The sequence below is a fragment of the Pelmatolapia mariae genome, linkage group LG20, assembly GCF_036321145.2.
Source record: "Pelmatolapia mariae isolate MD_Pm_ZW linkage group LG20, Pm_UMD_F_2, whole genome shotgun sequence".
In the NCBI taxonomy this organism is placed as follows: domain Eukaryota; kingdom Metazoa; phylum Chordata; class Actinopteri; order Cichliformes; family Cichlidae; genus Pelmatolapia; species Pelmatolapia mariae.
Window position 1 is genome coordinate 10,217,497 of NC_086244.1, and position 61,829 is coordinate 10,279,325.

The window sequence follows — 61,829 nt, forward strand, 5'->3', positions numbered from 1 at the left end:
CACAGAACAAAACTATTGGCTACACTACACACTAACTACACAAGATTTGCGCTAAACGTCTCAAATATCTCACATCTCAAAACACCGCCGTCACTCCTAAAACTTCCTCCTGTTTCTTAACAACTAGATGCCACGTTGCCATATCATTTTTGGATTGGTCGACATGGTACTTTTTTCCACCAATAGGAAAGGGGGAGCGGGGGGTTTGGTTTTTGCTCACAGGCGGAGAGTGCTTTCGAGCGTTTTCCTTATAAAACGCCGTTTTTACCGTTTCTTCCCGCAGTAAATATAAACAACAATAGTATTCAGGAAGAAAACCAAACATTGCAGATATTTTTATCATAACTCTGGTTTTACGTGGCCTATCAACACAATTTAAAAATTGGTATAAAGTCCACACTTTTCCCTTTTTCAATTGTTCCGTCTGTCCTGCTCACATCTCCAATGGTTGTACACGTTGTCATTAACGTGGCTTCACTCCACATCAGCCACGCCGCTTTGCTAAAACACCGGTGTCGGTACATAAGGACGCTGTCATAGCCTGTCAACGACGTTGATTGGCTGCGTATATACGAATGTGAATCGCATTATTGGCTGGACTATGGGATAAGGTGGCATCGTTCTAATCCCATACGGGAGCAGCCAGTCACTTACTGACTAACACTGCAAAACAGAATTGTTAAAGTGTTAATTTTAATTTCAATTCAGGTTAGATTTTATTTTTTTGTGCGCAACACAGATTTTCTTTGCGCAGAGACCGTGCCAGCAGTGCGCAATTGCGCACGTGCGCAGCTTAGAGGGAACATTGCAGACATATTTTAAACTTTCAAACACCTTAAAGCCACAGGTGAGCTGTGAAATTATCATATTATGACTTAATGTCTTAAATTTTTGCCTTACACAAAGAACATAAAATTATATATTTAAAAAATGAATGAGGAATATTTAAATGATCATTAAAGTTCAATAAAATTCTATTTGCACTAGTTCTGTTTTTGCTCTATTGTTGCCTTTGCAATCATTGATTATTCCAACTTAAGTCACAGAAAGCTTTAATAACAACTGGATCATCTCTCTAGCAGGAAGAGAAAATAATGGTTGAGCAAAAAATCTCAATGTGACAAACATTTCATTTCACTTTATAGGCTCTTTATTCATCTGTCTTTAAAAAAGAAGTAATTACTTTTCTAATTAGGTGATGTTTTTCACCTATGGTTCTCTGTTATATGTCTTGTGTGGAACAGCACTGGTTATACACAGTCAACCAATGTCAACGATCTCTGCATTCATTTCATTAAGACACCTAGTGTAACTGAAATCACTGCACAGCACGCTTTTCCAACTCCTTATAAAATCTCCTTAACACCTTTCCCTGACCTCATGGCATTTTCTATCAAAGTTTTGGAAAAATGATTTAGAAAAAGAGGTAGGAGGCAATTTTTAGCTTATCTGGCTGAAGGACTGATGAGCTTATGCAACTGCGAGGCAACATCATATAACCAACAAGAGCGCTCAGAGACCAGCACCTCCCCCCTCCGAAGAGCAAGGTCTATACTAAAACTTTGATGTTTTTATTGCAACATGCTGATGTCTGACCTTTGACCTATGACCTTGAAGCATTACATACTAAATATGTGATGCTTAATGGTGTATTGTATTATCTTTGCCCATATGATTTGAACAGAATTGGCTGAAATCTTTGACCTTTATAAGCTATAAAATATATTTTTAAGATATAAGATTTAAGATTTTGTAAAACTTTATGGCATCATTGTGACGTTATAGGGCATTGTACTAAAATGTGTTGTACAGCTCTCTCCATGCCTTTTCATATGATATATTATTCGATATGGTCTCTTGGAATTGTTTTTCAAGGTCAACCTTGTCCTTGGGCACTAACAATGTAGGTCAAGGCCAAATGCTTAGCCAACCTAGGTACTCATGCCCCCAAGGTGTAGTATATTGTTGTGAAGTTTGAAGACAGTCCTTAAGAAATTATAAGTAATATGATCATTTTTATTCATGTTCACATTTCAAGCTTCTCTTGCAGAGACCCTTTAAAATGTTGAAATATTTGGATTATGTCAACATTAAATGTGCCTCAAATTTCACATTTAGAGGTGAGTGCCAGCTACCAGTATGAGATAAATAAGCGTTTCTTTGAACTGTGAATCATTCACAGTTACTCTACTGGAGTCCAGAATAAAAATATAAAACCAGAAGAAGAGCATAAAAGGATAAAAGGCAGTGAGTGGCACAGCACCAGAGTATTTTAATATGCGGCACTTAAAATGTTCTACTTTTTTTTTTTTTAAAGACAGGATAGAAAACCACTGTTTTATTATTATTAATTAGATTTTGGGGATGTTTGGCTGTGGATCAAATGACTGTGGGAGTTGCGAATGGTAAGGGTCAAACTTTTAAAACTTGAAAATATAACATCATTTGATGATACACTGAGGAAAACAGCTCTCTGCGTTCAAGATCACAGAAAGTAAAAATGACGGCTGTAACTTTTGGGTCTGAGAAGCCACAAGGCTACCTGTGGTTCTGGTTCTTCAGATATGATAAGATAAACCTTTATTAGTTTTTGGTCACAGCAGAAAGTAAAAGTTAAGAGCAATAAAAATTAAGAAAAACACAATAGAATAGGATAAGATAAAATAGAATAACATACTATACAAAATAGAATAAAATGCTTTGTTATGGTTGGAAAAATTGCACTTGGTACTATTGCACATCAGGGACACACATCGTGTATGTGTGTGTGTGTGTGTGTGTGTGTGTGTGTTTCTGTCTGCATGTGTGGGGTCATGTAGTTCATGGGAAAATGATCCTCAGATTTGACCTCTGTGATCACATTACTGGTGAGTTTCCTGATGAGTTTCTGTCCTCAGTCACTCATTTTATAAGAAAGATAAGTTCAATTTGTACATTTTGGTCCTTTTAGGTATTCTTTCTTAACCAGTTGTGACTGACAAGTCGTTGGCCAGTGAGAGTGTGAACACAGAGTCTGACTTGCCCCTTGCTATTCACGTCCGGATTCAAAACACCAAGATGGAAACAGCAAAAATGCTCTTCTCAAGACTTCAAAGTGTGACTTCACCATAGCTACGTCCATCTTTTTCATGTCTTTGTTGTGGACCACATCTCTGAAGAGTTACATTTAAATTTCAGAGGGAGGGAAGGTCCACCCAGTGATGACTCCTCTGATGTTTTAGTTGATGTTTCAGCAGATAGTCATTACATTGCATATTTCCAGCACACATTGTCAGCTGAGCTAGCAACAAACTGGTAAACAGAATAGTTGGATGCACCATTCACAATACAGGAAAGGGGAAGACTCATCAATGTTATCGCTGCACAACTTCAGTCTAAATATTTCGAAACATGACATGCTCAGCCCATGTATTGTGTTAGTATCTCCAGGCTTTTCTGGGTTCAGGTCGTGGGGGCAGCAGTCTAAGAAGAGAAGCCCATACTTCCTTTTATCCATCACTTCGTCCAGCTCATCTTGGGGACCAATTCATTTTCCCTGCCAGTCCTGGGTCTACCCCAGGGCCACTTCCTCCTGATAGGACATGCTTGAACCAACTCACCTAGGAGACATCTAGGGGGTATTCTAGTCAGCTGTCTGAACAGTCTCAACTGGCTCCTTTTGATTAACTTAATTTTGAAGTAATTATTATGACTCTCCAACATCTATATACACTATATGTACAAAAGTCCTGGGTCACCTACACACCTACAGGAGCATTTCAGTTGTGCAAACCCGTGCCACGAAGCTCCCGGTAAACCATTTTTGTGCTGATGTTAAGACCAGAGGAGGTTTGGAGCTATGCAGTTATTGAGTATTGTATGTGTATATGTGTTGTATTAGTTACTCTGGAGCTAAACACTTGCACTTTGCAATTATAGTGCTTACAGTTAGTCGTAGAATAGCTGGGAGGGAAGAGATTTCACAACCAGACCGGTACCGGTCCGTGAGTCGTTTGATACTGGGCAGCGAGAGTTGAGGCTCGGGTGTGAAATTTATGGTTTTCATGGTTTTATCATATTTTTTATTGTTATTTTTTTTAAAATAGTTTTTATCGTTAACCTGGTTTCCCTGGGTCTTTTCTTGTGTGTTATGAATAAATCTTTTTTTTTTTTTGGTACCGGTACGGGTTTTATTTTGTTGTATTTATCTGCGAAACCTTAAAGGCCGGTCCATGAAAATATTGTCCGACATAAACCGGTCCGTGGCGCAAAAAAGGTTGGGGACTGCTGCTTTAGAGGGTCCCATTCTTTCTAATAAAAAGATTTCTAGTGACAGACTGCATGGCTATATGTATCTGCAGCAATGGGAGTGAAAACACCTGAACTCAAAGATGAGGAAGTGTAGCCCAATACATTAGTCCATATTGTTTATGTTAAGGAATTCAAACTCATCTTACATGGTGGGCCACGTACAGTCTTCAGGTCATATCCTTGCAACCTGTCCTATTCGGCCAAAAGATTCTGGTAGTTTTGGAGATACGGGTGGGCAACTTCTTGAAAAATTCTAAACCCTGTTTGTTACTAGCAGTTAAATTCAGTTTATACTCTTTCTCTTCACGTGCTTATCAATTGGAGCAGAACAAAACGTAACTGACATTAAATTGTCCAAACAGTTAAACCTTCCACTTACTTCACTCGACTCTCCCATACCTGCCACCGCACTCAATAACCAAATTTTTGCTTTAATCACCCATCAAACCGAACCTGTCCACCTATCCTCATATGAAAATCACTGGGAGACCCTCTTGTTTTTTACCTTCGCCTCTCCAGGCACCCCTCTGATCCCTGGTTACCCATGATTACAGAAACAGAATAACCCATGGGACACTTTGAGTATTTAGTCATGCCATTTGGTCTCACCAACATCCCCGCAGTGTTTCAGGTACTAGTGAATGATGTGCTGTTTGAACATCTTTGTTTTTGTGTATTTAGATGAAATTCAGATTTTTTCCAAATCTCTAGAGGAGCACCAGGTTCATGTCTGGAGTGTCCTGCAGCACCTCTTGGAAAATCGATGTCAAGTCGGAGAAATTCAAATACCACTCTCCCTCTGTCACTTTTCTCGGCTACATTTTCGTAGGGGGGCAGGTGAAGACGTATCCAGTAAAGATCCGGGGAGTGAGCAAATGGCCCACTCCCACGCTTTGGAAACACCTGCAACGATTCCTTGGGTTTGCCAACTTTTAACGATTCTTAATGCGGAACTACAGGTATCCGCAACACTCACTCACCTCCACCAAGACTCCTTTAGTTTGGTCCCCAGAAGCCAAGTCAGCCTTCAAGAAATTAAAGCAGCTGTTCACCTCTGCATCTGTCCTGGTTAACCTCAACATGAAGAAACAGTTTATAGTTGACCCCTCCAATTCTGGAGCCCCCAAATGCGGGCCCCAAGGTAAGCTTCATCTCGTGCCTTCCTCTCTCACTCTAGAAAAGTATGTTAAAGATTATGTAGCAGCATGTTCCATCTGTGCATGCAGGAAGAATAACTCCCTTTGACCCTCAGGTTTGCGCCAACCCCTAGCCACACCTCACAGGCCCTGGTCCCACATAGCTTTGGACGTTGATACTGGTCTCCTCACTTCCTCCAGTAAGACCATAATCCCTTCTATAATAGACAGGTCCTCAATATTCGCGGACCAACACCACCTACAGTGTGGGCCTACTTCGAACTGCTTTTGAGTCCATTCCCAAATACTGGCCTTCTGGCCTGTGACAGCATTGCATCACTGACTAATGATTAATAATAGACTAATGTCCATGGTGGGACTGAATTACAAATTAAAAATAAATAAATAACTGACACAATTCAATTAAACACGACTCATGTATTTGGGGACTTGCAGGTCCTCTACAATCAGCCAGGGGCTGCTGCAGCTCCTTCAGCACCCCTGTTCACCCAGGCTTTGATATTATATAGTAGTTATTGCTCTAGAATATAATGTGTGACTTTTTGTTATACACTGCAACTATGTGTGCAAGTAAAAGTCTGGTAATAAATAAATAAATAAGCCTAGCCTAGCATGAACACAATAACAGCATTTTACTGTTAATTATTGCTAATTTTACCTATTAAAAATGACTCTTTAGGTACTATAGTAGTTCTCAAACTGGGGATTTGGCGCCTCTAAAGCGTCATGAGATAATCTGGTAGGAAAAAAAATGAATATCTTCTAAACAGACCATTTTATAAAATGTCAAATAATACATTAAAAAAGAAAAATTGTGGAGTTAAAAAGTTACAAAGTGGAAATGTCAAGCTACTAATTAAGACAATTAAGAACTAAAACTAATTAAGACAGCCTCCTTTTGGGGGAGTTTCAGACTCGCATTCACCAAATGTAATTCTGGTAATATCTCTAAAAATGGGTGCTTTTCCCACCGCTAAGTACGTTTATTCCAGAAAGGAAATGCTATCTGACAGATATCTGAAGCTTTGATATGATGAATGCTAAACAGAGCAATCGGATACTGTTGAAAGACTGCCTTTCAAAACCAGCAAATGATGACACAGGATCATTCCAACAGGTTTTTTAATAAAAGAGAAATATTAGATTTCATGGCACAAATGCGAGGAAGATGTAGAGATCTTCAACAGAAAATGTATGTAAATGCAAACCTGAGTAATAAATCAAATATGTTTTCAAGTTTAATATTTTTGCAATACATGCTTATATTCTTAAGGTTCTTCATGTATGCAAATTACTAAATGTTTTATGTCACAGACAGTGCAGAAAAATTATGTTTCTTGGGATTCTCATGTTTTCAGAGGCAAAATTTAGCATTCTTTAACTCCTCCGTACTGAATTGACACATGTACGATTATGTGAAAAATACATTTTTCACAGGGCTCTGTGCAATTCTTAGAAAAGTACACTCCATGACTCAGAAGCTAGTAGAACCACCTTTAGCAGGAATAACTTTAAGTAATTGTTTTCTGTATGACCTTATCAGTCTCTCACATCATTGTGGAGGAATTTTGTCCCACCCTTCTTTACAATATTGTTTCAGTTCATTGAGGTTTGCAGGTATTTGTTTATGCACGGCTCTCTTATGGTCCCACCACAGCATTTCAATCAGTTTGAAGTTTGCTTTGAGGTTTCTTTTTCTTTTTCTTTTTAGATATTCTGTTGTAGTTTTGCTCATGTGCTTGGGATGATTGTCTTGTTGCAAACAATTTCAGTATAACTTTTAACTGTGTGGACAGATAGCTTCGAATTTTATTCTTGAATACTTTGGTATGCAGAAGGATTAATGCTCAACTCAGTGACTTCAAGGTGTCCTGTGGCTGCACAACAAGCCCGAAATCGTCACCCCCTCCACTTCTGTGCTGACAGTTGGTACGAGATGTTTGTGCTGATATGCTGTGTTGGGTTTTTGCCAAATGTGTCATTGTGCATTATGGCCAAACATCTCCACTTTCGTCTCATATGTCCAGAGGACGTTTTTCCAGAAGATTTGTTTTGCTCGAAAATACCTTTGCAAGCTGCGCTGCCATGTTCCTTTTAGACGAACAGCCTTTTTCAGGCCATTATTGTAGCGAAACCATTTGTACGTGTGTATCTTAAACCACATGTGTGTATTTCGATCTGTGCAGAGATTTGTGTGTGCGTATCCCGAACAGTGTGTGTAAATCTGTAAGCGTGCATAGATATTAATGGTTGAAAAGTCTCAAAGCTTTGTTCAAATCACTGAAAATACACACAGGTCACCAAGCTATGTTTTTTTAAACAAGAATTTTGCTAAACTTCTGCCTTTCTCTTCACAATCCTTCCAACCAAGCCATGCTTGTTACAGTTACAGTTACAGTTAAACTTCCTGGGATGTCCACTCTGGCAACTGTCTCATTTTCCAGTTATGAATAATCTGATTCACTTCAAACTGTTCAGAAATGACCTTGAAAACTTTCCAGATTGATGTGTAGCAACAGTTCCTTTTTTCAGATCATTGCTTGTGTCTCTCTTCTTTGACATTGTGTTAACCCACACCTGAATGCTCCAGACCAGTAAACCACCAGCCTTCTGCTTTTATGGTGGTACTCGCACCTGCTGATGGTCAGTAAACCAAGTGTATTTGTTTATCAGCAGGTGGCTACTACTTACTGAAGGTTTACCAGGTTAAATTCAGCAGTATAACCAAAAAGATTTTTCCCTCTTAAATTGTTTTAAATGTTTGTTTTCAGGTCAAAAGGGGAAAATGATTTACAGACCTGTATCTTCTTTTCTCTAAACCAATCTTTAGACTACTCATATTTATCATCTGACCCTTTAGAGGGGCTAAGTAGTTAAATAGCTACTCCTTGACTCCAGAAAATGTAACAACCCAACAGTTTATGTAGCCAACACATGCATTATTATGCATGCATTATATTTTTGATCACTGTTTTCCTTCAGTAGAATTTGAAAGTACACTTTAATGTCTATTCCTTTTTTTCATTCTGCTAAACAAAGGAGCCAAAGAGCTGAAAACAAAAGAAAATTGTATAACTTTATAAAACGGAGAGTTGTTTGCAGTCAGGTTTTGCTCTACCAAGAGGGAAAATGTGAACAAATTTGTCAAAGATGACAAGTGTGTCTGATTTTCTGTCCAAATGTCGTTTCTTCTTATGCATACAAGTAACAACAAGCCAGAAAAGTGTCTAAAACAACATTTTGAGGCAGAACTGACTTAATGGGGGAGGAAAGCTTTCATCCCTCCCTCCCTACATCAGTCTTCTCCCTCCTCCCAAAGCCCTGAATCAGCCCCTTCAGACAGACCCAACTGAGAGGCGTCTGCACGTATAAAGAGCGGCAGGCGGCACGCGGGACAGAACCGAGCTGTGCTGGCGGAGACACGTTACTCGTCCCGGGACGCGGCAGAGGAATTACGCAGTCTGTGTCTGTCCAGAGCCTCACTGACAGACGCTAAACTTCAGATACTCCACAACAGAAGCTGCTTTTAAAATCGTCTGAATCAACATGGTAAGGGAATCTCTGGAAGTCTAGAAACTTTAATGTTTGGTTTTTAATACATAAAAATCACTTTTTCCTCAATGACCTCCGCTCTGCACACGCAGTCTGCACTGAATGCATTTGTTCTGTTGCTCACATTATTCTTTAATCAAATTCTTAAGGGCCTATACCCTGAAGAAAGTGCAAGTAGAAACACTTTGGTATATTTTTAATGTTTCTCGAAAAAAGGGACATTTTTTTCCCTTTTTAATTCAAACCTACATTGAGTGCTTGGACCTGGATGCGTCATAATTTTGGTCATGATCTTCCAGTTTTCTTTTATTCTTCCTATCAGGTGGTTTAATCTGCAGTTTGTAGCCTATTTACTGGTTCATATTTAAGATTTGCTGCGCATGTTTTAGCATTCATGTTCTCTATTGTCTCCCTATGACTTAAAAACTGTCACTCAACAGTGAAAAATCATCTAAGGGGATGTTCTGCCTCTGGGTAAAACGAGCTGAAATTTTCAACATGCTGAAACACGACTGGAAGATTTTGGAAGATGCACCAGTGAAGTGTTGAAATGAGTGTGGCCTGTTTTTCAGTATTGTTTACACCTAACAATAGACAGAGCAGGGGCACAAACATGAGACAAAAGAGAGTGTATTAGGAGATGTTTGTGCTCTGAGCTCTTAACTGCAGTGTGAAAGTAAAATTCTAAGCCAAATTATGAAATCTAATTACTTTAAATATTATTTGATTTTTAAATAAGTGGATTATTTTACATATTTTACTTTCAGCATAATGTAAAATTGAGCAATTTCATTTATTTTTATATACTTACATAGTATCTCTTTATTTTAGTATTTTAATGTTTTTCTTTTCTTACAGGTGTTTCTTTTTAGCTTAAGTTAGGATTTTACATCTTCAGTTTTTGTGTCTGAATTAGAGTAACTCGACTTCTTTTAGCATTTCATTATATTTTGAAGAATCAAGTTTAAGCAACTCATCAAATAATCATTGTCATATTTTGATTTATGGACACTTGAACTTTCTGCCTGCATTTTTATAAATCCTCCAAAATAAAGAAAAATAAACAAACAAAAATCACAACAAATGTGATTAAAGCATTTTTCTCCAAAGTAAAACTTTTTTCTTTTCTTTTTTTTTTAATTCAGTGATAATTAAATTTAAATACTGAGGACCTTTTCTGTTTGGCTCCTAGTTTAAATCTGTGGTTTCACAACAGTAAAGGAAACAAGTCTGTTATGTGAGAGATTTGAATGCATTTTCTTAGTATTTTGGGCTTTTTCATCAATGCATTTATTATTTTATAAACCTTTTCTTCCACTCGAGTAAAATTTAAGCAAAAATGTTTTTAAAAAGGTTTCCAGTAATTTTCCTTTGGCTCTGAACAAAATCTCTTTGGGTGTTGCCAGAAATTCCTCTGTGCAGAAAAACGCCCTAATTAAATTTCTCTGGTTAAAAAAAAACTTTCATTGTCTGCTACTGTGCTGAGCACCTTTATCTGAAATGAGTCTGACTTCAAATATGCATCCAGCATGGCAAAAAAGTGCAGTTTTATAGTTAACTTGTCTTCTAAAGATTCTTTTTTGTGAATCTGAATGATGTTTAAAGTTGGTGACTGTGCTGATTTATACTTTGTGTCTGTGATAAGCTTCCAACTTGATCTTCTTCTGTGCAGAGGGAGTGCATCTCTATCCATGTGGGCCAAGCAGGTGTCCAGATGGGAAATGCCTGCTGGGAGCTCTTCTGCCTGGAGCATGGTGTTGGGCCTGATGGCGTCTTCCTGGACTCTCCAGCTGAAGCAAACTCTCGAGAAGATCCTTTCAACACTTTCTTCAACACTGGGAGCTCTGGGCGTCACGTTCCACGAGCGATATACGTGGACCTGGAGCCCACTGTGGTTGGTGAGCAGCTTTGATTATGTGCTTTTTTTACCCTCCTTATTTTTTTTTATTAACATTTGGGGTCCAATTATCTTTGGTCATAAGTATCAAGTGTGACACATTTCAATCCACATGAGCCGTGTGCAGTTAAGACTGGTATCCAGGCAACAAGTGCAGTCGTGAGTCCTTCACCTTTTATTGAATGGATATTATGTAAACAGCTGGATGTGGAGTGCAATATTCAGTGGATTTCAGCAGGGAAAGAACATTTTCTTCCATTATGTCTCAACCTTTTTCCAGACTTTTATTGTTTCATTTTATATAACTGTTTACCAAGCCTTCACTGAACGGTCTTAAAATAAAATATTTCTTTCACAAATTTAGTTTCTCTAAGGTTCTGCAAAAAACCACATGACCTGTGGATAAATAATGAAAAATAACATAGTTAAGGAGCAGACCTTCACTACAGCAGCCCAAGCAGCAGCCTCTGGGGCTGAAAAATGAACATGTGTCAAAAACTGCAGCTCCTCTAATGGCCACTTGAGGTGAGTCAATCCACAGAGAACTTTATATCATTTAAGATAAGATAAGATAAGATAAGATGACCTTTATTAGTCCCACACATTAAAAGCGCATTTACAACCAAAAAAGAAAAGAAATAAACAGATTTTGCTTGTAGGGATCGTTTCTCCCTTCCTGCAGTCAGTACAGTGGTGGATGTGCCTGCCTGCTAGGTCTCAACTCATCTGTTGAGCCACTGAACTGGACCTCTTTGTTGTATTTGTGTTTTTGGTGATTGCTGGAGCAGTTTGATAGAATTATCTGGGAAATAATGTGACATGCTCTGTCGAAGAAGTTTGTGCTTCAGTTTTGATTGAGGAAATTCTAGTATTTTGTCTATTTTATTTATTTATGTGATTAAAAGTTTAAGCAAGCACCTTCATATGTGAAGTTAAAATATAATTTGATATTTTTGACCTGTCAGGTTATCTCTTGCTACATTTTGTCAACTTCATGGCTCCACGCTGTATCACACTTGAGTAAAGTCTACATTTTATCACCTGCATCCTCACTGCATTAGATTAGATCTTGACTGATAAAATATAGTAAAATGGTGGGATTACCACATTGATGTGTTAAAACATGAGGAGTGTGCAAACAAACGTCAGACAAAAAAAAGAGTGAGTTGTTTATTAAGATAAAACCCCCTAAAAAGCAGTTCAGATCTAAAATAAGAAAAAAGACCAAAAGTAAACAGTCCAAAATACAAACAAAACAATGAAAAGAAAACTTTGAGGAACACAGGATTATGTAGTTTGAACCAAAAGACAGGGCTATTTATACACATGCATTTATACACTGAGGGCTAATGAGGGGAGAAGAAACAGCTCGGTAACAAGGAACAGGTGAACTTAATCAAGGATAATGAAGCGGGGAGAGTAAACCAGGTGAACACTGAGATAAGACACCAGCACGCTAGGAAACAAGGGACCACACCCAAAGAATGCTAATCAACACACTTGAGCAAAAATGTGAAACTCAAATCTAATAATAAATCTATGGACCGAACACAGTGCTAAATAACAATTCAAAGTAAAAGAAAAAAAACCCTCAAAATTCAGGGGCTAAGAAGCAGGATCATGGCCTAGGCACTTAAAGGGGAGATGAGTCGGGTCTGAATGTGATCTTTCCTTCCAGATGAAGTGAGGGTCGGAAAGTACAGGGAGCTCTTCCACCCTGAGCAGCTGATCTCTGGAAAAGAAGATGCAGCCAACAACTACGCTCGAGGTCATTACACTGTCGGGAAAGAAATCATTGATGGAGTCATGGAGCGCATCCGTAAAATGGTTAGTAATAATGAAAGAGAAGCTCTGCTATTTTTTTTTATCAGTAGGGGTAATGGTGCTCTTATAATAGTTTTATTATTAAAACCTTTTTATTATTTGGACTGTTTATCTAAGTTTTCTTTTTTTTCTCTAGTTATTCATTTATTTATTTGAGGTTTAGTGACTGTAATTTGAAACGTTTTGGGGGTTTTGTGTTTATTTGTTTTTTTTATATATAGTTTATCCGTATTACTAGACTCACAGTTTAAAATAACCTTTGTTTATCTTGTGCTGTTGCCCCTTTCAGAAACAAACCATTTAAGCTCTTCTCGCTTTAAGGGGACTCCTCTCAAACAGCAGTTGTATTCCTATTGTTAGAGCAAATACATGACATGGAATAAGGAGAAGCATCATAATTCCCCTTTGAATCAATGATGTGACACTTAAAGGAATATCCTGCTTCCTTTCTAGGTTTGAATCAGATGAGAAGATGGTAACTCTAGTATACCAATGCTACTGGCGTCAGTTACCCCAGGTCCCCCTCCCTGCTCATCTTAACCTCACAGCATAGCTTGTTGTAGCTTGTGTTTAAGAAACTGTTGCACCAACTTTGGCACAACCCCATAAAACCTGTTTGCACCGGTATAAAATAATAATTAGCAGAATTTAGAAGAACTGGTTTTACTACAGTAATAAAACTTTCAGCCTTTAGGCTATAGCAAGCTAACAGGCTGGTGGGTTTTGATACATATTGAACAGACAGATATGTGAGTGATGCTAAATTAAGTTCCAGGAATGAGGCAAATGAGCACAATATGAAAAAAAGTCAGTTAATGTTTTATTTTAGACTGTTGTGTTTATTATTAATCATTTTCAGATTGGTACACTTTCTACCTGAAAGCAGCCAACGACAGACAACTTTAACATTTATTCATGGGTGTTTTTATGTTTAAGGCTTTTGCTTTATATTGTCAGCACTTTAGTGGTTCACTGTGGATGGTTCACCATTGCAAAGACGGCAACAGATTATCATATGTATGGGAAGAATAAGAACTTTAAAAGCTCTTTTCGATCTATGAAATCCAACATGCTAACTGTTTTCTTTTTAATAGTTTTTTTTCTTCCATGCTTATCACATTGTCCTTATCTGCAGATAGACTTTTCTGGCTTTTGTCAGTTATCGTTCTCCAACAGAGACAGGGGTCATTACACCCCCTGCCATCTGCATTAGACGTAGACAGACTCTTAGCTAACTCGATACATGATGAAGACTATAATCTGTGGTTGAAAGCCCTAAAAATATTCTACTCAAAGCTTCACCTCAGCCATCACCCAAACATGCCGAGCTTATTAACAAAAAAATGCTTATGTTTTCAAGCAGTTATGAGCTTGGTTTCAATAAACGTTTTCAATAAATATCTGGTTTGTTCAAAATCCAAATTTTTATGCAATAATTCATCTTAACACTGGCACTCTCCAAAAGTTGATTCTGTTCATCTGGACGTAGTGTTTTGTGGGAGAAACGTTTCGTCACTCATCCAAGTGACTTCTTCAGTCTCAGCTGACTGCAGGTTCCCCCAAATCTTATAAACAGTACATTTGCATAATGACTGAAACCAGCCCACTGAAGGAACAATGGGCTGGGAGGTCAGTTCCTTAATCTTAATTATGCAAAATTTCATGACCATTGATCAACAACCACTGACCAAAGCTCACTGATCAAAGCCCACTGATCAATGGCCATGAGTACCATTCACAGAGAGTTGGGGAATGGCTGCAATCACAGCGTTGTAAGATGACGAAAGATGTACCCTTAGGCCCCCTCCTCGATTCAGAGATGGTCTTTCCCTTTTCACATAAATGGCCTCCTTGACTTCCTGGACAGGGAGGAATGCTGGTTTGAGCGCGGAGTCATAGAGGCCATTGATCAGTGGGTTTTGATCAGTGAGCTTTGGTCAGTGGTTGTTGATCAATGGTCATGAAATTTTGCATAATTAAGATTAAGGAACTGACCTCCCAGCCCATTGTTCCTTCAGTGGGCTGGTTTCAGTCATTATGCAAATGTACTGTTTATAAGATTTGGGGGAACCTGCAGTCAGCTGAGACTGAAGAAGTCACTTGGATGAGTGACGAAACGTTTCTCCCACAAAACGCTACGTCCAGATGAACAGAATCAACTTTTGGAGATTTACTTACCTGGATGATTGAGCATGCATCAAGACTTAACACTGGCAGATTCCAAGAAATTTCAAAACTCAGGCATCAAAGTGAAATGCAATAAAAGAAAATATTGCAAGATAACCAGACCGGTCGCTTGCTTCAGTGCTCATTAACAGTATCTGAGCTACTTTTCCCACATGAACTACAACTAGAGGAGATTTGGGGGAACTTTCTCCTCTGCCTTTTAATCCCATTGTACAGAAACTGTCTACAGGCATTCATGAAATAGCCCTGAAAGAAGAGGAGCAAATGACTAAAGAACCATTTACACCTTCTTCTAGGCAATAAACACATTTTTTTTTTAAAGTTTAAAGTTGTTTTTGTTTAAAGTTTTTTAAAGTTGTTTAGATTCCACAAGTTTTTCTTATAGTGAAGCTGTTTGGCCCCGTATAAAATCAGCTAATGCATGCTGATTGGTCTGTTAAGGGAGATAAACTCCCACAATAGCAACTGTTTCCAAATGATAGCTAGAAGTTAGAAATTTATTTTAACTTCAACAGAAACTGGCATGTGCGTGTAGGAAGCAGTTGGTTTTGGTGGTTGATAGTGATTTCCATCAGGAGGCCTTGGCTGCTGTTTCTTCTGCTTGTGCTGCTATAATCAAAACTGCAGATGCTGCAAAGTGGCTTGTGGTGTCCTCAAGACTGATACACGCGTGGTTTGGTACAACTGAAACCTGTAAGAAATGGAAAAATGGAACCAGTTGTTAAAAAAAAAAAAAAAAAAAAAAAAAAATTTATGAAATGATGAAAATTCAATTTAGTTTTATTTATATAGCACCAGTTCACAACGACACCTGACCTGTTTGATAAACTGTATGAAATTTGGCTTTAGCTGCTTTAATACTGAAAACTCTTGTGTCTCGTCAGACCGACCAGTGCACCGGCCTGCAGGGTTTCCTCGTCTTTCACAGCTTTGGAGGTGGTACCGGCTCTGGCTTCACCTCTCTGCTAATGGAGCGTCTTTCGCTCGATTACGGCAAGAAATCCAAGTTGGAGTTTGCAATCTACCCAGCTCCTCAAGTGTCCACAGCAGTGGTGGAGCCCTACAATGCCATCCTGACCACCCACACCACCCTGGAGCACTCCGACTGTGCCTTCATGGTTGATAATGAGGCCATCTACGACATCTGTCATCGTAATATAGACATTGAGAGTCCTGGTTACATCAACCTCAACAGACTGATTGGTCAGATTGTCTCCTCAATCACAGCCTCCCTTCGTTTTGATGGCGCCCTCAATGTGGATCTGATGGAGTTCCAGACCAACCTGGTCCCATTTCCTCGTATTCACTTCCCTCTGGTTACCTACTCACCAATCATCTCTGCTGAGAAGGCGTACCACGAGCAGCTGACTGTGTCTGAGATTACCAGTGCTTGCTTTGAACCGACCAACCAGATGGTCAAGTGTGATCCTCGTAACGGCAAGTACATGGCGTGCTGCATGCTGTACCGAGGCGATGTCATCCCAAAGGATGTGAACGCTGCCATTGCAAATATCAAGACCCGGCGCTCCATTCAGTTTGTCGATTGGTGCCCCACTGGCTTCAAGGTTAGTAGCCATCAAAGACATTATAAAAGATGGATGTTATGAAGTTCTGTTTTGAAACCTCAAGCTGAACAATGTCACATTAACATCTTGGTGTTTGAAAACAGGAAATGGTGAGCAAGGGGTTGATCTTAATTAGAAATTGACCGGCCAGTGAAAATACCCTGAAGAGTCCTCAATTCTGACCTCAATGATGTTCATAATTTACAAAATGGACATCATATTTTATTTAATGTGACCAGAAATCAGTAATTGAACACATAAAGTCATCAGAAAAAGCTAAGATGGCCATGTGGACATTAACCTTAGTTTTAGAGCTTTTTCATACAGAGTAATCCAAACTGCACAGCAACATGTTAACAACTAACGTAGCATTGTGGATGGATCATCTCAGAGGTTCTCTTGACTGAGGTTTTCGGTGTCTTCTACCTTCCATTCCATCCTGTGGATCAGCATGATGAAAAGAAACACAACTTATAATGATTTCTATTGTGAGCTCCAATAGGTTGTCTATATGGACAAGCTGTGATCAGCTGACCTGTTCTGCTACTCTGAGGTTTACTGCTCTTTGTGGATTTACACAGCTGAATTCAACAAGATGTAAGCGGATGTTTCACAGGCTATCATTACATACTGTCTTGACAGTATACTGTTTATATTGTCTGTATACTAGGCAGGATAAACAGTATGCTGTCTAGTATACAGACAGTATACTTTTTATGCTGTATTTATACTAGACGGTAAACAGTTGATATTAAAGTGCAATTCAGTGAATGAATCTAAGCATCATCAGCTTAAATCCAAATTCATCTCTACTATACTTAATGTTTCCTAACTCTGTTCATGAACACCACAGTCATTATACACCAGTCCATCACACTGGTTTACTGTGAGTTCATTACAGTGAGGCAAGCAAACCTGTTTATTCTGCATTAAATTGCTGAGTGTTTTAATGCAACCTTTAACACAGTTAGTCTACCTTAGTTTGTTTTGCAGGGCGTTCCACATGAAAAAAAAACACAACTTCACATAGTGTATAGATCCACTCTGTACATGATGTGACGTTATCCAGTGAGGACTTGCATGTAAGCTTTAGCTTTCCAGTTTATCAAATACCACTGAACAGTTCTTACCTATAAATGAAGTTAGGTACAGCTGCTTAAAATGGCTATGGCGCTATAAATTATGTACCTTTCATCTTTTTGTATGCAATAACCCCCAGTGATCGATAGACCATTAGGACTGCCTTTCATTGTTACTGCTCAAACAGGTCTGATGTTTAAAGGCTAGATGTGAAATAATAACTCCCCTCAAATGTCTTAAACCAAAAATGAGAAGCCTGTTTTGAAAATGTAAAGAGTAGAAAGTACAGCTATTGGTCTTAAAATGTACGGAGAAAAAGTACAAAGTTGTGTGAAAAATAAATACTCAAGTAAAAAACAAACTGAAAATTGTACTTAAGCACAGTAATGAAGTATTTGTACTATGGTACCTACCACCTCTGCAAACTGCTCAGAGCTACTTCCCACTACTGCCTTATTCACCATAGCAAGTGGCATAATCTGGCAGATTTTTATGTTTGGTTCCCTTCAACTAACAGGATTTTTGTCTCCTCCCAGAATTTAACTGTTAGGCAAATGTGTAAACCACTCGACTAAACCTCATAAATCCACTTTCCATGGCTGCCTGGATGTTAATCTTTAACACCCGAAAGAACAGGGTAGAGAATTTTGACTGTTTTAACCCTAAGTGGTTCCTCAGTGTCTGCGAAGGAGCATTTAAACCTAGAAATGGCTAATGATGTCAGATGTAATCAGTAGTCACACAGGCCGGGAAATCAGTCACTGACCCCATGAAATCAGGCATCACTAGAGAACATGTGTAGCAAGTAAAATACGTCTTTTTACATTACAGGTGAACATTCTCCATTTCTGGTTTGCATCTCACTTTTTCAGTTTTCACTACCGTTTGATGATTAGTTGGTGACTGTTTGCAGACAAGTCGGTATCTTTCATGCCAAAAATGGCTGACTGCCGAAATCTGAGATCAACCAAAGCAATCATAACTGCAACTTCCTGCAGCCATTTGCCAGCCGGTCAGGGAAAACATATTTAGTAGTTGCTAGGTTGCCAACACGTCTCTAGGCCTGTGTAACTGAGGTCTAACAAGTACACCTTAAGATACGTCATGTTTCTGACTTTTAACTTTGTCTTTACAGGTCGGCATTAATTACCAGCCTCCAACTGCAGTTCCTGGTGGAGACCTGGCCAAGGTCCAGAGGGCTGTATGCATGCTGAGCAACACCACTGCTATTGCAGAAGCCTGGTCTCGTCTTGACCACAAATTTGACCTGATGTACGCTAAGCGTGCATTCGTCCACTGGTACGTGGGTGAGGGCATGGAGGAGGGAGAGTTTGCAGAGGCCAGAGAGGACCTGGCTTGTTTGGAGAAAGATTACGAGGAGTTGGGCCGAATGAACCCCGACTCTGAAAACGACGAAGAATACTGAAATTTGTAAGGCCTAAATCTGTGACAGCAAAGCTGTTATTTACTCCCAAATAACCAAAGCGATGCATTTCTCACTGCCTTTTTTGTAATGCCATTTTTATGTGAGCTAAGTTTTATTTGAATTGTGCTCTGAATAAATTTTGTCTTTGCATCTTCTGTGTGAAACTTGTCAGACTCAGTGGTCTAAGATGGTGCCAGGTAACCACATGTGACCCCTTTACAAATCAGGCCAAGGGGTCTTTGATGCAAGCCTTTCCACCCCCCTCCTGCTCATATTTCCTGTCTGCTTCTACAATTCACGCAAGCCACTGGTGTCAAACGTTACCCATGACTAATAAGAAGAGCCTATTAATCAAATAACAGGTTCCTTTTTCACTAATTTTCGTCTATGTTATCCTAGCTGCCTTTAGGTGGGAATTGTATTACACACAGGACAACCACACTCAAATTTAAAATCACCAATTCACCTGACGTGCAAGTCTTTAGACTGTTGGAGGAAGCAGGAGTACCGAGAGGAAACCCACGCAGGCACAGATAGAACATGCATACGCAAACAAACTCAGCCGTCCCCAGGTTTGAACCCAGAACCTTCTTGCTTTGAAGCACCTTTGCTAACCGCTTCACCACCCACTAAAAATAACAGCTTCCTCTCGTTTGGCTGCATGTCCTCCTGAGATGTGTCGTTTGACTGTGAATAGCAGCCAATCAAACACCATGCAGAGCAACATGCAGCAAAATGGTCAACAGACAAAGTGTTGTGGTGCTCCAGAAACTGTACAGCATACAAAAATATGACTGAAGATCACTGGGACATGTCACCCTCATCTCCAGTATGTCTTGCTTGAGTTTTCACCAAGTGTTATGCTCAATTCTATCAACATATTTTTATTTTTATCTTCTAGAATAGCTTTGTATTGTTCACAGACCAAAATAATCCTTATTTAAAACTTTTTGGCTCCCTGCTGTATCCCTTAAAAGCAACTACTTTCTGGTGTTTTCATTACATCATTAAGTGCTCTGGGGCATCTGTTGTAATTTGGTGCTATATAAGTAAAATTGAATTTAATTGATATGCTGATCCTTGTTAAATAGAAGCTTTGAAGGAAAGATGCGTGCTTACATGACCATATTAGAACTATTGCCTCTCAGGGATATCATGGAGAGCCAAAAACAGAAACTTTTTTTTTTTACAAAATAGTGTTTAGAGCAGTGTGAAGCTTGAATACAGTTATTTATACAATGACATCATTATTCCAAACTTCAGCCGTGTTAATATAGGCATTCACCATTGTAACAGGATAACAGAAAATGAGAAACTGTATAATAATTCCCATTGAAAATAAATACATAGGTGGCCCATGCAGTGATGCCATGAGTTGCTCCACAGGTGTTGACGACTAAATTCTTGTCTACATTTCTGTTAAAACACTCTCACAGTGATCTAGTCATAATGGGACAAAGGCGGGAGGTGGAACCGCTTTAAATTGATAAAGTGCTAGAATCTTGGACAATTTTCAGATTGTTAAACACTGGAATGGATAATCTGATTTCTTAGTTAAAGTTTCTATGGGCAGAAACAAGATTTCAGAACAGGAAGTAAAACAAAGACAAGACAGTAAAGTCAGATGTATCAGGGAAGTTTCTTCTTTCAGCTGCTAAACTGATCTGCAACAGTATCATCCTCCGTCACACCTCTGCTTGTTCTCCTTCACTACATCCGTGAATCTTCTCTACAGTCTTCCTGCCTGGTGGCTTCATATTCATAAATCCACTATCCCTCCTCTGCACATGTTCAAGCCTTGCTTCCCAAACTTTGTCTCCAAACTGCTCGGCCTGAGCTTTCCCTCTGATGTACTCCTTTTTGATCCTGTCCCAATTTTCCCATAGACTTCCATAGGACCGGAAGGCTTTTTGCAGCCAAAGATATCACCTCCTGGTGGACATTTAAAAGAATGCAATGAATGCAATTCCACACTTCATACCCAGTACCTGTAACTTAGCTTTGTTACAAATTAAAAATGAATTTCTTTTGCTTTGGACCCAAACCAGTCTCTGCTTTGACAGGTCCTGGGTCCTTTTGGACCTCATCTGGAGTCTTTATTGGTCTGGTTCCTGTGAAAATGTGTCAGGTTTGTTACGGAGGAGGCAACAATATTCTATGAGGTTTCTCTTAAGATATGTTTCTCCACTCTTTGCTTATTACAATTATCTCTGAATAATCATGTAAACACTGCTGTAAGCCGATTTAGTAATTAAATGGCATTTTCTGGGTTGGAACGGGTTACCGTGAGCACAGGCTGGACCTGCAGCTCCCCTCCAGATTCACTGTATCAGGTGATGTTGGTAAGTAGGCCACGGCAGCTGTACTTCTAAGGAATCAACTGAAATAGGATGTAATCGGGTGCAGAGGTGTTTCCTCAGTTATTTTGTTTCAGATCCTTTTAAGTTTGAGATTCACAGTTATTTTGATTTTTATTAGCTTTACGTTTTCTTTACATAACCACACTGCACTAATCAGGAAAAAGGGAAATAAAAAGATGCCACTACATCTTTTGTATTCACTGCTCAGCCATTCCTCACGAGCACGTTTTAAGTTATTTTAAGTGAATTTCATACATGCAATTTCAATTTAGCATTAATCTAACATCTAACCCCCCTAAGTGGCTTACCGGTGGCCTGGTTCATGTTAATAAGTGTTTGTTTTTTATGTTAATCAAATATACTCTATTTTCACATAAATAGGGTTAACAGGCAACTATAGCCTGGATATGTCTACACTGGTCTCAGTGTTGTTGCTTGTTTTGTTTCCATGTGCAAACTGTTTTTTAATCTCCATTCAGATGTGCTCAGTAAAAATAGCACTATTTCTCTTTGTTTCATCTTATTTCTTCTTAAAACTTCTATCCACAGAAATCGATATCCTGCAAGCTCCCTTTTTTGACTTGTTGTTAAACTCAAATGCCTAGAGCAGACATGTCCAAAGTCCGGTGCCTACCTTAAATGCATTATTTATGGCCCGCCACCACAAACAGAATTAATAAAGTGCAATTTCTTTGTTTACCTCGTGTTGTCAGCACCATGAGATGCCACCAATCGGTGTATAACACTTTTATACACTCACACAACACACACAATAGTACGTATCGATTAAAATTAACCTGAGACGCTGATATTCAGCAGCTTCACTGAAGTTTCATGTATTTCAGACAGCTTAACCTTTGTGTTATTTTACTGTCCATGTGTGAATCAAAAGTAGTTTTATTTTGTCACCATTATTCTTGTGTTAATGAAAATGCCTGTTTTTTTAAACCATAATGTTTACACCTCAAAAAGAAAAAAAAAAGATTGAGAAAGATTATTGGCCCCTGGGTGATTTCCCATTAATAAATATGGCACTATTGGACAAAAGGTTTGGACACTCCTGGCCTAAAGTATGAAAACCACCAGTTTCCTCTATTAAAACAGCAGTTTCATCTTCTTAGGAAGTGTTAGGGTTAAGTGTAAGGTAGCAGCTGTTAGCCGGTTTATTACAGCAGCTGCCTCTGATTAGTACACACAGTGCTGTGCAAATGCACTCTTGGATGTTTAGATTCTTATCTGACAAACAGTACAGTAAGTGAGGTGGGCAAAATTAAAGCTGCCATTACTTCAATGCACACAGCCAGATCCAGGATGAATAATCAGTAAACTGAAAGACAAAGAGCCACAGATGGCACCGGTCCCCACAGAGCAGTGATCCCAACATCATGGAGTCAGTTTGGGATTATGAGACAGCCTAAATCCACAGAAAAACTGGGGCAAGTTTTACTATTGTTTGGTAACACAAAATATTAATTGCATTTAATTATTTATTTAACTGTTTACTCCACTTTGTGTGGAAGTTAACTGATAATAACTACTATTCATGGCAAAGAAAGATAGAAAGAAAGAAGCAGATGTTTTTTGAGATACATCCAATCAAACTGCGCTCAGTGTCTATTTAAACAACGAGACCCGGCAGCCGTTAAAAGTGTCACCTGCACGTATCCCTCCGCGCAAGCATAAACATAAGTCACTCAGTAAAGAAGAAAGCCGTTTAACGCACAACTTCATTACATTGTGTTTTTATTATATTTGGAAGCATGAAATTCGTTTGATATTACCAGCAATTCGCTGCCATCTGTTGCAGGCTGACGCTGAAGTGGAAAAAGTAAAGAGTCGTTTCACTTTTTGGCGTCAGCTAAGATTTTGAGCCTGTGGAGCAGATGCATGGTGGCTGCCAGCTAGAGGCATCAAAAGTCATTTAAATTAATCTCAGTTGGGTCAGACAAGACCATGACATAATAATGTCCATTTTAAACAGATATAAGTTGCAAACAAAAAGGACATTGTGAAATATTAACCTTAAAAGCTTATACTTAAACTGCCTCTGGAGAAATCCACAGAAATCAGATGATGTTATTTCTTGTGAACACTGAGAGTTTGACTCAGTAGTGGCAAAAACACAAGCTTTTCAGAATTTGGGAGTCCAATTAAAACATATATTTGTCTTGTTTAATGAGCAATCCATGTACAAAACAAATGACGTGCAGCCTGAGATGTCTCAGCTGTATTGAGAAATATTTTTAACCTTAACTTTTGGCTGACCGGGATAGATTATCTATTTATTTCATGTTTTAGTGCCAAATATCTTACCCCATCATGGAACAAAACGTCCTCTGAGTTATTCATTTACAAAGCCCTACTCTTGATTACAACAGTGTTTTTACACCTTTATGATTTAAACAGTCTGCTTCACCTGTTTTCACCTGCATAATACTGATATTGCACAAGGAATAGAAAACACTTTATTTACCTAAATATTGATTTCACTGCCAAATTGGTGCCTTTGTTTGTGGTCCCCGGGCCACGTGTTGGCCATTCCGGCAGTAGGCCATTATGCCATGATGTGGGCGGGGTCCAGTCCTCCAAAGTTTCTTTTGTCCTGTGTTCAACTGGCTGCCCCTCCCTCAACCTGGTTCTGTATTTATAAATAAAACTAAACTATGTAGAATTAGGCGAGTAAAAATGTGTGTTCGCATCTATAAAGTAAAAGTGTAGATATCAAAATGTGGCAAGCTTAAAGCTTCACATGACAATAAACTTTCATTATACTGAATAAGCTATGAAAATGATTTGAATTTGCATTTGAAATTGTGTAACATGTTTTAATTAAAAGGCAAAAGGTAATGCAGTTTTTTTCTGAAATTTGATTCTGAAATTTCTTTTTACATAATTAGTGAGAAAACATTCAAAAGAGGAATTAAAGATATTCAAATGCCACAATGACAAAGGAACATGTTTTTATTGATGGTTAGGAGTTGAATCATTGTCTGTGTAGTTCTCAGTCATCCAGGTCATGGTAGTCTAAGAAGACTGGAAAGAAGGTGACTGGGCTTCTTTCCAAGCTCCTTAAATGAGTTAAATCATTAGTTTTTACTCATTCTATGAATGCATGTATGTCATTTTATTTGATGATTATATTGTAATTTGATCTGCAAGTAATTAAATAATTAATAAGACAGTACCTCTGGTTTTTAGTGCAGTACAAACACGTCAAGTGTGAAGTAAGTAAGTAAGCCTAAAACACATCACACTTACAAAATACTGAAGTTAGTTACTTCCTTATTCTAGAAATGAATTAAACCTTTTCATATTACCTACACTGTGAATCCCCATCTAGTTATATAATCGTTACTATTTAATTAATTATCTTTTTCATAAGGTGGCATACACTTCATATCTACATAGTTCTCCCGTATTAGCTTCTCTTCACTGGCTTTTTGTAAAATTTTGAATTTAATTTAAAATCCTTCACATTAAATATAAAGTCTGAAATATTATTACCAGATTATTCCAACAGAGCTCCAATTTTGGGTTCAGGAGACAGACAGCCTGTCTACTTTAAAGAATAAGCTTAAAACATTTCTTTCTGATGAACCTTATAGTTTGGTCTAGCTCAGGTGATCCTCGATGATCCCTTTCTTATGGTGCTATAAGTAATATATAGTTGTTTTTTTTTCCTGCTTTCTGTTAGTGTTGACAGGGCCAGCAGCTTAAAGAATTTGCTGATGCTGTTGCATTGATATGCACCTTTATGTATGTGAAATTTAACATGAGTCCTTATCTGTTGTTTGTGAGTGGCAAGAATTGTAGGATGGGTGTGAACTTTATTGATTTTTTTTTTTTAATTATTGCAGCATGCTCTGTGATCCTCTTTTCTGTCTTCTCTTTACCCTCATACCACAAACAGTCATGGCAGATGTTGCCCTTGGCTAAGGCCAGTCTTCTGGGGATCTTTTTCTGTTAAAAAGAGAGTTTTTCCTCCCCACAGTTGCCAAGTGCTTGCTCTTAGGGGATACTTTGATTGTTGGGGTTGTATTTCTGATATTGTAGGGTCTTATCTTACGCTAAAAAAAAAGAGAGTGTGGTGTTGTGAAAACGAAATTTCCAAGTGGCCTAATTTCGAATCAACCCCACGTTTAAGTGGAGTATATCCTGTTCCAGGGTATAGTTACAAAACATGGGGATGTGAAAAAAAAATAAATAAATAAAACTATGATTTCTGTCTGTAAAGTCCTGCGTAATTTAAGATATCACATTACAGGACACGCTGTAAACTGTATTCCTTCTGTAGTTACTGATTAATACGTCGATTTAACCGCAGAAACAGAGAATTTACACATGCATAGATAAGAGCTGCGTGGTGTCTAGTTTTTCGAGCGGAAGTGCTCACTGCTCACTGCCTTGGAACATTCTCCTCACTGTGAGTGGATGTGTGTGTGTGTAAGTGGAAGAGTGTGTAGGTTATGTGTGTATTTGAGTGTGTGTGTATGTGTGTGTGTGTAAGCTGCCTCCTCTCATGTTGATGTCGACTGGCTGCCACCCACTCTAGTGGTGAATAGACAGGAAATAAAAATTAATTAATTAAATTGAAAAAGCATTCTTCGAACGGTGACCTGTCCTGTCCGAGCTTCCACCGGGTCGTCCGAAACGATGAGCCTGCCTCGGCCGGACGAGTTCAAGCCTCCTCCGGAGTGCCCGGTCTTCGAGCCCAGCTGGGAAGAATTTCGAGACCCGTACGCCTTCATCAATAAGATCCGTCCCATCGCTGAAAAAACGGGCATTTGTAAAGTGCGGCCGCCCCCGGTGAGTGTCATTAAAGGTGAAAAAAGCGTTACGGAGACGCGGATGCTGAATTAGTTCATCGTTAAAGACGGAGAGCTGGGGATTTAAAGGGACTGCTCAACATGGCGGATAAACGGTTGTTTCATTCTTTGTGCTGCCACTGCTAGCTGCCTCTCATTCGTGACTATTCACAACGTAGCCGCGCTGCTTTTGACCGACAGCAGTCTCGTAGACTTGTCGGTGTTTTGAGTGGGTTAAAGTCGTGATTCGCCGTGTGTCAACAAAGCGTCAGTGGTCTCAGTCATTGAGTCACTTTTGCTTGGCTAGGCTAGCGCAGGCTAACAGCTCAACCTGTCATAATTCAACACACAGCTTTGACATAGGTGGCTATGCGGAAGCCATTAGGCTCCGTAGAAGAAGAGGATGATCATGATGTGATCATATGAGGGACAATGCTTTTACTCAGCTTGTCCCCGAGTGTCCTGGCATACCTAAAGTTGGTATTAATTAGGGATTATTTTCTCAAGAGCATCCTGAAGTGGTCATCGCCCTCCAGTGAGCGCCCCGTCACTTTTTTGGGTGTTTTTATTCCGCCTGTCCAAGTCCAGGATTAACTCTTCATTTCCAAGTGTCAGATATTGAACCCCATTGTGGGCCAAAGACTCAACTGGGTTTTCTTTCTGAAAAGTTATTGTTAAATCCGCCATATTACGGCCACCTACACCCTGGCGTGCATGTTATAAGAATATGAGTTTGTTAAGAGTGAGCCACTCTTCATGTATATGCCTGTGTTGTAGGGTGTTGTCCTCCATGTTGGCTTTGTGGTAAGCTGTGCTGGTGAGTGAGTCTTCCATCTGGCCATTTTGTGTGCCAGTGGTGAGGGGGGGTGGATGTTGGCTTCAGACTTAAAACAAGAACTTTAGGGGCCCAGCATGGGTGTTGAATGGGTGTTTTCATTGTATAGCCCAGTTTGTGTGTGGTATTGAAGAGCTTATTGATTGTTGTTCTCTCAGCTATCAGCAGGCCTTGCCTAGCCTGCAAATATGTAGTCGTATGCCTCTTTACCTGGCTAATTTCACTTTAGATAAGCCACCAGTGTTTAAAAAGAAAAAAAGTTTGGCTAATTTGGGTCCAAACACAACTGTGAAAAACTTTCCAAAAAAACAGTAGCCTCAGTCACATGGCATACTATTGCAAAAATGACGTAATTAAATGACCTTCACTTGTATTTTTGTTGCTGTTTAGGGTTGGCAGCCTCCATTTGCTTGCGATATCGACAAGCTTCACTTTGTTCCTCGGATCCAAAGGCTCAATGAACTGGAGGTGAGTTTTGCTAGTCAGATCATACCAGCCCTCATTTGACTCTTTTATCTTTCTGTAGATCAGTACTCTGAAATGTTGTTCTATTTTTAACTCATTCACGTAGCCAGTAAACCCACTGAGGCTACAATGAAACAAAGACCAGTAATGTTATTACTGCTTTGGAATAATGTTACAAAATAAAGGATTACTGGATTTAAAACTGAAAGTGCAATTATTTATGTTTTACAAAAACAGCAGAACAGCACCTAATATTCATTTTTTCTGGTTTTGCTGTCATGTCCCTCAGTAATCTTCTTGGTGTTCTTGGTCATTAGCTGACTTTTAATTGCTTGTCTCTTTTCTCAGGCACAAACCAGAGTCAAACTCAACTTCTTGGACCAGATTGCGAAGTTTTGGGACTTGCAGGGATGTAGCCTGAAGATTCCTCATGTGGAGAGGAAGATTTTGGATTTATATAAGCTAAATAAGGTTAATATTTGCTTGCACTGTACATCATTTTTAAATCAAATATTCAGGGGTTTTAGCTGAGTGAAAAAATACCCTTTGGATGGGTGACTACTCACATAAACACGATTAGTTAAGACTCTTATTTTTGAGGCAATTTGATAAATAAAAATGTATTTCAAATTTGAGTAAATGAAACCCGTCTTCAAAAAGTACTTCTTAAAAGCTCAGAGTCTTGGAAATTTCCTTTAGTGGAAGATGAAAACCTTTGTATATGCAGGAAGAACTGTCAATTTATATGTAATAATCTAGTTAAACCACTCTTATAACAAACTATGTGTCACTTCAGCTGGTAGCAGAGGAGGGCGGGTTTGACATCGTCTGCCGGGACAGGCGATGGACCAAGATTGCGCTGCAAATGGGCTTCGCCCCTGGCAAAGCCGTGGGCTCACACCTGCGAGGGCATTACGAGCGAATCCTCTATCCCTACAATCTGTTTCAGAGTGGAGCAAACCTGCTGGTGAGTTAGACCCATGCATCAGCCTGACAACATATCTTTTTTCCCAGCAGTGTGTGACTCATCTGGTCTGTGCACTAACTATAATGAGAAATGCCCATTTAGGGGGTGTTTTCTACTTTCATTGCTCTACTTGTGCTAATGCAAAGTATACAAGCAGTGCTGTACCTTACTGTAAAATAAAAAGCAACCATCCCAATACAAATCCAGTAAGTGCTTTAAAGCAGCAGATATTAAAGCAGCCAGATCTTTTTCATACATTTGGGAGCCGCTGCTTTAGTGAGACTCTAGATTAGCTTGCGTGTCGTTTAGTGGAATACATTTTCAACTTTAATTTTAACAGCAAATGTTTCTTTCTGATCTTGTTGACTAAAGCAATTATCATCTGGCAGTTTCCATAAAGATGATGGGTCACGGTTGCCATCCTCTGTTGTTTTCTTCTTCTTCTTTTTTTTAAAAAAAAATTTTCTTCTTGTTTCATTAATTTTGGAAGTACTGCAGCATCGATACCCAGCTGAGTTTAGAGAGACTAACAGCCTCAGCAGTGTAGGAGTGAAAGGCGCACATGTAGCATGGAGTACTGTGTTGTAATATACTGATTAAATCGTTTTTTATGATTAAAAAACATTCTTAGTAATATAGTAGTCTTATTACTATATATATATGTATAAAATGTGTATGAGTGTTAGCCCTAGGGATTATCCACAGAATGCTCATTGGATTATCCAGCCCAGTTTGAAACATGTTGACTCCACCGCTAACATTTAAGAGCTAAACCACAGAAATGGTTCAGTTTTCCTAAATAATTCCCACAGTTCATAACGGTTCATAGCTGCACTTCCTGGGTGACTGTGGCTCAGGAGGTAGAGCACATCATGTACTAAACCAGAAGATTGGTTGATTCCTGGCTCCATTAGTGTGTTTGACAAAATTTTCTTGGACACGATACTGAAACCCGAGTTGCTCAAAAACAAACAATAAAATCTTAAAATCAAGTTTAACAGCCTGCCAATGTGAGGACGCCATTATAGGCAGTTTGTGGTCTTGCTTGCATATGCCAATTAACGCCCAAACCACAGCTTTTTGGACCGGTTTCCTTCCACCAAGCAGTGACAGACTGACACCTGAATAGAGAACAACAAAGATAAGGTACATTTAGTTGGGACATTACAGTTCCTGCAACCAAAACATGGAAAACAACCAAGCTCAGTATAATGAAGACAATGTCAAAAACAAAATAGTTCAGGAAGGTAAATATTTAGCTGTACACAAAAGGAGTACAGTTAAATAGAAAATAGTAAAAGTGAGAAGCTCAGTGGATCAAAACCTAAATATAATATAGTAAGGAGCTCAGTCAGTAAAATCAACAAATGTATGCCTTCATTCAAAGTCACAATAAAACTGGTGAAGTTTGAACATGGTTTAGGACACAGCAGGTGGCTGTTTGGAAAACAAACTTAGGCGTGGTACACATTTGCATTAGCGCAAGTAGGACAATAAAAGCAGGAAATACCCACTGAACTGGTATTTCTCACTTCTTCAGCAAATGAAAATGATTTATAGTTCATGGACGGACCCTTATCTGTAAACAGATCTCTAATAATGCATTTCATTAATGTTTCCATTGAAGCTAAATGTTGTTGAATGCAAGTTGAATGTTATATGGAAGGAGCAAGATTAAACAAATGCATTATTAGGATCGTTTGTTCTATGTTGGGTTGTATGTTTTGTGTTTTTAAGAGCTGTCTGATTTTTGCAGTTTTTTTAAGTTAGCTCTGTTTTCTTACTGATATATTGAGTTTGATTTTATCATCTGGTGTCTCTTTTATTGATTTTGGCTCTAATTTTTCATGAGATTTTGCAAGAGAGATAATTTAATTGGTCATTTGTGACCTCTTACACAGGTCACTTTAAACTCTGTAATCACCAAAACTCTCTCCTGCCTTAGGCACCAGATCCAGCTTCCAAACTGATGCGTTTGGAGGCTGATCCTGAACTTCAAGAGGTACGTTTGTGTCACGTTTAAGAAGCTACTCGGCCTCACATCTAACAAAATGCATGTTTATCTGTGGCTGGGCAGCATAAAGTTGTGGGGCTATATTTGCAGACACAACATTTAAAACTCTTCATAAAACAGTTAATCTTAGTATCAGTTCACGGTTTCTTCACCTTGATCTACTTTCTGCAGTTGTAATGTGTTATCCACACAATAACCTGCTGTTGGTAATTAGTTAAACTAAAAAGTCAAACTCCTAAGAGTCTGAGATACCTTACCTTCACACACAAACTGTCTCAACTCACACATGTCCTTCTGTTTAATTTGGCATGTTTCTTTGCTCCCTGTTTGAGGTGACAAACTAACCACATCCTCCTCATGGACGTTTCTTCTTTGACTGTTTCACTATAAACACTCTGAAATACCAAATGATACCAAACTTAAAAAAAAGTAAACCACATCTGGATATTTTAACAATAAAATCCACTCTTAAAACTATAATACAGAAGCTAAAATAACTCTGAATACCAGATACACTATTAAGTCCTTATTGCATGTGTTTGTCTAAGACTGGAATGTGTACATGATGTGAAATATTGTGTTTGTATTGTCGTACTCTGAACTTCTTAAATCACGTCCGTGAGAAGTACCACACATGTGATTATAATTTATCAAAACTAACACTGAATCTAATGAAAACAAAATATTTTCAAACAATATAAACATCAGTATAAAGAATATAAACTTTCTCTGGAAAGAGAAAGAAAAGAATACAAAAATTAAACAAGATAAAAATGAATACAAAAATACAAAAATGCTAGAGTAAATGTAACTTTTTTTCCACCAGGTATCTTATTAAACTTTTACACCAGTGCCTGACAGTGGTTAACAAACTTCATCAAAGTGAAAAAGACTAAATGATATTTTTTATATTCTTATATGTATTTTTTTTTTTTTAGTTAATTTTGTTTCAGGCAGTTTCCATTTTATCCTTGAGGTTATTTAAATTTCAGTTAAATAAAATATTTCTTCTGCTCTTACTTTTAGTTTTAGTTAACTGTACTGTACTACCTGGCAGTCAGTTTATATCTTCCTGATTACTGCATCTGATTATACAGGTATTTCCAGTTAGTCACATAGGTTCTTTCTAATAGCCTTTGTGATATAGTTCTCCCTCGCTGGCTCTTTCAGTGTGTTCAGAAGCCTGTCCAGCTGGTCGACAGTGCAGAGGAGGGCACAGACATTAAGGAGCAGAAGCTGCAGGACCAGGCTCAGAGGACACCTGTCCAGATACCTGATGCTTGTCCAAGTGCTCGCAGAGCCAAGCGCATGAAGTGTGAGGTGGGAGCCACAAAGCCTGACTAAAACTGCCCTGAAACTAGCAGTACAAGCTTCACTATTCAACAGTTATTTGAAGAATCTCGTAGTTTGAAGTTTCAGTTCTCGCTTTGTCTGTAGGCTGTCTGTGTGAAGACTGAACCAGGTGAGCCCGGTGATAGCAAGCCAAACCTGAGGCGGAGGATGGGGTCTTTTGTTGTCAAGACAGAACCAGGTCAGACCCACACCCCAGAGCAAAAACAGTTACTCTGTTGATATTCACAGCATTAATGCAAACACTTCAGCACACCTTGTTTGGAATCATTAAGCATTAATAAACATGTACGAATGTTGTAACAAGAGTGTAAAGTAGCGATAAGCAGAAATGAGTGGTAATTAAACATATATTCAGTAGTTACAAATCCTCCTTTAGCCAAGAAAATAATGTTTTTATAGTAACTTAAAAATACCAAATATGGAGTCCATGTATTTTTAAACATTTCCTGTAAAGGATAAACCTCTTCTTGGTCATAGTAACGTTTCTTGTGGCCTTGCAGAGAAAGAGATTCCAATTCTGGTGAAACAGGAACCAGCTGAAACCAAGGAACTAATATTTGAAGCTGACAAAGTTCCCAAGTCACGGTACAAGAAAGTCATGCCTCCAGTTCCTCCGAGTCCAGTAAGTAGACACCAAAAGAGTGTGTTTTAGTTTAATGCAACATGATGAGAAATCCACCCTCAGCTTTTATCGTTTGACTAAGTTGCTTCCTTTGTCCATTAAATATGTATCATTTTTTGAAGAGCACAAATAACAAATAACAAAAAAATGTGACATTTTAATGCTGAATGTAATTGCATAAACTAAAAGATACAATAGCACAAGAAGGGAAGGTAGAGGTAATGTAAGAAGAGAAAAAACGAGCAGAAATAAAGGTTTAAAATATCATGCCCTATAACTGATCATTCAAAACTGACAGCATTTCAAAGTATATTTTTAACATGCATGTTAAAATTCTTCATTTTTGTAATAAATATAATGAGTACTGGTAGATTTCAGTCTATGTAAAAAATGTTTTTCATTTCTATCTGTTTATTTTCATCTCACTACAAACTGCTCCTGTTGTTATTGCCCAGGTGGATCTGGTTGTGTGTCTGGTGTGTGGCAGTGGGGGAGATGAAGACCGCCTGTTGCTGTGTGACGGCTGTGACGACAGCTACCACACCTTCTGTTTGATCCCTCCTCTGCACGACGTTCCCAGAGGAGACTGGAGGTGCCCCAAGTGTCTGGCTCAGGTGAGATTAAACAGCACAGTCTGGTAACACTTTATAATTACTATCGTTAATACATAGAAAAATGAGCTAAATAGTTTTTCACTGTTAGCAAATATTGAAAAAAATACTAAATAATATTAATTATTACTTACGAATTCTTTGTAAACCATCTATAACATTATCTTGATAGTTGTTAAGGTGGAATTAATGTTTTTAAAGCTTCTAAGTAGTGCATAAATACTGTGTAGTCCATCTATAAACATTATTGTTTACTTTTGTTTATTGTGAATGTATTTGTTTTTTAAGCTGTTGCTAGGTTTTATAGTGTTTGTTTTTAAAAGAACATATAAGCAGGTATGTTATCAGTGACGTAAAGACTGTGATCCTGTAGTTTACTTTCACTTTTGCTATCTGTTTGTTTGGCTTAGAAAAACAGTACTGGGTTGGGTTACAGTACAACAAGTAAGAAGTAAGATCAGTGTCACTAGTTCTGCAACAAGTGTAACTGCACTAAATACAAGAATCTCTCATCACTAATGAAAATGTGTTACAAAACTACACTAATACTGTAACTACAATTTAAAGTTTCTTAGGTATGGTTATCTTAAACTGTTACTCAAAGTCTGTATAGATTAACGCTAACATTAAAAGGGAACTAAAATGCGTAGTTCTACATCTGTATTTTGTTTTGGGCTTTTACTGGCATGTTTAGCAGAATTAACAGCTCAAAAAAGTTGTATAACTTCTCTTAGTTTAAGCAATATAAGGAGTGAGTGGGCTCAAACAGCTCCCATAGCCAAATCGCAAAAAGAACACGTCTCCGGTGCAGCCAGTGTATTCCTAGGGTCGGTTTTAAAGGTTCTCCTTCCAGGAGCCAGCTCTAATGTCTGGCAGACTTTTGCTACCTGCAAAGCTCAGAATAATTTGATTTCACTTCTCTTTGTCACTCTTTACTTTAGTATGGACCTTCTAAATACACCCATGTATTTTTAATGCCAAATCAGAGCCAAAATATGGTGGAACTGAACAGTCTTCTGGGTGGCAGTTTTTAGACAAGTGTAGATACTGTGTTGCTTTAAACCATCAGGAAAAAACAAAACAAAACCTGGTAGTCATTCAGATTGCCTTGTATACACTCACTCTCACTATCTGATGTCAAAATTTATGTCACTCAGACCCAAGTGGAACATAACAGACTGCCATTAGACCCAAACACACCAGGAAACTAGAACACTTGGCATTACATAAGTTTGTAATGACAAATCATTCTTTTAGATCATAGTTCTTTCACTTCAGCAAAATTATTCATTCTTGTTCACCAACTTCCAGTAGACAGTATGTCAGTCATGACAAAGGGCTGCTAATTATTCTTGATCCTGAGATAATCTGAGGGACTCTTTCCTAGAAAAAGAAATCATGTGTGAACGTCACACCTTTAGGAGGCAGGGCTGGCTTTTACCACAGGCCACCAGAGGGGTGCCAAAGAAATAGAAAAAATATTTTTAATTCTTTGTGATCTAATTTTGAAACACTGCTTACACCATTAAGCATCTGATACTCAGAGGAGACCTCAGGCAGGATGCTCTGCTGGGGGCTGACTCATATAACCTGCTGCTTCACTGATATAAAATGGTGTTTAGTTTGAGTTTTAGATATATAACAGCTGCAGCAGTGTACATAGTAAGTGAGTTTCAGTGATAACGTACAGGTGAAAATACCTCTAAATTGCAGTTACTCCAATGTTTTGTTGCCTTTGAAGTTAATGGCTGTTTAAATCTGGCCTAGACTATTCACGGTCGCATCATCTCTCCAGGTGTAAGTTGTAAGTGTAGTGTGAAGTTTGTCAAAATGTCAGAGCAAGAGGAAAAATAAAATAATAAAACACCCAATCCAGTTGGAAATGGCTTTTAAGATGTGTATGTGCTGAAGGTTGGAGATCTATCTCCTCAGGTGTTGGCATTATAACAGTCTGCAACCTGAGTGCCACCCTTGAATCCCTTTACCACTGAGTGAAATATCAAATCTGAAACCAAGTGGGGATGCTTCCACCTGTGCCCCATTGCTCATCTGCAGCTTTCACTTTCCTCTACTGTTGCTGAAAGTTCTGAGTCTTTGAAGCTGCCAATTTGGCTCTCTAGACTACAGACTCTAGGAGACAGAGGCTTCTATGTTCAGGCTCCAACACTATTGATCTAAGGGTTTCGGGGACCCTGTGTTGTTGACGTAATTAGTCGTTTTTGGACAGACATGGTAATAGTGGAGCTTGCTTGATTGGTCATGCCAGAGGCCACTTTCAATAGTGAGATACCGAGTGAGGTTTGAAAGAGAACTGCATGTATAGAAAAGTCTGATTGGGAAAAAAAAATGCTTGAAAAGGTTTGCTCACTTTTTCTCCAAGATCGTTTTTTTCACACACAGAAAAGCTAACCGTGTCAATATCTTTGAAAGGCTTTTTTAAATTCGCCCACAGGAATGCAACAAGCCTCATGAGGCGTTCGGGTTTGAACAGGCATACAGAGACTATTCCCTGCGTGCATTTGGCCAAATGGCAGATGCCTTTAAATCTGATTACTTCAACATGCCAGTTCATGTAAGTAGATAAGGTCCAAACATAAACATACTGCTCTATGTCAGTCTGAGTATTTTAAATTCAATTACCTCTCACTTTGTTGTTACAGATGGTGCCCACAGAGCTGGTAGAGAAAGAGTTTTGGCGTTTGGTTGGAGCCATCGATGAGGACGTTACTGTAGAGTATGGAGCAGATATCGCCTCGAAGGAGTTTGGGAGTGGATTCCCTATTCCAAATGGAAAATTTAAGGTTTCTCCAGCAGATGAGGTAAATGTCTAAATAAGCCATATAAAACCTTGTATATATCTGTGGAATCATGTTTTGTAAACTAAGAGGTACAAGCATTGCACTGTAATTCCTGCTATTGACCTGGGTATGCCGTTCCCCACGCAGAAATACCTCAAATGTGGCTGGAACCTCAACAACCTGGCGATGATGAACCCGTCTGTACTGACTCATGTAACAGCTGACATCTGTGGGATGACGCTGCCGTGGCTTTATGTTGGCATGTGCTTCTCTTCTTTCTGCTGGCACATCGAGGATCACTGGAGCTATTCCATCAATTACCTGCACTGGTATACAAAAAAAGTTTCTTGTATAGGTTTATTATTGCTTGAGCTCCTAAAATCAAATGCATTTTATTTGCACCTCACTTTTGGCCAGTATTAGTGAAGTCTTTTCTATTTTATTCATTTCAAGGGGGGAACCCAAAACCTGGTATGGTGCTCCTGGTTTTGCTGCCGAGCAGTTGGAGGACGTTATGAAGAAACTGGCCCCAGAGCTTTTTGAGTCTCAACCTGACCTTCTCCACCAGCTGGTCACCATCATGAACCCCAACACCCTGATGGACTATGGAGTCCCAGTTCGTAGTCTTTTTCATATCCTGTGTAGTCTACATCTGTATATGTAGTATTTTGTTATGTTGGTTGAATTTGTCAGTGTCTGTTATGAAGTGGATATACAGATAAAACTTGAATATTTCTCACAGGATCTTCTCTGCTCTCCACTTTGCTTCAGATTTACAGAACAAACCAGTGTGCTGGTGAGTTTGTCATCACATTTCCTAGAGCTTATCACAGTGGCTTCAATCAGGGCTTCAACTTCGCTGAGGCGGTCAACTTCTGCACAGTGGACTGGGTATTTAATCCCTTTATTTTTGCTGTTCTAAACATCTCTTTTTTGTTTGGAAAAAGTATTTAAAACACTTTTTCTAATATAATTTTACGTGAAAGTAGAAGATGTAAATGAATAACAAGGTAATTTTTTTTATTTTTAGTATGAAAGATTTTCATTGATAGAGTACAAAAAAAATGCCAGCTTATTTTAGTGGTACTGCTTTACAGCTTGATTTATAGTTCTGTATAAAATCTACACTTTACCTGATCTGCAGCTTCCCAGAAAAGTATTTACGCATCACAGCAACACACATTTTTAACCACTGTTATAACAACTGCTTTATGTCCTATAAAAACAGAGGTCATGTTAACTGAATATGTGAAATCTGAAAGCTGCCCATCCCTTTAACAGGTTAAAACACTGATGGTGAAACTGTAAAATGGTACTAGGAGCACTGGTGTGTTTCTAAATTCAAACAAACACAGTAGAATCCTTCATGATGGTCTTCAAGGGCACCTGTTAGCAATAGGTGCAGAAGGATCACGTATTGTGGGATTTCCTCTCAGTGAAGTGAGTTCTCACAGAATTAGGGAATATGTAGACTATCTAGAAGGCTATGTGGCATGATAGCATGCAGGAGAAAGAAAGACAACCGCAAGAGAGAATGAAGCACCAGTGACAGCTGTAGAGTCCAGGAACACTAGCGCAATGTGCAGAGAAGACTTTTGGTAGCTTTAGTTCAAGTCTCTGTGAGAAATTTTCCCATGACTTTCCCTTGAAGCAGGTAGAAAAAAAATCATGCTGAGGGCAGAGAAAAGCAGACACAAATACCAACAACAGCCTATGCCACAGGCTCTTTGGGATTCAGTGCAGGACTATAAATAAAGCTTAAGCTGCTTTATCGGGTCATGCATCAGTATTTAGATTACCTCCAGTATTTTCATACAGTGTTATGCAAAGGCTGTTACTATGAACTGGAGAGAAATGTGGAGCAGCAGTTTATATTAAAAGTAAATTATATTATATCTGTTCACCTAAAAAATATTATGTTGCTTTTTTAAAATTAGTTTTCTTTTGTAAAGTAGCCACAAGTTGAAATAAATTCATTTTAGTATCACAGGAGAGTAAGAAAAGCTGAAAATATTTACATTAGGCTGACATTTTTTTGTTCTTCTTTACACACTTACTCAAAACTACTGCTGACTAATTTCTCTTCTGCTGTTGCTCCATCACCAATTACACACTTAAGTTTCTTTTGCTCCTTTCTCTTCTACCAGATGCCTCTTGGCAGACAGTGTGTTGACCACTACCGCATGCTGCATCGGTACAATGTGTTTTCGCATGATGAGATGGTGTGCAACATGGCCACAAAAGCAGATACACTCAGCGTGGTTCTGGCCTCAGCCGTGCACAAGGACATGGTCGCCATGATCCGAGAAGAGGAGGAGCTGAGAGAGAAAGTGAAGAAAATGGTCAGCATCTTTCAACATCTCGTGTAGACATAATGACAGAGTTGCATAGTGTGTAGACTATTTTTTTTTTATAAATAAATACAGGTTTATTTTTCATATCACTAGTTTAAAATTGCTTTTTTGTTTTGGCCTCGCAGAAATGTGTAAAAATGTGCCACTAAGCTCACTAAGCAGTGAAAGTAGCATACATGTTTAAAAATAGTGCAAAGAGGTGTTGTGTTTAAACACACACTGCATCACCTAATGCATTTGTTGGTATCTCACACCTTCAGGGAGTGATGCACAACCAGGAGGCAAAGTACGATCACCTCCAGGATGACGAGCGACAATGTTTCAAGTGCAAGACCACCTGCTACCTGTCTGCCATCACCTGTCCCTGTACCCCTGGAGTATTGGTCTGTCTGTACCACATCAGCAACCTCTGCTCCTGCCCCGCCACCAACTACACAGTGAAGTAAGTCCCACTGATTATTTTTTAGTATTAAACTACAGAAAACTGTGGTTCTTCTGATTTGTGCATCTTATTTAAAAAATCAATCGTTTTGCTTTGCTGCTACAGTTACAGATACACACTGGACGACCTGGTTTTGATGATGAATTCTGTGAAGCAACGATCTGAGCTGTATGATGAATGGGCCTCCCGTGTAACAGAGACTCTAGAGGCCAAACTCGAAAAAAAGAAAGGTAAGCAGCAAAGGACCAAACAGATGGTTTCACGTGTTTAAGTAAAATAACCAGCGTTTCCTTGCACCTAATTTCAGAAAATGAAACTATATTCAAATTTAAAACCAATGTTTTGAAGTTGCAGTAGACAACCTCCTTCCATGGTGCTGTAATAAAGACTGCACTACTTTCCATTTTAAAACATTAGCTCATACTCGACTGAGTAAGCAGTAATTATAGCATCTAAATCTCGCTTTCTATCATCTTTTTAGCTACCTCTACCATCCCCCTCCTTTTTCTTTTTCCGTTTCCACGTTTAATGTGGTTGTTCTAGCATCAACCGTTTCAATTATCTGGGCACAGCTATGGATCATTACAGCCCAAAACAAAAGCACTATCTTCAGTTTAGCAGAGAAGTCATCATTTGCCAAGAAGATTTCATACCTGCTGGAAGAGACGATGGCACAGTTAAAGTGAAGTTTATGGACAGCCCATGTAAATGCAGACGGTTTCATTTATTCTGTAGCTACTATGTTTTGCAAAAGTAGAAAAATACACATCTACACCAAAACAGGGCAGGTGCTGAGCTGAAAACAAGCCAGCAAAGAATGTAAAAAAGTTGATGGATGCATGTTTAAGACTCGTATTAAAAAGGATTGCTTTGCCTGCCAAAGACATATATCTGTAAACAGTCAGTAATATAATTTTGCTCGTCTTTTATCTCAGAAAGTAGAGCACTGATGAAAACCTTGTAAGTAGAAGTTTGTCAGCTTTCCTGAGTAGATGTGAGAAATCCATTCATTTTACTCAAACACGTATCCAAACCTTATTGACTACCTCAGTTTCAGATCCAAAATTTCCTACTCATCAAATTAATACAGCTGTTGTATACTTGACAAACTGCACAGTTTGTCATGTGTGACGCGTCCACCACCAGCTGCAGCCTGTGTACTGTGAGTTTGGTGTTCTTGTTTATTATGGCACAGCAGCAGGATCCCCTCTTCATCTGCCTGCCTCAGCATCCCTCCTCTCCATGTATTTTAGGCTCAAACTGGGAAAAGTGTCACTCTGTAGGAAGTGTAATCGACCTCCTGTTTAGACTCCTCAGCATGGTGTTAACTGTCTGACGTTTATTTTTAAAAGTGCCACTAGTTTAATTAAATTTCGTTTACTGAAGAGGCTGTCACACTGTTCTTGGGAGCTATAGACAGCGGAGCAAAATAGTTTACAAAACTTGCAAATGAGAGCTCTACAGCTTTTTCTCGTTATCTTAATTAAGACGCTTTAATAGGAGAAACATGTAGCAAATCAAAGTGGTAACCTGCAGGGCTGAAAAAAGAAGCCAGTGCATGAGAGCCAAAACTGCCCCCAATCCCCCAAAACTCCCACATTAAAATGACCAATGAAAAGACTTAAAAATTAAAATAAATGTTTACAGCTTTTTATAAAAACAATTGTTTGGAAATTGTTTGGGATTGTCTGTTTGGGATTCTTCAGTGATTAAAAACTGTTGGTAGATGAAGTTTTGAGTAGGTGTACCAGGCAGCTGTAGCCAACTGAAGTCTGCTAGAGTTCACCTGTGCTAAATGGAGTCACTGAACAAAACTGCCGTTTGTGTCTTTTGAAGCATTTCAATCAGGTAAATAGAAATTTGTCCAACTACTTTATTAGTCTGTTACTTAGTACCAATTAGAAGATATCTGAGTTTGTGCATTGCAGTCGTACAGTTGCTCATCCAAATATGCTCACTTCTGGTTTCAGAAAGCTCAAAACAAACGTGTGCCACTGTGTTTGCATTTTGGCTAACAAAGCTGTGTTTGCACACACTGTTAAAACACACACTGGGCGAGACATCTTGAATGAATGATGTTGGATGTTGACAGCCCCCTTACTGTTGGCCAAGTGGGGAGTCATCACAGCATATATTGCTCTAATATTAAGTTGCTCTGCAGCTGCACTGCAATTAGAAATAATGTGTTTCGAGCTCAGAGTCAAGGTCAGCATTTCCTGTGTGAGTGTCTGTGCATTCAGAATATTTTTGGCATGTATTGGATGGTCCAGTATAGAGTACACAGTAGTGGGAAGACAGTGAGGGGTGGCTGACACACTGAAAACAACCCAACACAGTAAAGACACAATACATGTGTTACAGCTCAACCAGGTGAGCTATAGTGGCATCCCCTGTGCATACAGTGATTTGCAGACCTAGGATCAGGTGTTAGAGGTATTTACTTTCATTCTGGGGCAGCTTGTTTGCGCTGTTATAAGTCCTTTAGTTAAGCCCCTGGGACAGAACACAAAAGTCACAACAGGCAAAGAACTTGTATATGATGAAGTGAGTCAATATGCTAAAAACAATGAAAACGCTTCACTGCCACCTTTGTTTTTGCCTTTCATGGTGCTTTTGTTCACCTTTCTTTCTCTTTGCTGAGTTCCCGTTCTATCTTGCCCCAACCTTTTAACCAGTCATTCATGCTACACAAAGCACATATCACTGTTATATCATGAGTGCCTCATCGCAGTCCAGACCCAGCCTTAAAGGGCCAGTATAACATAACACACAAAAAGAAGCACCCCGAGTTTTGTTCCTGTTTTTTATATTAGATTAGAAGATGTTAGAATCACACTCGATAATCATAATTAGCTGTTTGACTAAGTGATTCTAAATAAAGTCAATAAAGAAAAGAAATCCTAAAATCCTTCTACCAATGACTCCGCTCCATTGTCACTGTCAGCAAAGTAATTCCTCAAAGAGCTCCTGGAAGCAATTAACCTAAGACTCAGTTAAGTCAATGGTGGTGTAAGTTATAAGATAAAAGTATTTATTACTCTTTGCAGCGCCAGTGGCATGTTCTGCAAAAACAATAAAAAGAGGTTGCTGCACTAAGTCATCAGTTGCTCAGCAACATGTTGGGTTATTTAAGCTGCAAATGTGTTAGACTATGATTAAGATCCTCTTGTCTCCTCAGGCCTGCCAGTCTTTCGCACCCTCCTTGCTGAGTCAGACTCCAAGCTGTTCCCTGACAACGACCTGCTGCGTCGGCTTCGTTTGGTCACGCAAGATGCTGAGAAGTGCGCGTCTGTGGCACAGCAGCTGTTGAATGGCAAGAAGCAGACCAGGTAACATTAATATGCGATATGACCCAGGCTTATGCATTACTTGTTCTCACACATTCTTCTTGTTGAATAGTAATAGCGCCTTAATGAGGTTGATTTCTTCACTCATGGACACAGGTATCGGTGTGGAAGCGGGAAGTCACGGAGCCAGCTGACTGTGGAGGAGCTGAGTTCATTTGTGCGGCAGCTGTATAACCTCTCCTGCAGTCTCCCTCAGGCGCCCCTGTTGAAGGTAAACTGAGGAGAAGAAATTTGCTATTACCAAAGTAAAATTTTATTTCTTTAATTTTAAGTCACATTGTGCAGCTTTTGTTATTTGTGCAGTTTCTGTCCTGCGTTCCTTGTATTTAAAAATATGGCAGTGTGATTGGCACTAAGGCCACTGCTAAATGAGACAGTTTTATGCCTCACAGGTGAACCACAAAGTGTGGTGTCAGTGAAGGGAGGTAAATGTTGGAATAGCTTACTAATGGCAATAAAGTAGATTTTTTACGTCGATGTCCATTAACATGCACTTTCCCTGTTAAATAAATAAAAATGCACTACTTGATCTGATTTGAAGACATTTTTCAACTTCTTGTATTTTCCATCTTCAGGAACTCTTAAATCGCATTGAAGACTTCCAGCAGCACAGCGAGAAGGTCCTGGCAGATGAACTTCCCAGTGTTGCTGAGATCCAGAGCCTTTTGGACGTCAGCTTCGACTTCGACGTGGACCTGCCTGAGCTGCCCCGCCTGAGAGTGAGGCTGGAGCAAGCACGATGGCTGGAGGGGGTGCAACAGGCCAGCGCTCAGCCTGCTGCCCTGACTCTGGAGACCATGAGGAGGCTCATCGACCAGGGAGTCGGATTAGCACCTCATCCGTCAGTGGAGAAAGCCATGGCACGACTTCAAGAGCAGCTCACTATGTCTGAGCACTGGGAGGACAAGGCGAGCAGTCTTCTTAAAGCCAGGTGAGGGCAGCACTGATTAATCCATGATAAAGTTTGCATCATAGCCACAGGATAGGAGCTTCCAAAACAGCAACAAGGACATATTATGGTAGCTTGTCATGCTCTGAGTTTAATCCAAAAGAAAACCAGATGATTTCTAAGATGTTATTCTGCTTCTTAGCTTTAACTCTGTGTCCAGGTATTTGCACTGATTGTAACTGAATAATGTAATATTACGTCAGTGCTCCTGATTTTGCTTCATTTTAATTACAGCTAGTGCAAAATGCTGCTGCTAGAATATTCAACAAGACCAACAAAAAGTGAGCATCATGTTTAGTTCTGCCCTCATTCCATTGGTACTCAGTGCTGTCCAGTATTAACTGTCATAAGTGCTTTTCAGAAGCTTTTAATGGCATGGCTGTCAGGAATGCGCATTTATTCTCACCATTATCAGGCAAACTAATCTCCAATCAGGACTTAAATATCGGCATTTAAAAAAAATATTTTGTGTTTCTTCATCATGCTTAGTCCACTGCAGCTTTGAATTTGGGGTTTTCACAGAATTTGAGATAGTGTTTGAAAAATATTTCAGATGTTTGACAATTAAAATATTATTTAATGTAAATAAGTTTGGTTTTCAAAATAACATAAGCTTTATGTTTTATGCAATTTTATGCAATAAAACCTGTATGTACAGAACATTTTTGAAAGTGTTTGTGGTAAAATAAATATTTAGAAAGCTTGTGAACAAAGTGTCATGGCATTTCTTGGTATTGATAATATAGATAACATGGACCTGATGCAAATATTGTGCCAATGTTTACAACCTATGGTGCATCATTTGTGTTTTTCTACCCACCAGACCACCACACTCCATAGAGACCCTTAGTGCTGCTGCTGAGAAGGCATCTAGCATCCCTGCCTACCTCCCAAACTGCCTTCTCCTGAAAGACACCATCAGAAAAGCCCGAGAGTGGCTGCAAGAAGCTGAGGAGCTTCAGGTTAGCAGAAATATTAAGAATGGTTGGACTATTAGGAAATATAATATTATTATATATTATTTTGATAGGGTGTGACTTAAAAACAATTGTGATAGTGTTTCCAGTAATAACGATTGAGAGTTCTCCTGTCATGAAAACTTGCTAGTAACCTATTGTCAGTTTAAAGGAAGTGTGTGAGGTTACTGCAACAAAGAGGCTGTTCTTAGAGGCATATAAAAGACAGCAGGAAGGCAGTGAAACTGTGTCACTCACATTTGTGACCAAAAATAGAGGCGTCTGGGGTGTAAAACGTGTGAAGGGGTGTGTGAGTAAAAACTATTTTTAGATTCAGCCTCCGTGTTTCACAGCAGCAGTTAAGATGACGCTGTCGTAGTTATTTTGAGGCTGGAGCCTCTCCACTCTGACCCACACACACAGTGAGAGGAAAGAGGCGGTGCGGCGAAAACGGGGAAAAGAAAGTCAACAATTACTGTAGCTACAATCGAAATCTCTGAGTGGAAAAGTCCAAAAAGACTCATGTATTAAACCACCTGTTCAACACACTCAAAGGTGTAGAAAAGCATCTTTTTGCCTGATCCTATCCTCTGCTGATTTATTTTATACAGCAACTATATAGTATACTGAAAAAAAGTGCTGGCTTACGTATTGTATGTTTTGCTGTGCCTTTCAGTGTCTGGCACAATAATAACATGCAGGGTTGACTGTAAACAGGAGCACGACTTCCTTTATTTTAAGGCTTTAGTTTTTTATTATTCTTCAGAATATTTTTTTAGAATAATTAATTCTTTGTGTTATTATAACTATCAAGCTATTCAGTAGTATATAACTTAATGAAAATTATTAGTTGTTTTTTTAAGGACCAGTAAAATGTACACGAGGCCAACTGGTCAGCTGGTTCAGGGTATCAGTGGGGCAAAAAAAGTGTGTTACACTAAAATATTAATCTTCTTGATTCAGGTCAGCGGCTGCATCCCGATGGTGGACACCCTCTCTGACATGGTGCTACGAGGACAAGCCATTCAAGTCCACCTGGAGCCGTTAGACAGGCTGGAGTCTCTCATGGCACAAGTGCAGGAATGGAAAGAATCAGCAGCAGCAACTTTCCTTCAGAAAGACTCAAGCCTCACCTTATTGGAGGTAAAATCCTGCAGATTTAAAAGGATTTTTAGGACATTTTGAAATATTATCTGCTGAGGTTAAAACCTGGCAGGCAGGTTTTAACCTCAGCAGAAAATGTTTGACTTGTCCAATCCTTCCTGTTTCTACTACTCTTTGTGTGGAGAGAGTTGAGCTTGTGTTTAATGGATTTGAATACTGTATATGTATGTATATGTATACTGTACTGGATCCTCTGGAAACAAAGAAAACATTTGAAGATGGTTTTTATGGGATCTTACCCAATAAACTGTATTAGACAAAACAATTAGTCACCAAAACTATTTCAAAACTTATACGTGAAAATCATTTATTTCCATCAAATTCAGGCTTCGTTGCGGTGTCTGGCACAATAATAACATGCAGGGTTAAGTGTAAACAGGAGCACAATTTCCTTTATTTTAAGGCTCGGTGCAGATAAAATCCCTGTGTCAAAGGCAGAGGTTGTTAGTTTTAGGTCCTGTTAGTCCAGGTGTCTCACAGGGCTTTTGTTCTCTGCAGGTTCTTTGTCCCCGATGTGAAGTTGGAAATGTCGGTTCTCCAAAGAGGAAGGCAAAGAAAGGAAAGGAATCACCTAAAAGTAACAAAAAGAAAACTTCGAGGTTCAATACTCTCAGCGATGTGGAAAAAGCACTTTCAGAGACCACGGATTCTACCTCTGCAGTAAGTATTCAAAGAGCTATTCCCTGAGACACGCGTGCTTCAAAAGAATAAAGTTTGCTGAGTTACCTGATTTTGATGTTTTGGTGGTCAGATCCTGATGACGAGAAGTAGTTTCAAATCAAATCAAATCAAATCACTTTTATTGTCACATCACATGTGCAGGTACACTGGTACAGTACATGTGAGTGAAATTCTTGTGTGCGAGCTTCACAAGCAACAGAGTTGTGCAAAATACAATAATGTAAAACAAGCAAAATATAAAAATGGCTAATCTAAAAAGTAATAAATATATGTACAATATGTAAAGGTATATACATTACTGAATGTGTATACTAAATATGTTTTTCTACGTGTGTGTGTTTGAGTGTGTATATAGTATGTATATACATGTTTTACAAATGAAATAAAGTAAACAATAAAATAAGATATATAAAATATACAGAGGTTGGTATTTTGAGCGGAAGGAAAGTCTTGTCTTTTCAGGTTGTTGCAGGAAAAGCTTAACTGCATATAGAAGGGTGCTTGGGATGTGTGTTGAGCAGTCAAACTTGATATGGGGCACAATGCTGAACAGGGTGATAACAGTCAATTTAAGAAAAAAAACAAACTTTTATTCAAACATTCGCTGTAATATGATGATAACACAGTAATTATTTGCTTAATCACTGCGGTAGAGATCTGACTGCTGAAATTCATCAGGAAAAATACTGAGTCTATGTTTTATTCAACAGATGGCAACTCTTGAGGAGCTGCGGGTGAGGGAGATGGAGGCTTTCTCTAATCTCAGGGCAGCAAATGAGTCAAAGCTCCTTCCCACGGCAGACTGCATGGACCTGAGGGTGTGTTTCTGTCAGAGGGCGCCCATGGGTGCGATGCTACAGTGCGAACTCTGCAGGGATGCCTTCCACAGCGTGTGCGTCAGAGACCCGTCAGATCCCTGCAAAACACAGCCATGGCTCTGTCCGCAGTGCCAGCGGTCAGAAAAGCCCCCCTTGAGCAAAGTCCTCTCTCTGCTGGCATCACTGCGGCACGTCGGGGTGCGCCTCCCGGAGGGTGATGCACTGCACTATCTGGTGGAGAGGACAGTAAACTGGCAGCAGCGAGCGCAGGAGGTTTCACAGGCATGCAACCTACCAGAACTCGAAGAGAGGCCAGGAACTCCTCCCACTCTCACCCGCTGGGTTTCAGGCAGTGACAACCCTCAGAGCAACACTCAGGTCACTCCTCATCTCTTTGTGCCACTTTTTAAGCAGTTAATTTTTTGCAAATGTTAATTGGTAATGATGGGGAACAATTCTCTCCCCAACTCTGCTAAATGAAAATGTACGTGTGCAACAGAGAGTTAGATTTTCTCCACATGACACGATAAACCAGTTCCCTTACAAAACCATTTTAAGATTTAGGTTCAGGATCAGGTTTTTACAGCTTTTCCAAGCATTTCGTACAAAACAGAAGGAGCTAACAGAAGGAGATATATTAGTATAAATCATCTGGCAGGTGTAAAAAAAATAAATAAATAATGAAGGAGGAGAAATGCACCATTAAAGGGTGCTGTGAGATGTAATAAAAAGATGATAGGTGTATCAGAAGCTGCAGAAATGACACAAATCTGATTCATATGTAGAGCTCAGTTCCAGCCCGCTGTGTTTGCAGTGATATTTTTGACTTTTTCGGTCTGTCTTTAAGCCCCTAGTTTTTCCTGTCTTTAAAGCTTAAAGAGTTGTTTTTATTATCACCTACCTGCATGTGTTAACACTGGAGTTTGATGGTTTTGATACAGGCTCCTTGTTTGACTCCAGAGTGGAATAGGACAAGCCATGCTCAGACCGTCTTCTACACCGAGCAGAGATGCATACCGCTGCACGGTCAGTGTCCTGATCGACTTCATGAAGACATGACTCGCACTTTTTCTGTCGTTTCAGATTGTCACATTTTAGATTTTGCGTGTTTATGTTGCAGGTTTGAGTCGGGACCTGGAAGAGCTGATGGTGGAGGGGCTCCTTCTGCAGGTGTCTTTGCCAGAGGTGCAGAGCCTCTACCTTGTCTTATTGGACAGAGCCAGCAGCCAGCAAACAAACCCATGCATGTCACCACCACAGGAGGAGCCCACAGACTGTGAGAAACACATGCAGTTTAACTCTCAGGGAACAAATCTGCCACTGAACCAGGTACGAGCCAAACCAATAAAGGAACCAATTCACATCCTGAACACTGCAGCGCCAGTTTCATCGTGCTGATTTTATTTTCAGGATGGTGCCAAAGGCATGAGGGAAGGTGCAAGCAGCTCAGAAAAGAAGGTGAAGCGGCATCTGGAGAGAGACAGTTCAGATGGAGAGCGCAGAGGGAAGGACAAAAAGCACTCTCACAAGAGACAAAAGATGAATAAAAAGAATCCGCAGCGCAGGCAAACCTCGACCTCGTCCTCCCCGCGCTCCAACTTCTCCCAGTCTGACGACTCTGATGAGGAAATGGCTGTGTGTCCAGCAGAGAGGTGTCAGCTGCCAGAGGGAGATGAGGTGAGAAAGACCTCTGACAGGAGCCACATAAATGGATTTAGTCTGCAGAGGACAGGCTAAGGTTACTTTACTGTCTTCCATATGAGGACCTCATATGGTCAGGAAACTGCTGCTTCAAAAACAAGACGAGCTGTAATCTTTATTTTTATCTAAAGAATTGATTGTGAACTGCAAACACCAGCGCTCCCAGACAAACCTGTGCAAAAACTCTGTGCTGTAGGTTTCTGGTGAATGACATTCTAATATTTCATTTTATCAACATAAAGCCTTCACATAAACGTGTTGGCAGGTTATGGGTGAGATTTTTGGAGCCAAAAGTGACCCCTTAACAGAGTCACAGACTTCTGAGGGGGTCTGTACCTCACAGCAGGCATTAATATTAGTCAGATAATCAACAAAAAAAAGGCACCCCCCACAGCAGAGATATTCAGGTCAGGCATTCAAATTAGCAGAGTCGAGCCCGAGGAGAGTTGATCAGCTAAAGCTGTGTCGGGACACCTGTCAGTCAAACTGGCCAAACCTCAAACTCCAGTTTGCAGGTGGATGAGTTGTAAAAAACACAGGGGGTGGTGTAATGATGGTGGAAACTATCCTCCCCCTCCAGCTATGCTGTTCCCGTGACTTTGAGTTTGAAGGATTTCCGATTTTGGAAGACAAACTAAATAACAACAACATCACGACTTAGAACATAGCCATCATCCCTTGGAGGACACATTTAACTTTAAATATATGTTAGGTTCTCCTGTTGATTAAATATTGATTGAATATGTGTGACAGGTCTATCACAAACAGGACGGAGGGGAATTTTTTCAGGATAAACGCAAAATAAAACTTTCCTCCAGATTAACTGAATTTTTCGATGAATATCCGACTGCAGACTAACTCTAAATCTTTATTAGATTTGCCCAATTGATGGCATAGGTGGTACCTTGTTTGGTCGAGCTTGTAAATTGTTTTGCTGCCCCCCATGAAAACACAGGTGGTGTTGATGAACATTGTGGAGCATAAAGCTTTTGGAAGTGTAGACCTGTTGTTTAGCTGTGATGTTGACTGACTTGTGTGTTTCTGCAGGTGAATTGGGTCCAGTGTGACGGCAGCTGCAATCAGTGGTTTCACCAAGTGTGCGTCGGCGTTACGGCAGAAATGGCTGAGAAGGAGGACTACATTTGCGTCACGTGTACACTGAACGACGGGCGCGTAAGAAAGTAAAGATGTCATTCTGAAGGGAGGCGTGTCCTCAGTCTGGAGGGTCACTGACCCCGTACCCCTCTTCACCCCCTCGTCCCGTCTGTCCAACCCTTTTGTAACAACGGTGCTATCTCCTCTTTGACATGTTGTCCAGAACTATAATGTTTAGTTATTTTTTTGTATTTTTACATATATATATTATATATATTTCCTCCTTCTTATGAATTGTTTGTGGTTGTCTAAATGAAAAAAAGAAAAACACAGGATGTGAAGTGTGCTGCATGGCATCCCGTTACATCGGCGCAAAGGAGTCTTACACCATGAACCCCCCCTCCCCCCCGGTAAAGAGAATTAATCAAGGGTTAATATTATCTTCTTTAAAACTTTCTTGCATGTTAAACCAGAGCTAAGGGGACAGAAGTCGAGGTTTTAACCCCCCCAAAAAAATGACTTTTTTTTCCTTTGAAATCCAGTGTTTAGTACATGCATCTTAATATAATTATTCCCATTTTTTTGTTTTGTAGAATAGTTTTATTTATCTGAGCAATAATTTTTGTCTCAATCGACTTAAATGGCTTTGATCTCGGCTGAGTTGTGTTTTAGCGATGATGGTGTGATGTACAGAAAGCTACTGGGTTACGTGTCTGGGTTACGGCGAAACACTGAGGCACGCCAAAGGAAAAAGAGGCTGCTGGCTGGGCAGATCCTCGCCTTGTAACCCGTCACGGGAAACAGCAGGAAGGACCTGGAGTAGCTGAAGATGTTACAAGTTTATATTGTGGAATAAAGCCCTTTTGTTCTATGGATACGCCTTGTCCTTTCACTTCAATGTAGTATAAAAAAAACACTGCCTGTCCTCCAAACCAGGATTTAAATATGCTGTTCAGACAGTGGTCATACAAGTTTACCCATCAGAGATCACAGTGACTAACTATTCTAAAAACCTGATTTTTAAAATGTAATAATCATTAAACCCTGATAACGCTGATTTTTATTGTTTCATCATGAAATAAATTTTACAATAAACATTTATGATCCCCAGTTATATTTATCTTTGAAGCCAGATCATAAAGACCTGAATGATCCGTAAACACGGAGTCTAACCAGAACCTGATGTCAATAATTTAATATCATTTTCCAGATTGTGGTTACATTACGTAAAAAACAGTGTAAATTAGAGTATTTTTACTGTTTATTTAGTAGTATTTATTGTTTATCAAAGGGTCAGTTTTCTGTCTGACAGTAATGATAACATTCGGTGGTTCTCAGATCTCATTGGTAGGTGACAGAGATGGTGGGATGTGGACTACCTGGAGGAAAACATAAAATCTGAATCTACAGAGCTTATATTTATGTTTTATTTTCTCAAAAATTCAATTTTGAAACCTTTTAATTATCAATAATTGAAGTCGGGCCTGTCAAAATAAGTTTGACAACCCAATTTTTCATTCTGTGTAACGCAGAATAAAATTTCAGTTATTGTTAGTGTTTAATAATTTAATAGGATGCTAATCTTTAAATTACACCCTCACTTTCAAAAAAATCAGGATAACTGTGAAAATGTAAATAAAAAACTGTGGAACAATTTCAAGACAATTTTGTTTGATGTAAAACTGCGAAGACTTTGAATATCTCATCATTTATAGATCAAAATATGATCAAAATATTCAGAGAATCCGAAGAAATCTGTGTGTGAGCGACAAAAGCCATGCCCTGCATTAAAAACAGACATGATTCTGTCATTTAATCATTGGATGGGCTCAGGAACACTTCCAAAAGTCACTGTCTGTGAACATGGTTCATCCAGTGCAGGTTAAAGCTCTATGATGCAAAGAAGGAGCCATATGTGAATATGATCCAGAAACTCTCTCTGGGCCAAAGCTCATTTAAAATGAGCAACGTGGAAATCTGTTCTGGGGTTAGACAACTTGAAATCTGACATCCCTAAAGAGGAGAGGGACCATCCAGCTTGATATCAGCGCTCAGTTCAAAAGTCTGCATCTGTGATGGTATGGAGGTGCATTAGTGCCCATGCAATTAGCAGCTTGAACATCTGGAAAGGTATATACAGGTTTCAGAGAAACATCTTCCCTGAAAAAGATGTCATCTGGATGACAAGAAGAGGGAAAAAGAAGAGAAGAGTAGAATGAGCTGCTAGAATCCTTTATCAGCCAAGACTGAGACTATTTTTCCCTTAAAAGTCCAGCAGCTCAGTTCCCAAATGTTTACAGAGTGTTGTTAAAAGAAGCCTGGATGCCACACAGTGGTAAACATGGCCTTGTTCTAACTTTTTTGAAATGTGATGCTGCCATTAAACTCAGAATGAGCTAATATTTTTCTTAAATGGTACACAGCATCCAAACTTTTTCAGAATGCGTTTACCATTCAGCCAATTTCCTCTAGTCTGATACAGGAACTGCATATCTAAATCTATTATTATTGTCATTTGCTAAAATTAACAATAATTAAGACATTTAAAGATTCCACACAAATAAATATCTTTGCAGAATTACGTACTACGTAAAAGCTGCAAGAACTTTATAAAACCCTATAAGATGCCGCCATTGGTGGTCTTGCAGTAGCTTTCTAACTGGTGGCATGAATGTGATCATTTGAGAGTCACTCTTTGTCCTGAGCCTGATTAATTCCCTTGATAAAAGTATCTATCTGTTTATACTTGCTTTTATATTCTGAAGTCCATTCTTCAGATTATGTGTAATCCTTCTAAATCTGATAAATACTTGTCCAGACCTCCAAGCACAAAGCAAATACGTGGACCTACACAGTGACATGATGATTATTTTTAGGTATTTTATCAGACTACTTAACAAAGACGTGAAACATGCCTGAGCCCTGCTTTATAATCGTGCACGCATTTCCTATCGACGCCTGTCTGAAGTCTTTGTGTTTGGGGGACATTTCTTCCTCTCACAGCAGGGGGAGAAGCTTGGTGATAGAAGCAGCTCCTCATGTGAAGGTAAATTGAATTCATTAACAGGAAGCAGCTGGGACAAAGACAGCAGCTTTAGCCACAGGGAAACACAATACGTTCACCGACCCAAGGTACACCTGATCAGTGTCTTTCTCAGAGTGACATCTCTAAGCTCTTTACTGGTTTATCCTGAAGGGGGAGCCAAAAACCAGCTAAGAGAAACAAAGTAGTCTTACAAAAATGACGAAACTAAATAATAATGCAACAAAACGCACGTGCAAAAAAAGACACAAATTAGAGTGATGTTAACAAAGATTTAAAAAAAAAAAAAAAAAAAACTTTAAATACACACTGAGATTCAGAGGTCTGAAAATGGACTAAAAGGAAGTAACCAGAAAGTCTGAGGAAGTTATTTAGTAACATTGAATATTGAAGGATGTGCACTATTTATAGACCAACTGTCAAACTGAAGCAGATTAGTAGTGCTAACTACATTAGCTCCTTTGTTTAAGGGGTCAGGTTTCCCCGAGTTGTATCCTTCCAGTGAAGCGGGATTCAGATATTTGATCTGCCCATCAGAGGCTTGTTCAGTTGAATCAGCTTGCAGCCATTGTTTAGCTGCTATAGATCTGGCTGAGCCTTCTTCCAGCAGAACAATGCTTATTAAGCAGCACTGTGATTGTGGAAAACAGACTGAAAGTTTCTAATGAGACAGCACTCCGAGGGACCAAGAGCAAATTTATCCAAAAAGCATCATCAGGCAGATCCAAAGCAACAAAACTGTCAGAAGAATTAAACATGCAGCTGAAAGATAGAAACATGTCATTAGTAGAGCAAAGAAAGGATGGTTATTAGTGAGGTTGTGTCTAGTCTAGCCTCTAAGCTTCTACTCAGGAAGGGAAATGTGAATGGATGGATGATTGGTTGATTGGAGGTTTGGTTGGCTATATTGATGAATGGTTGGTTGGAAGATAGATCGACAGACAGATCTATGGATGGATGGATGTGGTTCAGCAGGATTGGTTTGGTTTGGTTTGTCTTTTCTCTCTCCCCTTTTCTACCCTTCCCTAATAATTATTCCTGAGGTGGAGTTGCTGGGCTGGCACTTTGTGTAATCTCCAACCTGGGGCGGTGTTCTTCAATGTGAGTCATTCTTCACACACCTGTTTGCCACAGACTCATCAGGCTGTGAATATATCAAGGACAAGTGGTGCCACAGTTCTCTGTGAGACTGTCCCCATCAATGTGGTGACAATCAGACCACATTGCGTAGAATCTATTTAGGAAGTCCTTGCCTACTTATCTGTAGTTTCTGTGTTATTCTACTTGCCTGCTTGGAAAGTCTTTTCCCTGGATCCTGTGCATGTCTCCTGTAACTCTTCTACCCTCTGGAACCACCACTGCAAAAAAAAAAAAAACTGTTAACCACCAGCCTGCCTGCTATCTACCTGCTGACTCTGTTCAAGTTTAGTCTTCATTAGTGTTAATTGTTCTTTCGGTTTTACTTGGTTTTGTTTGATGGTTAGCTTTTTCTGTTGTGTCTTGTTGTGGTTTTCCAGACTGGCCTCATCCCATTCCTTGTTTTGCGGTTCTAAGCCCCACCCACAATAGTTTTTACCTGTGTTTAACTATTTTTAGATCTCTGTGTGTGTGTGTGTGTGTGTGTGTGTGTGTGTGTGTGTGTGTGTGTGTGTGTGTGTGTGTGTGTGTGTGTGTGTGTCAGATCATCTAGTCTAGGTTTTAATTGCCCAATAATCTCAACTTTTGCTGCCTTTGTGACCTCTATTTGTTTCCTCTCTCCAGCTTGATGTAACAATTTTAGTTAACTGAATGTGAATGTGTAACTGAATCTGAAAATAAATAAAAATTAAAAATATATATTACTAAAAACTAAAACTAGGGAATATCTTAAAATGTTAGCTTTTCTGAATTAGGTAAAATTTGTCAAGATAACCAGCCTGAAGAGGCTTTGATGCAAATATTTATTGAAAGTGGGATGCCTGCATGACTGTAAGTCAGGTGCTTATATTGCTGTATTGTGCTTGTGTACTGATCTGAACCTGTTAGATGTTACAAGCTGACCATTGCCACCCATGTCATAACAACTGTGGCTAAAAATAAATCTGGAACTTTAAAAAAGCTGAAATAAAACTAAGCGTCTCTAAATAAAACCTACACTCATATGTGCAAACCGCTCTGGAAACAAACAGATACTAAAGTAGATTGGAAACAAAAGGGTTAAAAGTTATAAAGCTGTGATATAAACTACACGTTTGGCTTATTTTTTTTTATTTTATTTTTTTTATATGCTTGATTTTGTTTTTGTTGCTCAAAGTGAAATGTTGCTTTAGATTTGCGCAGATCTGAGATCATTTTTGACTAATTTTCACATTATCACTTACTGGGCTTTACTGTTTTGTGTCTAGAAATCTGCATAACATTTAAGCTGCATAGTACCAATAGCTTGTTCTTGCTGTTGCTCGGTTGTGGGAAACTGTAACCTGCTTATCACAACAGTCTGAAGTGTCTGCCAAGCACATCCCACAAGCCACAAGAATTAACACAAGTCTAGAATGTACCATTTTCACTTCCTTTTTCACACTGTGTTGTACACAGGTCTTAGAAGCTTTCTCTCATTGTCACGTCCTGGGATTTTTTTCAATTTATTTTTTTATTTTGTAGTTTCAGTTCCTGTTTTGATATCCATTCTCGTGTTTCTATATTCTTTTTTTCCTTCCTCTCTCTGCGATGTCTTTCTGTTATTTGGTGTTTTGTTTTCAGTGTTTTGGCCTTGTTGTCTGAGTCTACCATCTGTTTCTCTGATTGTTCCCACCTGTGTCTCATTCTTTTTCACTTTTCATTTCTCTACTTTGTGGCTCGTTGTCATCTGGAAATCTGCTGAAGGATGCAGAAGGTGAAAGTAACATCCCATTCTTAATCCATAGAGTTTAATATGATGTTGGCCCACCCTTTGCAGCTATTACGGCTTCAAATCTCCTGTGAAGGCTTTCCACAACAATGACCTGGATGTCTGAGAACCTTCACAGACAAAGTTTAGGAATGTGTTCTCGAAGTCTCAAATTCATCCCAAAGGTGTTATGTCATGTTGAGGTGTTCCTTTCACACCATAATCCCCCCTCCACCAAACTTTACACTTGGGACAATGGAGTCGGACAAGTACCGTTCTCATGGCAACCAACAAACCCAGACTCGTCCACTGGATTGACAGACAGAGAAGCGGACATGTCTCCACAGCTCTATAGTCCAGCAGCGGCGAGCTTTGCATTGCGTTTAGTCATGCAAGGCTTGGATGCAGCTGCTCGCCATGGAAACTTGTTCCAGGAAGCTCCCTATGCACTGTTTTTGAGCTGAGGCCACATGAAGAAGGCACTCTTTTTTTTCTCCCCACCTCTCATTCTGGAGTCAAGTGTGTGTGTGGTCATATCTTTGCCTTTTTTCAAAGCACCTCTCATAACCAATGAAGCAGACCGGATTCAAAACGTGGTACTCAGATTCAGTGAGTTTATTTACAGTGCTCCTGGAAGTTAACTATTTACAAAATGCAGATGAAGCTTCAAATCTCCAATCTCTATTTACAAGGTCCTTTGGAGAAAAAGGTCTATCGATGAGCTCCAATCTCTCTTCGACCTCTCTCTCACTCTCCCACCAGGGAAATTACAGTTTTTCTGCAAAGCAGAGAGGAACAGGTAAGTAATCTGGAGTTCAGGGTTACGGATTAGATTATTATATAACTATTATTCTTTTTCTTTTTTAATGCTAGTTAAGTATTTGCATATTGTCTGTCCTTTGTCTTTACTGCACAATGAGCTAGAATTACTGCCTCCGGGTTGTACGTCCTGAATGACAATAAATGCTGATCACGACTCAGCATTTCCTCCTTTTTGTTTTCACTGATTTCATTGTGTTCATTTTTGAGTTTTCTGTTCCACTTCTACTTTTTTTCTTAAAGCTTTCATTTTGCCAGCTGAAGGCCATTATTCCATTTTACCCATTTTTCAGCGACAGCATATAAACTGCACATAAGGTCAAATATAATAAGAATAACATGTAACTCAAGAGTGTGCTTTTGTTTTAATCTCTTTCAAACTTTATTAGAAAGTGAATTTATCTTTATATAAATACATATAGAAATGTTCCAGTATGGCCCACACTTTCTGTTTTAGATGTTTGTGTTTTTTTAAAAGAGCCAATCAGAGACTGGCTTTTTGTTGTGTAACAGGCCTCTTTCTTTCTCCTGAATCCTGAAACTTATTTAAACTTTCAACTTTTTCATACTTCATTTATCTAAAAGTTTATTCATCTTCTCTAGAACCGGTTTCTCTGCAATAAACAGAAGCATTTGTTCTGTGTGGTAATAAGAGATGAGCTGATAGTCATCAGCTTATTTATAGTCTTCGCATAATATTTCTGCATCAGGGAGTCCCCTGCTCTTCTCTTTTGACACCTCAGAGAGTGAAGGCGGAGACTCGTGACATACTTGCTCTCTTGCGCCTTCTAGACAGGAAGTGAAATTGACCTGCCGCCACATTGCCTCCATCCAAAAACAAGAAATGTTGCCTCCACCTTGTCCTTAAATTGAAACGTTTTTACTGTTGCTGTTGTTTTGCACCTCAGGGCCACCGCATCAGTCAGAGTACAGTGATCAACAAAGTCCATAAAAGTACAACCTCAAAGCAGCAAAGCTGATTATACATGTAATTCCCAGTTAAGTCTGTGTTTAATGAGTTCAAACGACAATATGCCAGTGCTCCCAGGGGCTGTTGTTTAAAGGTAATTCTGTTTACTTTAGTCACAATCTAATTTTAGGCCTGTCCTTTATAACTTCCATGCCTCCAGTTTATGACTGAGAGTGTGGTAATAACTCCTTAATTTGTTTGTTTGAATAAAGGCACATTCTGCTTGAGCAACATGGAAACGCTGTTCTCGGCATTCAGCCCATCAAATGATATTTGCAGCCATAAGTCAGCCGATGATGAGCGGCCTTTTGCCTGTCATGAAATCCATATTTAGCCAGCGTAATGAGGAAGATATGCAGTAAGAGCAACTCATCTGATCCATTCGGGCCCTGGATCGTGACCAGCCGGGCGTCTTCTGGCTTTTTCATGTGGGTCTTTGTCATATAGGGAGAAACACATCGAGTGACCAAGGACATGTCCAAATATAGCAGTCGATGATCAAATAAAGGAAAAATCTAGATATGTACTCCCAATAATGCGACACACCCAGAGTAATTACGTGTGTGTGACAAACAAAGGCAGCAGCTAACCACTCGAGTGAAGGACAAACAGACTGACAAACACATCAGGTGTCTGTGCCACCAAGGTTTTATTATTTTATTAGATTTTTGGTTCCAGCTTTTAGATTTTTGGGGGGTTATTCTATTGATGAGCTTCAGTTTTGTGATATTGTTTGGTTTTTTTGTTATTGTTCTATCTCCCACTAACTTGTCTCCGTGTTTGTGCCTTTGTCTTCCTGGTTTGTTTTGGTAATTGCTTTCATTTGTTCATCTCTTTGTACGTCCTGTCTTTGTCTCCAGTCTGATTTCCTGATTCTAGTAATTGTGTGACGTGGATATTTTTTGGCTCTACAAGTGGGAGAAGTCAGAAATGTTTGGGAAGCTGAGAGAGGAGAGGGCAGGGCTCAGGAAAATAGATAGGATCCATCCTCTGGGGACCGTGATTGCTCGAATAACTTCATCATACCAATCCATCCAACTGTTTGTTTGAGTCTAGACTAACTGATCAGTCACTCAGATCACTTTTGGAGCCCTTAAAATTCTAAAAATACCACAGATACATTAATGAACTGCTTGAAATGTTTAAAAATACACATTTAAACTGTTGGTACTTCCTAAGTGATATAAGTCTCTAAAATGAAGTGGCAAGACAAGACAATATTTTGCAGGAGTGGCCAGGGTGTGAGCACCAGGATGGCACAAAAACTGATGTTTCTAATTTTTGTTTTCCTGGGTGGATCCTGCAGGGATTACTCTTTTTTTTATAGTCCCACCTGGAAGCTAACATCACCCTGATTCCTTCGACAAGCAACCAGTTTTTCCACAGACTTCTGGATTATTGCAGAAAACAAAGAGTTCATGATGCTTACACATTATCTCCACAAACCGACGCCAAATTGAAATGTAAATCAATGGCAAGAACCAAAATGCTAATGTCAGGCTGTAAATGAAAAACACAATGGTGAAATGACTTTAACATCACCACCACTAAAGGTCCCCGACAGCTTCTGAGGTCTAGCCACTTTTTGATAAACAACCTCTAGCATCAGAATTCACAGCTGGAGTATTTTACATGCTTATGTTGCAGAGCAGTGATTCCCAATGTATGGTCCACAGCCCCCTAGTGGACCGTAAGAGGCCATTTACTATAAATACATGGGGGTTTTTTTAGTTAAGTGAAATTCTTGCTACTTCTTTTTTCCCCGAGATGTCACCACAGCAGGTGGATTTGGCACAGATTTTAGCCTGCACGCCCCTCCCGGCACAATCCTGAACTTTATCCAGGCTTTTGACTCCCTGAGGTTGGGTTTGTCTTAGATCTTAGGTGTTTTGAGTGACACCAATTTAAAAGTCACATCTTTTGAACTTTTAAAATCTTATGGGATAAACTGACAGGATAGAATGCACTACTAGGGTCAATCAAATGGAGAGTGAAGTGAAAGGTTTATAACAGGGATGTAAAACTCATTTTACATTGTTAGCCACATGCAACTCACTTTGACCTTAAGTGGACCAGACCAGTGAAACTCCTCTTTCTGTCAGTATACAGAAGTTTAACCATTGAATTCTTTAAATATCTTCATATAATAAAAAAAAAATCTATTGCAGATAGTGAAAAAAGAGGAACTTTTCCATCATTTCTTTGTTTATCTATTACTTAGATACTTTGGTGCTTTTAAAAAAAAAGCTAAAAGAAAAACAAAACAACAAAGCCAACTTCAAAAATGAAGTTAAAACAAAATCTATGCCCCTCTTTACATTTTCCAAAGCCATCCACAGGGCTGGATTGGAGTCTCTGGCGGGCTGATTCTGGCCCACAGTCTTACATTTGACACCCCTGGTTTGCAAGTTGGTGATGAGACCTTTGCTTCAAAATAAAATATGTTTTTTTTTTCATGAAATCTTTACATTATAAAAAGAAACAGAACAAATGAAACAAAGAAATGGTGTTTAAAAATGTCTCACTCTGATGTATCATCATTGCTAAACTTAAGAAAGGACTTAAAGCTGTTGATGGAGAATCAAGTTCACCAAATAAATGATCAAAAGATTCAAATAAATCAGTGAAACCATAAAGGAAATATTTAATTTTCCACCTGTGAGAGTAGTAAATGGACAGATACATACACATTGCTTTCTTATCTAACTGAGCACCCAAAGCACAAAAAAGCAGAAGCTGTGACTGAAGGTCCGTGTGAGCTGCAGAAGATTTTCACATTTTAAACAGTCTGAATTGAGGAATAGCTGCAGTGGAACAATATGTGAAAACGTCTTAAGCCTGTATAAACCAAAGGCTTACCACAGGGAACTAGAAGTAGAAGAAGTGCTAACTCATTTCCGGGGTTTTGGATTCATTCCTGCAGCGCTCTATAGCTGTATACCCAAAATCAGTTTTTCGGTTGTTTGTCTATACAGGCTGCGATGAGGAAGTCATATACAAGTTAATGAGGTCTGACTGGGAAAAAAATCAAATAAAAACCAATTTCAATAAAAAATGGAATTGTTGAAAATGCTGCATTTTTTATATATGGGAACAACAGCCAATAAAAAAAAGTTCAGCTAGTAAAAATACTTGTGCTTCCTGGATGTAACTGCAGTTTTTTGTGCCCCCTCACCCTCACCTGCACCACTGGTTAGCCACTTAGGTGGCCAGACTTCAGACTGTGGTGACTTTGGCCTTAGTCCTGCTAAAATGGCTGCACTGTTTGCACCCAAACCTCTCAGGTAAGCAAACAGAAAAAGAAAAGCATGGTGGGCGCCAGCTCAGCTCTCCTGGAGAAAAAAAATCATATCAGAGGCTGTGATCAAAAGTTAAATATGCACTTCCTTATCTGATGCCTGTTCATACTGCAAGTACATGTATATTAGCTGAGGAGAGAGTCTGCACTAAAAGGTCACATTAAACATGTTATATACACAGCCACTTTATATAGTCGAATCCCTCAGGCAACAGGCAAATAACAGCATGTGATTGGCTGCCAAAAATACAAAAACCGGAACAGAACCAATGTGACACTTTAAATAACGTTTATCTGACAAAAAAACTGTATAGCTGTCAGAAAACATGCCGTCCCTGTCGCTTCAAATCTGGCACTCCAAAATGAGGAAGCACAGCAACATGAATGGCTTTTTATATCACATCACTGTGCATTATATACATCAAAGAACACGTTATTGGATTCAGCTTCAAACGTCACCTCAAAAATCACCTGCCAGACATCCGTCCTCAGTGCAGCTGTGCTACTTTTTATAATCTGGAGTCTTTCCCTCTGCTGTGCTTTCTCTTCTCTTTCAGGGAGCCAAATCTATTTTCTGAGAAGTTATGAGCTGCTCAAGATCTGCGAATATAGACAGATGAGAGACCACTGTCTGCAGCCTTAACCGTGAAAATCTGATGCTTTAAGGAGAAAACGGTGGATGTTCATCCTCTGCTGTTTATTTGTATGCTCTAGAAAGCATGAGAAATGCTTATCAGCCATTTCTATACATACAGAGACTCTTAAAAAACAAAGATGTCATCATACGTTAAATTAATCATCTTTTAATATTAAATGTATTTCCTTATTGGTTACTGTAAATATAGTTTTCGTATGTCTGTTACAGTTTCCCAGCAGCATGAGCATAAAGTTAGTTATGCTGAATGGACGTAAATACGTAGTGCAGTGTTAGTATCATGTATTAGAAGTAAAACTACTGCTAATAATAGTGTAAATATATTGAAGGCACTTAAAGCAGAACAGCTGCCACGGTGAGTGCTATTTATATTATATTATCAGGGGGTTTCCCCGCCAGAGCCGAAATGGTGAAAACACTTTCGTTGTTTAGGATTAACTCTACAATTACAGGCATTTCCTGTAACCTAACATAACCTTTAGCCCGAAATAAAAGAAAAATGCACAGATTTATGTCAAATAAGTAAACCAGACATACTGCCCTTAATGTACAGGGAAGGTAGGAAGCAAATAAAATGGTAAATTAATTACAGTCTGCATATATTCAACAGTGCCTGAGTATAAAGTGCAGCTGAATGAATGTACAAGGTGACAAGGTGGCAAATTTACAGTTATTGGAGTAAACTTTGCACTCAGAGTGTATCCCGTGCAGGGATCCTGAGGTAAGCCTGAGGGTCCATCCATGAGAAACACAAAAATGATATGTAGAGATGTATATATTTTTTATCACAACATAATGATAGGCTTATATATATGAAATATATGCATGTGTTGAATATGAAAGGACTTAAAGGAGGAGGCGAC

General features: G+C 39.1%; 2 protein-coding genes across 3 annotated transcripts; both read left to right on the top strand.

Annotated features, from left to right (window-relative positions):
* Nucleotides 1-8,690: 8,690 nt before the first annotated feature.
* On the top strand, nucleotides 8,691-19,078 carry tuba5 (tubulin alpha 5). Its single transcript, XM_063465506.1, has 5 exons — nucleotides 8,691-8,996; nucleotides 10,672-10,897; nucleotides 12,575-12,723; nucleotides 15,792-16,472; nucleotides 18,688-19,078. The coding sequence occupies exons 1-5, from the start codon at nucleotides 8,994-8,996 to the stop codon at nucleotides 18,976-18,978; spliced, it is 1,350 nt and encodes a 449-aa protein (XP_063321576.1). The 5' UTR covers nucleotides 8,691-8,993; the 3' UTR covers nucleotides 18,979-19,078.
* Nucleotides 19,079-25,772: 6,694 nt separating this feature from the next.
* On the top strand, nucleotides 25,773-50,188 carry kdm5bb (lysine demethylase 5Bb). Of its 2 annotated transcripts, XM_063463231.1 has the most exons (28): nucleotides 25,773-26,144; nucleotides 27,369-27,446; nucleotides 27,792-27,914; nucleotides 28,240-28,410; nucleotides 30,356-30,412; nucleotides 31,595-31,744; nucleotides 31,862-31,955; nucleotides 32,278-32,399; nucleotides 32,855-33,013; nucleotides 35,463-35,582; nucleotides 35,671-35,829; nucleotides 35,956-36,137; nucleotides 36,262-36,424; nucleotides 36,580-36,699; nucleotides 37,956-38,150; nucleotides 38,423-38,604; nucleotides 38,710-38,834; nucleotides 41,783-41,933; nucleotides 42,048-42,162; nucleotides 42,527-42,882; nucleotides 43,724-43,862; nucleotides 44,820-44,999; nucleotides 45,519-45,680; nucleotides 46,412-46,897; nucleotides 47,461-47,545; nucleotides 47,640-47,848; nucleotides 47,930-48,196; nucleotides 49,268-50,188. In XM_063463231.1, the coding sequence occupies exons 1-28, from the start codon at nucleotides 25,992-25,994 to the stop codon at nucleotides 49,403-49,405; spliced, it is 4,641 nt and encodes a 1,546-aa protein (XP_063319301.1). In that variant the 5' UTR covers nucleotides 25,773-25,991; the 3' UTR covers nucleotides 49,406-50,188. The 2 variants fall into 2 exon arrangements, with proteins under 2 accessions (XP_063319301.1, XP_063319302.1); XM_063463232.1 differs by lacking the exon at nucleotides 30,356-30,412.
* Nucleotides 50,189-61,829: the final 11,641 nt, after the last annotated feature.

What these genes read in the sequence shown, in the direction of transcription:
- tuba5 (XM_063465506.1), top strand. An exon ending in CCTGGAGCCCACTGTGGTTG is followed by an intron (nt 10,898 to 12,574) that starts GTGAGCAGCTTT and finishes CTTTCCTTCCAG; the next exon opens with ATGAAGTGAGGGTCGGAAAG. An exon ending in GGTGCCCCACTGGCTTCAAG is followed by an intron (nt 16,473 to 18,687) that starts GTTAGTAGCCAT and finishes TTGTCTTTACAG; the next exon opens with GTCGGCATTAATTACCAGCC.
- kdm5bb (XM_063463231.1), top strand. Translation starts at nt 25,992, where the DNA reads ATGAGCCTGCCTCGGCCGGACGAGTTCAAGCCTCCTCCGGAGTGCCCG. An exon ending in CTGATCCTGAACTTCAAGAG is followed by an intron (nt 30,413 to 31,594) that starts GTACGTTTGTGT and finishes TGGCTCTTTCAG; the next exon opens with TGTGTTCAGAAGCCTGTCCA. An exon ending in AATGGCAAGAAGCAGACCAG is followed by an intron (nt 41,934 to 42,047) that starts GTAACATTAATA and finishes TCATGGACACAG; the next exon opens with GTATCGGTGTGGAAGCGGGA.